We start from the raw sequence: 71,645 nt of genomic DNA on the forward strand, positions 1-71,645 counted from the left end.
TGGGTTTTATCTTTCTTCATATGAGAGTTTGGAGACTTTATTTTTTTTGTTTTTTGCGTGATTCTAGAGATTGATTTTTTGATCGAAATTTTTCCGGGGTTGCAATAGATATCAGTACTTTGTTTACAATCCCTTGAATTTAATCCAGTTCTACTTCAAAGCTACAAAAGATCGACAGACGCTCTTATGTAGAAGGTTGTATCAGACAACAATGTGAAAGTCGAGGGTTTTCAGAATTGTTATATTTCTTCAAAGATCATGGTTTTGCCATATTAGAGTTGTATTTACTTCATTTTGATATGTATACGTTAGTTTTGACTTCTATTGTAGATATCGTATACATACCAAAATGAAAAAAAAAATATGAATTAATTTTAAATTAAAATGAAATTAAAAATGAATTGATTTATTTTAAATTAAAATTAAAAATGAATTAATTTATTTTAATTTAAAATTAATTCATATTAATTTATTTTTTATTTTATTTTATTTTATTTTAATTTATAATTTCAAAAGATACACACATCAATATATTATCCTTCCATTTTTTTTCCTACTTTATTCCATTGGAAATGAAACCACAAACTTCCTTCTTGGTATTCATGATATTCATATGTTTTATTTTAGTTTCTTTTTCTATTATGGATCCCAAAAATAAAACAAATCAGAGATGGTGTTTGTTCTTGAAATTTGATCCCCCGCCATACTCCACCTTGAATATTGTTTGTTCTCAATATTGATAAAGCTAATTCAAAGAGAGCTTGCAAGAATATTTAAGATGGATTGAGACTGGAGTAGATGCGGATCTGTTGTTGAGACTACGCATGGTATTCCATGTGCTGGTCATACCTTTTTCTCGTTGTAAGTAGAGCTCCTCCTATAGTGTCAGGAGGTTGATCCATTTTAGTGGACACTAGCCATTAGTGATGGGGTAGATACGGCTAAGATATTATCGAAGTGCGAGCAGGACCGTATTTCTTCCAATCATTAGTGACCGAGGTACAGGCTAGGGATCACGCGGTCATGAGTTCTGTTTGTCGCTCCACCCCGAACGCTCATCCTTTGAGGAGCCTCAAGTACACATGACGAGTAAAGGTCGTGGAAAGTTGAACAAAGGTATGCGACTGGAAAAAAATGGGTGGGAGCACGTTATGGGTAAGTCTTCTGGGTCGTCTAAGGGTCGTGGCAAGTTATTTGGGTCGGTCAACATGTCATCATCCTCTAATAAAGATACATTTATTTATATATTTTAATCGTTTGTTTCATATAATTGTTTTATTTGATTAACATGAATTATAATAACACTACAGGCTGGAGATTTGATATGGAAAATTTTTCATACTTTCATAAACTTCCATTAGCCATCCAAGAATACATAGAAGGCTGGAATGATGTAGTTGCCGATGATAATTGTGGTTTTCGATGCATAGCTGATGATTTATATTCTGTCGAACACAATTGGGACCCTGTACGCCGATTAGTAGTGAGTGAGTTGTATCAAAATGGTGCTCAATTTCATTGGGTTTATGGTTGTGACCTCAATGAGGCAACTAGACGTATTCGATGGGGAAGGTGTCGGTTGTCGTGAGGAACATTACATGGAGGCCATTGCAGACTTATATCCCATTGTGAACCACTACAGGTACACGATCTTTTTTTCGCTCTTAATGGTCGTATTAATATGTCAGCTATAATTTTTCCACTTGATGTGGGGACATGAACTCCCTACCACAAGGGAGTTGGCTATAGCTCATCTAAGGACGTACAAGTATTTCATCCGACTTCAACTTCATCAAGGAAATATGATCCCTATGATTCCTCCATGGTGATTTGAAGGTGCTTCTCCACCTGTTCGTCCTAAGGCAAGGCATTATTTAGCAAGGACCAAACATTGAGATTCATCTACCTCAACAACTACATCTACCCCACAACTACTTCTTAGTTTTATCTCTTGCTAATTGTACTTACGAACTTATGAATTGATTGTGTTAATTAATGAACTTATGAACTGATTCTGTTAATTAATGAAAAGAAAATTAATTAAGTTTTCAAAACTAATTAAATTAATAATCTACAATCAAATGATATATCAAAACTAATTAAAAAGAAGTGACGTGTTTAGGTTTTTCAGAGTTTTTACGGTGCTTTAGACGCTTTTGGATGAAAGGTTTAGTCATAGTCACGGCCATTAGCGCACTTTTAGGCTTTAGTTGAAGTTTTAGTATTTAAGGTGTAAGATAGTGTAAAGATGCGATATTTTGAGCCTTTGGAGGTCATGTTATTGTTGGGTGTGAGTGTTTGGAGTTGTTGGGAGCCTTGGGTATGTAGAGTCACTTTGAGCATCATCAGCATCTGCACAGGCACCTTAGCATTATTGGCAAGCATCGACAGCATCATCATCCTCGCTAGCCAAGTATCGAGCAAGGTCAAGGAAAACCCAGGTCGCACCTCGCGAACTGTATCACACCTCGCACCTGGGAGTTTCTTCCTTTTCGTGGCAGAAGCAACATACAAGGTGCTAGTCAACGCGCATCTCGCAGCGCTGGAGTTCACACCTCGCGACCCCTGACGCTAATGCACCTACCCGGTCCCTATGCCGTCCGCCGGGGATGATCAGCCCGCCCAAGCTTCCCCTATGTTCCCCCCGGTTGCTTGAAGCACAAAAGTTACTGCATGGTTGCAATTTTAAACAAGCCCGCCAGGGGAAGTGGTCAGGCCCACCACGTGCCTCACCCGGGCCTAGTCTCAGCTCGTTCGATGAAAATTTATCGGGGCTTGTACCAGCCCGCCAGTTTTCTATTTTTCTTTCAGTGTTATATTATCCAAACAAAACAAAGTTTACTTTCAAGGTAAATGTGCAAGTAATAAGTCGAAATCATTACTCAATAGATATCCAATTACTCATGTCATGTATAATATTTTAGAACGTTGTTGTCATTTTAGTGGTTGTATGATAAATTAAAAGGAATGTATTTTTGTAAAAGTTGTTACGTAATTAAGAATATTGATGGTTAGAGGTACAACTTTAAAATTAGGAAGAATTAAGTAAAACAATGGAAAGGAATGGGGTTTTGTAGAAGTCGTTTTTTTCACATGTATGAATTCAATTTATTACAAATTCTTTAAACCTATATCATTACTTATCACAACTTATTAGACTCAATTTATAGAAAGTTAAAACTGATTAGAAGATTACTCTACAAAATTCTAACCATAATATTTTTGGCGATCTTGCTAACGGATGTCCCGTGGCGTTAGAAAGAAACTTATTTCAATAAAAAAAAAAGTCATTTAAAAAAATCACATTTAGAAAATAATATATAAATACAGGTTCCTTATCCAGCGCTCTGGAGCACCCTTTAGCATTTGCCTATTTTAACTCTAAACTCAACTCATTTGAAGTTATTTGAATGTATTGTAAATCTGAATGGAACTTGTTAATTATATTGGAACTTGTTAATTCTATCGGAACTTGTTAATTCTATTGGAACTTAACTTACCTAATTAAAAATACATATTAATTTTGAACTTAACTTATGTTATTATATCAGTCTTAAACTTAACTTACCCCACTTACCTTTATTCAAATAATCTCTATTGTATAAGGGAAAGACAAAGCTATAATGTTTTCCTTATAAATTTACTTAACTGCCCATTAGTTTATCAACTACTACCACAATTAAAAGGGAAAAACAAAGTCAAACTCAAATATAGCATTAAAAAATTAACTTAAATGTTGAAGGCAATCAAGTTATAATTGAGCTACCAAAAAAAGAAACATTGACTATAAGATTTGGTACATTTATGCCGAAAAAAATACAAAGAAATATTACATCAATCAAATATCTTATCAATCAATTCACAAACACAATCAAGTATTACATCAAAAGGAAAAATTCAATCAATTAACAAAGAGAAATTATTTATTTAACACAAAAGACTATGTTAATACAACATAAGAAATTCTAAATAAATAAAGTTAAAATTATTTTATCTTTTATCAAGTTTAATTTCAAAAACCTAAAAGAAAGAATAAGTAAAAAACTAAAATAAAAGAACAGTTAATTGATAGAGACTTAACCTACAAAATCTAGCAAAAAAAAGGTATAAAGTTCCAATTTTTACCCCTAATTATGCTTAAAAAGACTAGAATTTATGTTTGAAAAAAACAATCAAGTAATTTGCTAATTGATTTATAGACGATGAGCTTAGAGCTTAATATGCATAAAATTCCCTACCTAAGGGCCAAGAATATCACTATAAAAATAGTACAACGAGCACCAAGGAAAAGATCTACTACCATCTTATTCATGCATAGCAATGAATTGTGTAACAAGAAAATATCTAAACAAACATATTCAAAATATTTTGTCAAGAATGGGATTCATGCGTAGATATGAAATACAGAAATGTGTAACAAGAAAATATTTAAACAGTGCATATTCAAAACATTTTGTCAAGAATGGGATTCGAACCCATGCCCTTTCGGACCAGTACCTGAAACTGGCGCCTTAGACCAACTCGGCCATCTTGACTTCTTATTTATGTTTGGTTAAATTATAAAATGTTATTTACCTGCTCCGGATTCGAATTTATTTACCGCCAAAAAGAAGTTAGTTCACTTAGCCATCACGAACTCCTTTTTGTGATAGCATGTGAAAGATATTTAGGGTAAAGGTTAAGGAAAAGTTTTGGCTGAGACGCATTTCTAACAAATTATTATAGTAATTAAGACGAGTTTTAGTTTATAATTAGTATTTTGGTCCAGGTGATGTCTCGGATCAGTAACAATTATCAAATATATTATTATTCATAAATTTCATAATTGATTCTATTAGTTTTTTGTAATATATTGTCTAGTGTGAAAATAAAAAATGATCGTTATGGCATGATAAGTTGTTCAAAAAAATAACTTCCAAGTAATTGGGGATAAAATTACAATTTTAATGGAGTTTGGGTAAGAGAATACTATTACTTAATAAGAACATTAACATCAAAAAGCTTATCTACATGTTTTTATAATTACATATAATTATAAGACTTTATTATGTTTTACCTTGAAACATTAATTATTGATTTTGTAATGGATTACTGATTAATCTCTCACATTTCATTTCAAAGTCATGTGTTCGAATCCTAGTAAATATACATTGTTAATATTTTTATTAAAATTATAAACATGTGTATTTGAAATTTTAAAAAAGTGTCACGTGACACCGTTCCTTTAATGGGAACGCCTTTTAATATATTTATATAAAGTGAAACTATTGGGTCAGACCGTCTGACCCAATAGCTTTGGTCGGACAGGTTGGGCCCACTAATTTTCTTCCGCGCGCGGGCTGGCTTTGTAATATTGCAATTCATACGCCATTGTCGTCTTCCTATAAACTCTTCATAGAAACATCTCTTTCAAATTTCAATCCTCATAAAAAGAAATAAAGAATCAACCAAAGACATCCTTAAATTTTCTCTCTCCTTCCTCCTCAAATCTTTGCAACAATGGAGCATTCTGGGTATGACAGAAATGGCATTCACAGATCACTTATGCCAAGTTTAATTACACCCACAAATCCAAATCTTAATATGGTGTCATTTCTTTTCAGAAATATTTCTTCTTACCCAGAAAAACCTGCTTTAATTGATTCTGATTCTGGAGAAATCTTGAATTTTTCTAAGTTAAATTCCATGGTTTCTAACCTTTCTTATGGATTAACCCAACTGGGTATTCAAAAAGGACATGTTGTTCTTATTTTAGCTCCAAATTCTATGCAATACCCAGTAACTTTTCTGGGTGTTATTGCAACTGGTGCAATTGCAACTACTGTCAATCCTATTTATACAGTTACTGAAATTAAGAAACAAGTTCTGGGTGTAGTAGAAGACTAAAAGGTAAAAGACGCAGAAAAGAGCAAACTGTCCCATTTATTCTTTCAGTTGCTATTTTCCATTTTCAATTAGACTATTTTTCATTTTCAGTTGGACTTTCTTTTCTTTCAGTTGGACTTTCTTTTCTTTCAGTTGGACTTTGTTTTGTTTCAGTTGGACTTTCTTTTCTTTCAGTTGGACTTTCTTTTCTTTCAGTTAGACTTTCTTTTCTTTCAGTTGGACTTTCTTTTCTTTCAGTTGGACCAACTGAAAGAAATAATGGGCCAACTGAAAGAAATAATGGGACTAACTGAAACAAAATGAAGACTACCTGAAGAAAAATGTAGACTATCTGAAAAAGAATAAAGACCAACTGAAACCCAAGTAAGTCTAACTGAAGCACAAAAATCCACTGAAAAACAAAAAAGACTAACTGAAAACAAAATAAAGACTACCTGAAAAAAATTTGGAACCACCTGAAAAAAAAATGAAGACTAACTGAAAAAAAATTGGAACCACCTGAAAGTCGTCCGACCAAGATTATGGTCGGACGAGTCCGACACAATACGTTCTCTTATATAAATTCGTATTTTATGACAAGAACTACTCGGCCAACCTTTATCCTTTTACAGACTCTTAGCTTTTAACTTATTTACTTATGTTGGTCCGTGTATGCTTCAAGCAGACAAGCATGTACCCAAAAAGTGAAAATGGTTAGAAGTTCTTAATCCCTTCAACTTATGATATCAAATATGGTATTTGGTTTAGTGGTTAATCCCCCAATTCCCAAGTATTAGATCTCAAACTCGTGGAGTCGTGGGTGAGGTGGGCTTTTTATGTTTGTTGAAAGGACGAATAAATCACGAAATATATACCAACCATTACCCACCTATTGCAGTTTGTTCCTCTATCGTCAGCTTTGCTCTAACCTATTCTTATGTTATCAAAAAGACAATAACAAAAAAAAAAAACAACTATAAACTCATACTCTCAAGTCTCACCTCAACAAACTCCTCGAGAGTACAAAAGTTTATAATGCTCTTTATCTCATCAATCCTCATCAATTCTTATGGTACTTAGTAAATTTGCCCATTAAGTTTCCGAATTTCGAAAAATCAACAACCAACATCAAGCAGATAAAACTTGAATAATTCACCCAACACTAATACTCCCTCCGTCCCATAATAAAGTGCCTACTTCATTTTTGGTAGGTCAAATTTTAAAATCTTTGACCGAATATTCTCATTTGTATATATAAAAAAAACATATTCATGAAATCTTGTTAGATTTGTCTCAATGTGTAGTTTCATAATATCAACTTTTTATATTTTTTATTAATACGGAATTAAAATATTAAAGGTCAAAGTTACGTCTTGGAGATCGTGTAAAAAAGAAATAAACACTATATTATGGGACGAAGGGGGTATAATTTAATATAAGGTGCAATCACTGAATAGATGTACTTATCTCCTCAACAAGCTCTATCATCAAATGCATCAAAAAGGACAAAACATCTTAGGCAAACCAAATTACTGTGATTTATTGTGCACTCAAAGGTCCCAAACTGATTTTATCACAGAAAAACTAATTATATTAGAGGGGGGGAAAACGACTGTATCATACAAAAACTGAATATATAAAAGGTAACTATATCTTACAAAAACTAACTATATCAAAATGAAACTGACAATATCAAATAAAAACTTACTATATCATATGGTTTACGTCATACATTAAGTTATCGTGAACATGGTACATTCCTGTTTCAAAAATGAAGGTGTGAACCCAAAAATGCCGGTGTTCAGTAGACACTTAACTGAAATCACCAAAAAGACCATTTTGACAATTACAAAAACTCTTTCCAAATCATAACTAGTAAAGTGACAAGCAAAGGAAAAGAAAGATTAATCGAGAGAGAAGCTCGAATTCGCTCGATAGTATAAACTGATGTTTACATTTTTCAAAACTTTAAACTATATAAAGCCCTGATACAAGTTGAACATCTTCCAATACAGTCTACAGAAAACTAAGAGAATGTTCAATGCTCGACTACTAACACCAATTACATGCATGTAAACTAAAGTGTCACCGGTATTACTAATAAACAGTGAAAATATAAAATCCATTACATAGAGATCTCCTCAGCCAATGAGATTAAGGGAGAGGACAACGATTAAAAAAATTAATCGAACTTGCTATCGTAGTAGCAGATTAAGTTTCAGCAACCATAGAAAGTTGTTACAGTAACTGATATTCAGAAAAATATAAAAGAAGCTTATTCATGAGAACCCTAGTTGGGTTCCTTCAATTGTTCGACACTAGTAAATCAACAAGAAGCCCCGTACAATCCAACGAAGGATGTAAAACGTACTTAACAAAGAACCCGCACTTTGTCATCGCTATTACAGCACAAAACAAAATATATAGAGAACAAAAAGGAAGAGAAAAATGATGGATGGAAAATTGGAAGAAGAAAAGAAAATAAAAGGGGCTAGCCTATCCTTTACCATGTATCACGACACCTCCCGGAGATGCACGATACAATTCGACTATATCCCGCAATCTGATTTTACACCTCACTCAAAACCCTAGAATGATGACTCAAAAAAACTCAAGCCAGAAAAACAAAAATCCCTTACAACTTACCTATGACTACGTAATCTTCAAGACAGGCACTCCAGTCAGTTCTATGTAACCAATTAACTTTTCATAGTTTTAACTGGACTATATCAGTCACCTTTCATCTGCTTTGCCCAGATTGCTCCATCTACAATATTTTCCTGATAAAAACAGCCTTCTAGCTAGGAAGTCCTGTCAACGAAGAAGAAAACATAATAAGACGCAACTTCAAGGTACAAAACAAATTCAATATGGAGCACACTCCTTTCTGGAATCAAATCACACAAGATCAAAGCCCTTTAAAACAATTCCAAATCAAACAAAAGTAGTTCATAGGCAATTTTGAAATGGGAGCAAAGGAGATCGTAAACGACATAATCTCACAAAGAAAATCCAACATGCTGCACAAATGCACAGACTTGCAAGATTCTTGAGCATCCCAATAATAATAGGAAAAAGGACCTAAGGTACTTGCTTACAGATATGTATATATGCAACAAAAGTAACTAGCATCGATTCGAATCATACCAAGTGCAGAGCCAGGAATATGGAAAAACAGGTTCAAAAGTTAGATAAATATAGACTTCAGAAAAAAAATACTACATAATGGATCATTAACATATAATAATAAATCCAAAATATAAAAGAGTTTATATGACATTTTGTAATTGATAATTCCGAAGAAGCTGATATTTATATTTCTAGAATTATCTCAAGGTCAACAAAACAAAGACTAAAAACCATTGTTGGACTAAATAAAATCTTGAAGAAAATAAGCATCAAAATTTTCAGGTCCAAACCCTTTTCAATGAAGTCCTATTTCTGTCCCAGTACTCATCTAATGGTTAATATAACAAACAAAAAGGATGATAAGAAATTCTATACAAAAAGAGTTATTTAAATTTATTGTTTAAATATTTGAAAGTACAAAATAAAATATCAGACTTTTTAAATGAGAAAAAGTAAATAGATATAAATAGAGAGTTAACAGAAAAGGTATGAAAAAAAGTTTCAACATTCATGATGAAGCTTGTTGCCAGTTCCCCCCCCCCCCCCCCTCTCTTCCTGTGAATACCACAGATCCAAGCGGGCAACAAAGGCCAAAAGCCTATAGAACCAGAAGCAGTGAGTTTAAGACAGTGATCAAAGCCGAAGACAAACACCAAACCTTATTTTTAATTTCGTATGCACTTTATGCGTTGAACTCACTTCATTTTCCTTCTCCAAGTGAGTTCACGTTTCCAATTTTTCCCATATCTCAGGCAGATAATGGACATCTAATGCGAAATATAACACAGGTTCAGATGACCCCAAACCTTGAAGGTGGGTCCCCCACTACGGCCCACCCTTCCCCCAATCTCCCCCAAAATACAAGTCAAGTGTTTATAAACGTGGCAGCTATATGTGCACAGCTCGTTAGCATGTGTTAAATCATATAACTAGTAACTTATATGTTGTAACTAAACATTCCATTTTATCAATTCCTGATAAGGTGATAGTTTGCATTGCTAAAATTAAAAGAAAGATCTTCCAGCTGGTACTCTGTATAAGGCTATAAGCAGTAAAAATCTAGATTCATAGGAGCATGTTTCAGGGACCAAGAAAAAAATAGCCAAGTCATAACTGACTACTTCAGCAGTAATAAGCTCTTCATATTCAGCTAGCAGATACATGCTATGTAACCTCAAAAGCATGCATTTTTATACCAACGATGCAGCATGACTTTAGTAATTTTGTAAATCCAGCAACGGAAGGTACAAAACTATATCGAGTGTTCCACAAAGTTGTCTATGAACCACTTGACTAAGACACTCAGTTTATTAGTGCCAGCAATATAAAATCCAATGTTCCCAAAGCTCAAGAATAAATCCAGAAAAGTAAATAAAATTTCCAGGGTTTCACTGTTCCACATTCAGCAATGTAAGTGTTCTATCAGCTGCTGCTATATGGACCACAAAATATTTTGCTATGATAAAAGGCAATATCCACCTTATTAACAGATAAAACTGAACTCTATTATGGCAGAAAATACCAGCTGAAACTTTCTGAATCCATCCACAAACCTGACACACATGATAACCTTCTTTTCAATCCACAATTGAAAAGAGGAAGGAGCTTTATCATCAGACTCACAATCAGGCCACTCTTTGGTGACAACCATTGAAGAAGAAACAAACTCTAGCTGAAAAACTATGTTGCTCAGACTCTTTATTTAATCTCAAGTATTCATGTTGCAACCTTCACACCCGTATCTGACAGAGTAATTAAATCTGAAAAACATAACTGAAAACTTGTCCTAAGTTTTTTAAGAGCGAATATCTTCTCAAAACTCTCTAATTCTTACCTCCAAATGAGTTAGACCAAAAATATTATCATTGTATATATACATATGTGTATATATATATTTATGTATATATATATGTATACATACATATAGATATACATACATACACTTACATATATATACATAGGGTTGGGTTCCACTGAGAACCCTCTTATGGTGAAAACCGTGAGAACAACTAAAAAAAGCAAAAACTTCATAAAATGAGAAAAAAAAAAAACAAAAAAAAAAAATGGGCAAAAACATAAAATGAGTAGAAAACATAAAATGAGCAAAAACGTAAAATGGGAAATAATGCAAAATGAGAAAAAAGTAAAATGAGCATAAAAAGTTAAATGAGAAAAAACGTAAAATGAGCAATACATAAAATGAGCAAAAACGTTGTAAAATGAGCGAAAAATGTGAAATGAGCAAAAACATAAAATAAGCAAAACATTAAATAAGGAAAAAAAATTGTGAAATGAGCAAAATCTTTGTGAAATGAGGAAAAATGAATGGTTCTCACCATAAGAGTGGTTCTCATATGAACTTAAACCTACATAAAGGCAAGATCACATGAGAATGTCTCCTTACATGATAAATGAGAATGAATCTTAACCACACGATTGGATTAGAGTTACAACACTTGTTCATTAGAGTTATACCCCGAAAAAATTTCGAGCCCCCAATAAAAAATTCTAATATTTTTTTTAGGGAGTTACATCATTTTTTCATTAGAGTTGCATCACTTGTTCATTAGAGTTATAGTGCGTAAAATCCATTCTTATTTCTCATGTAAGTATACGTCGTAAAATTCATTCTCATTTCTCATGTAAGTATACGATCTCATATGAATTCACTTATATATATAGGAATAAAATCACGTGAAAACCACTCCTTATACTGAAAACTGCAACATAAAATGAGCAAAAAGTCTCTGAAAATGAGCAAAAAGATAAAATGAACAAAAATTTCTTAAATGAGCAAAAAAACATAAGATGAACAAAAATTTCTTAAATGAGCAAAAAAACATAAGATGAGCAAAAACTTGTAAAATGAGCAAAATTTTATAAAATGAGCAAAAATTTTGTAAAATGAGCGAAAGTTTGCTAAAATGAGCAAAAGTTTCTTAAAATGAGCAAAAAACTGCAAAATGAGCAAAAAGGTCGGTTTTCAGTTTTCAGCTTAAAATTAGTTTTCAGTGGATCCTATATATATATATATATATATATAAAAGAAGCAAGACTCATGCTTTTGCATTACATGGTTTGACCAATTAAAGAGTTGCAATGCTCTTTCATGAACATCAGAGTATCTTTCTTTTCCTCACCTAAAATTCTTTTCACTCCAATTCATTTAAAGTTTGCAAAGTTGAACATGGATCATAGCAATACTTCTAGGCTCAAGAGAAAGAAAACTCTAATAGTGTTGGCTTAGAAATGATTTCTTCCTCCTATAGCACTGATCATTAAACATGTATGTAGTGCATGCCTCCAAAAAGCCTCCAGCTTAGCTAAAGATTGTTGCCACAAATTCTACAAATTCTTGATATGAGCCCTATCATGCTATAGTACTCTCTTGTCAAATACTCACCACTCTCTTGTGTAAATTATAAGCAATCTCCCCCCTCCCTCACCCCAAACCCCAACCCCCAATACCTATGAAGAGAAAATGCTTGTCAAAATAAGTGAGACGATTTAAATACGGAGAGAGAAAAGGACAAGGCAACACCATGAAATCAGATAGCAATACGACCTTTTTTGCCTATGCTCATAAAATTGCTTGCTTGAAAATACCTGAATTTCTGAATCTAGGATCTTTATTCCTAAAAGTCTTACTAGCTCACTTTTCTCCAGTATAGGGAACACAGAAGTCTTTTATCCATGTATTCTAACAAATAAACCACAAATCACAATTACTCAAACATATGCATGACCAATCATAGAATAACCTCTAAAATAAGGTGTGTGAATTGGGCATTTCTAGAAGATAAGAAAATCATTCAATGTTCCAAAACCAGCTCAGCAGTAATTATCAACCATCATCATATATAGGAATTAACAACAAAGATATTTGAATAACGCAACCCAAATGCATCGGAAGGAGCTCTTGCATAAGACTGTATAACGAGTAAAGCGGGTCAGATGTACATAGCCTAACCTTATTCTGATAATACAGAGGTTGTTTCTATAATACCATTGATCCTTAACACAATGACAGTAACTCACTTCACCATGATGGGGCATGGATCAAATTTATTCCAATCTAAAATCTACGGGCATGCCACTCCTGAAGTTCTTACTTGGGTCCGCTTCAATTGTACCCACAAGGGTGGGAGTTAGGTAGGCAAACGGATTATATCAGGGGAGTAAGTTTACTTTTTTAAGATTCTCTAATTAGGAGGATGAGGGATTGGGCTAACACACTTTGTCGCTTCCCGTCTTTCCACTAGATTATCTTTCTATCATGTATTCATGTGCAAAAGCCACTACATATCTTTCCCTTTCATTTATGCTTTATATATAAGCTCAAGAGCCTAAAGAGAGTGATAACCTCTGCATGGATGACAAATTTGGGAAAGCTCACAACATATTCTATTAAATTTCTAAAGGATAGACATGAAAAATGTTATAATATATACTACATCATCTAACATGATGATGAAAATCATAACACACTTTCATGTTCAAGAAGATGGCTATTTCCTAGACAAGGAGCCAAGCCAACATATTACGGGTACCATGAGAGCATGACCAACATGGCAAAATTGTCCACTGAGATTATCAGATGCAGGCAGAATCTAACGGTCACCCTCCTGCAGCCATAGTTGTGATAACCAATTTGAAATGATATATTTAACAATTAGCTAAGTTTCTTCAACTTAATTCTGTAACAACAAATGCTTAACCTTAAGGCAGTACTGCCGAGTGCTGATGGATGCTACTGGTTAGACTACATTCATATTACACAGAGGTACAGCCAAAGTGCCAAAACAAGCCCAAATGGGAGATTAAGTGCTTGCTTTGTAAGAAATTCATTGATGTACATTGTACCATCATTGAACTCATCTCTAGCTTCCACAGTCCATGTCACCAAAAGGAGGATCCTAGTGCAATAAAGTGGTAAGAGTACGGAACATTAGCGATATCATGGCCTCACATCTGACCAGTTACGGATCAAATATTCCCAAAAAGTGATCAGTCTGCAGGGTAAAAGGGTTTTAAAAGAATTTGCATTATATGACCAAGCATTGTGCTTGGGTTATTACCAATTTACCAGGAACCAGGGTTTCAATCGCTTTTTAGAGTATTTCCTTAAATATACTTATGGTTTTTTCTGAGGAAAAGGAGAAAGTCAATCTAGCAGCTAGACAAAAAAAACTTACAAGTAGTGCTAGCCTAAAACTTAAATGACAGGTTTCGAACACGAATGTAGCAGAAAAGAAGAAGCCAGACAGCTAGATGAATCAGAAATGTTATAATTTATTTAAAAATATATATAATTTCTCCAAGATAAACTTCATTTCCATGTAGTAACAACAAAATATAAATGCCTCATTCATCCATTATCTACATGATATGTACGCTAAACTAAGAAGCTACCCTAAAAAAAGTTAAGATGCTAGAAACACTCCAAAATAAAAAGAGATGCTAGAAATTGGCTAATTGTACAGGCCAGGCAGCCAAAAACTTTCAAAATTATCATGCAGATAATAGCTTAGATTTAGCCCCTATCCCCCCTGTATTTTAGAGTCTCAATAGCAAGGTTGTGTCCTCACTCTTCGTGCCAAAGAATATAGCATACTCATTTTTTTCGTTTGGGGGGGGGGGGGTGAGGAATCGAAGCGAAACAGAAGGTGCTCTTTCCAAAATATTAGATTCACAAGAAGCAGCACAAGTAGATACGTTCCTAAATGATGGCGCAGGTAAAACATATTCATTGCAAACAAACCAACTTGTTATGTGCAAGTTTATAGATTCTCTTATCCATTTTTGTTGTATCGGCAAGATCTTTAAGCTGTATTCCCATCCTCACATTCAGCATATTGAATAATATATGGTTTCTCTTTAGCTTAATAAATGAACACTACACATAGTTGACCAGGATAAAGCTATCACAACTTACTTTGTACACTTTTATGACATTGAGAGGAAAATTTCTCAAGAAGAGTAATTCAACATCAACTTGTTATTATAGCCCTGCTTAGATTTCCATAAGGTTGCTATAAAAAGAGAAAATGAAAAAATAGCACTATAGTGAAATCTTACCTCTGTTTGGCTGTCTCTTATTAACACTATATCCACCAATAAGACCAGCAGGCCCTTTAGCAGAAACATCTGGAACGGCATTCCCCAGCCCATAGTTAAATGAACTAGAACCATCTCGCTCAGGAGTTGCTGCTCTCCAAGGGGAATCTCCGTAAATGGAACTACTCCCGTATAAATCTGCAAATGCCCCATCATAGGCACCATTTGATGATGCATAAGATGATGATGTTGGTACCGCATTACTTCCAGTGTTTCTTCCATAGCCTCCACCACCCAAATTATAACTGCTATCACCCCCAATATAACTCAGGTTCCCACCACTGCCAACAGCATTTCCTCCACCTTGACCAGACATTTGTGAGGAACCCCAGTTCACATTGCCACTTCCAAAGGTTCCTCCAGCATTACCAGTTCCAGACCCATTAAAAGCTCCTGATGTAGAAGAGTCTGTGCTATTATTGAGTCCCCCATTTCCCCACAGGTTCCTATTTGAACTAAACAGGGACGAGCTGCCCCCATTTCCACCATCATAGCCAACAGGACTACCAAACCTATTAGAGTTGCTAATATAGTAAGGGTTCACTCCCCGTCCGTAGCTGAGACTGCTACCAAAGTTCCCACTTCCTCCATAACTTGGACTTAGTGCTGGCTCATAATTCATACTTATTCCAAAATTAGAACCAAATGGAGGAAACCCGCTTCGTCCACTAGCAATTGCATTGAATCTGCCATCCATCCTAACTCCATAACCTCCAAGGGCACTTGGATTATAGCCTTGTGTGTACCCATTTAGGAAGTTGTTGACCCTGTTTAAACCATAATTATAACCAGCAATTGGGCTACGACTTGGACCAGGTGATAGTTCTTTGGGGACCGCACGCTTGACCTCAACCATCTTACCATTTAGTTCATGGAATGTTTTGATTAAAACCCTATCCACTGCTTCCTCTGAATCATAAGTGATGAACCCAAAACCTCTTGGCCTCTGTGTATTATGATCGTACATCACGACAACATCTGTGATTGTCCCAAACTGCTCAAAGTAAATTTTAAAATCACTCTCCGTAACAGTGGAAGCTAAACCTCCTACAAAAATCTTCCTAGTACGGCCAGGACCTGGAGAACCATGTACACTGCCACTGGTTCTAGTCAAAATGTTCTGATCATCTCTAGGAACAGCCTTCTTCGCCTCAACCTGAAGTTGAAAGACCAAATCAGCATAAATTACGAAATAATGGTACTGCATATAACCAAAGCTTGGACAGTTCAACCAAACAAAGATAGACTACTAATGAACCTCGAATGCCGAAAAAGAGAGACAGGCTATCCAAGCACAGCAAAACATTCATTCTAAATGCAACTCATGGAAGAAACAACAGCAAAAACAACATACAAAATGACCAAATTATATGCCAGCTTATTACCATCCTGCCATCAATGTTGTGTTTCTCCTTGATGACTCTGTCTGCAACAGCTGGGTCAGAGAAAACAATGAAACCAAACCCCCGTGCACGGCCGGTGGTACGATCCTTCATGATAACAGCTTCAATCACCTCCCCAAACGTGCTAAAATATTCTTTAAGGCGTTCCTCATTCGTCTCCCACGAAATTCCACCAATGAATAGCTTACCAAGGTCAGATTGCATATTTCTACAAACCAAACATGACATTTCTCATCAAACCAACAAGTCAAAATTTTTTAAACATCAACAACAGTTCCATCACGGATCCAATAGTTTCACATACAATTCAGCTGAAAATATGCAACTGTTAGTAGTTGCACAAGTCGTATAAACTTCATCTACCATTGACCAAATACAATTTCACAAGGCAACCTAATCAAAATTCGCCAACATTTTAAACAAAAGTAAAAACCTTACCTTTATCAAAAGAATCACAAGAACCCCAAATTAAAATTATAATGCCGGGTAAAAATGGGATATTCTCGGATTCAATATACAAGTATCGGATCCTTCATCGATCAAATAAACCCACAATTAGGAGAAACAGCCTGAAAATTCCCGATCATATACATTTCATTAAAATCAGCAAAAACCCAGATCAAGAATATAAGCTAACTCCACAAAGATCAAATACCCACATCAAATTTTATCAACATAGATTGTAAAAGTTATAAATAAAATAAAAAAACCCACCGATTAAAGAAAACCCAGATGCGAAATTTGAGAGAAAACACCTAAGATCTGATGAGAGGAAGGATTGAGGACATGTTCAGCATATCCTCCTCAATACAAACCTCCCAAAAAAAACAAAAGGTCTTCCTTTTTATAATTTTTCTCTTTATCTTCAATTTTAAGTCAATTTTAAATTTGATTCCAAAATGTAAAATCTTTCAGTAAAAATGTCCGAAATTATTGATTAAAATTATAAACCATGGACTGACTATGAAAGCGTTTTAGAGCCAACAAAAAAAAAGGTATGATTTTTTTTTTGGGGATATTTTTGTGTGTAGGAAATCTCTGGTATTCAGAGAAGAAAATGGTGATTGAAGATATTTGGGAGGGAATTTTTTTTTATTTTTTTTTTAAAAAAATATATTTCTTCCCTACTATTTAGAGCAGAAATTAATTTTGAAATTGTAAAGAAATGATTTGTACAGGAAGAAAGAAGAGAAATGGAGGAAGAGAGAGGAGAGAGAAAGAAAGAGGTGATGTGAAAAATGGGACGTTGGATCTGATAATGGGGGAGGATTGCTTGTCCTCCCATTCTTCTCCTTTTATACTTATGGGCAAAATCATACAAGTACACCACCTTCTCTCATTTTGCTCCATCACATTCAACATTCATTCACCCTCTTTTTGCAAAGCCCATTTTGGCATGTTAAATGTCTTAATTGATTAATCTAAGTTTGGCCCATATTATATGTTGGACTTCCTTTTTCTTTATCTAAGTTTTTTTAGTTTGAAATCAAATGTATAGAGATTGATTTAGTGGAGGTTAACTAGGTTTTTTTTTTTTTTAGGTGAGATGGAGGCTAACTAGTTTAGTTAGATAAATTTAGTTCTATATATTTGATGAGTGTTGATGTACTGAAAACATAATTCATAGAAAAATAGGTTTAAAAGTCTGTTTTATCAATTGAATAATGACCTTTTTAATAATTTAAATTAATTAGTGAAGGGTATTTTATGCATTGTAGGAAGACAATAAAGTCTTTAGGTATTCCTTATAAAAAAGAGATATCGGGCGATGATATCAAGTATCTACAATTTTAAATTGAAGAACGTAAATATATTGACCATTGCAATTTAATGTATGCCATGAAATTTTTTCAAGTATTATCTCCAATTTTTTGTTTTGTATTTTTTTCCTTCTCAGTATTTGGAGTGTTACCAAATAAGAAAAGTCGATGGTACATTATTTTAGTCATGTTGACATTTGAGATTGGGAAATATAAATAACAAAAAGATAAAGAACATAGGGGTAAATCTTTAAATTTACCAACATTATAATTATAAGTTTTTTTTTGACAGAAAGAAAATGGATTTCATTAATATTTCGCCAAACGGCACTTACAAGCCATTTCTGAAAAACATAAAATTCTAGTAGTAATACATATCACCCTAGAAATGTAAACATCGCAGATTTGACTTAATTTTGCCTTAATAAAAATCTTCATCTGAAGCAATGCAATATGTGAGTTCGCTCTGGTTCGGCATACGATCTGCAGATGCGGAAATTTTGGATGAACGTACTCCAATAGTCTTCCATAATTTTACAGAAGTTGTGAAACCCTAATTCTTCAAAAACCAACACAATCAACATACTAGAAAAAATCACCATCTAAAAGATGGGAACTTTTATTGAAAGCAAATAAATAGGATTTTTCGGGGCTTACCACTGGTTAAGACACCAGTGGTAGCCCCTAAGAAAAGGATGAAGGAAGAAGAAGAGGAAGAAAGAAGGAAGGAGAAAGCTTTAAAAAAGTGAAAACCCTAACCGCGAAGGCTAGGAAGAAACCCTCCCAAATAAGTTTAACAATAAGAAATAGCTACACGTTACCACTAATAAATCCCTAATTTTAATATATAAGGTAGATATATTAATGAGAACAAAATAATATAAGATATACAAACTAGAAAAACCATATTTTAGTAAAATTTATTAATAAGATATACTGTAAAATAACAGAGTATATATGTAAGTTTGGGTCGATTTAGAAGAGCTTTTATCCCTTAAATATTTACATTAAATGATAATAGATGGAAAAATGTAGATATTTATTTTTTGAAAAAAAAAACAGACATGTTTTAGTTTCCTTTTGTTTTGTCGAGTGATTTATCATAAAAAAAATATCATTATAGAAATATAGGCTATATTATGTGAAAAAGAAGTATTTTGGATTGATGGTCCAAATTAAAGGATGTGTAACTATTGAGCAGCTAGATGATATTGCAAATTAACTTAACAAATAGATTTATATAGGGAGGCAAAGTTTTCGTTTACTCAATTTCTATGTTCTAGTTTTAACTGTCTTAATCTAAACCTCCAACGTGGCTTTTGCTTTCTTTTTTTTTTCTTTAACTATTCGAATATTTGAACAAAAAATAAAAAACTAATAGTAACTTAATTGAATATTTTATGGTCGTCATTTGCAGATCTTCAAATAAGTACATTTACTCAAAGATTTTAAAACAAACAAATAATTCCTACTTTCAACATATATTTTCGTAAAACTCGTGAGAAAAGTATTGAAATTTTTACCTAATCAAACGGATCATATCTTTTTCGTTATTATTTATGTTTATAGAAAAAGATCTTAACATCATTACTTTCCTTACTATCCAACTACAACCATATCCATCCAAAAATATTATCTTGCGACGGACAAAATTTAATTATTATTGATATCCAGCTAATACTTCCAAGAATTTCACATTGATGAAACCCTATCTAAGAATTACTTTTACTAACGGTTTTCTTATTAAAGAAGCAACAATATTATATATTGGATAACTAATTTCTTTTTTTTTACTAGAATATCAAGGGGTTTTTATTTATAGTTTAAGGAATTACAATATTAGCAGCAATATAATAGGCATTTTTCCCTTAGATGCCCACCGACTTAAACTCAAATTGAGAATTTGATAAAGAGTAAACAGACAATTTTATGGTGTTAATTCCTAAGCTAAAAAATAGTCCTCTCTCATAACATTACCAAGATAAGACTTTGAAAGTTCCTATTCTTATATGGTGTTATTAAACGAAAGGCATCCACTTTCTAGCATGTCGATTGAAGCTCGCAGATAGTAGATTTACCTCTACAATACCAATGTTTCATTTGTCTCACACTTGCTTACACCCAACACTAGTCCCATATCTATCATCTCCTCTCATTTTTATGAAGCCAAACCAATACATATATCCACATTTACATGCATTGGTATAAAATCATATCCATTTGATATGATGACGAGAATAATATTACTTCTTGAAAATCAACTTAAACAGAAGTTACCATTTCCCTTCACAAAAGCCATCAAATAGCTCCCCCACTTCATACTACCCGTACATGTCTTTTATCAGATGCAACAAATGTTTTATTTAAAGAACAACATAAGTAGTATGTTTATAAACTATCACTCTCTGCCTGTTACTCTAATGGACCCCCTCCACTACACATTGTAACAAGACTCAAGTTCGTCTCCTTTATTAAGATATACAGAATCAGCTAAAATAAGATGAGGTTTAATCAACCTCCATTGAAGAAGCTTAGAGAAACTTATAGTAATTGAGAGAATTCTTTTAGAGAGAGAAAGAAAATGTGTTTTGTTTTGTATTGAACTAACTGAATGAGATTATTACAATCTATAGCTATTTATATCCTTTATTCAACAGTAAGGATTATTACAAAGCTAAAGAGTAAAATAATTAACAAACTCATAACAACCACTGCTGATGTGGCAGGTTAGTTAGCAATTTGTTAGACTGAGCTAACCATATTCAACATCTCCCCTCAAGCTGGAATTTGTTAACAGCATTCCAAGCTTGGACCATAAGGTATTGAATTGAGCAGATGGAAAGCTTTAGTGAAAACATCAGCTAGTTGATGTTTAGTAGGTAAGTAGGATAATTGAAGTAAGCCATCAAGGACTTTTTCCCTTGTGAAATGACAGTCAATGTCAATATATTTGGTTCTTTTGTGAAAGACCGGGTTTTGGACAATACAAATTGCTGACTGGTTATCACAATTGAGGGTAACAAGTTTAAGGTTATGAACACCTAATTAAGTGAGGAGTCTGACAACCCATGTAATTTCTGATGCAGCGTTAGCCATGGCACGATATTCAACTTCAGAGGAGCTCTTGGAAACTGTGGCTTGCTTGGATTTCCAAGAAATTGGAGAATTGCCAAGCAACAAAACGAAACCTGAAACAGATCTTCTTGAATCTGGACATGACCTCCAGTCTGAGTCAGTAAATGCTTGAAGTTTAAGATGATCAGTGGCATGAAGGAGGATCCCTTGTCCAACAGTGCCAGCCACATATTTCAAGGCATGATGTAAGGCATGAAAGTGAGAAGTGAGAGGGCAGTGCATAAATTGACTCAATGCTTGAACTGTGTAAGAGAGATCAGAGCGAGTATGAGTAAGGAAGTTGAGTTTACCAACAAGGCATCTGTAGAGAGGAGGGTCAAGCAAAGGTTCACCAATATCTGCTGATAATTTGAGGTGGATAGGAAATAGAGTCATTGTATGAGAGGTTAAATCTAGGCCTGAAGAAGCTAACAATTCTTTGGTAAACTTCTATTTGAGTCATAAGAATGCAGAAGTAGCTCTTGTGACTTCTACACCAAAAAATAGTGCAAAAGACCTAAATCTTTAATGATGAATGTAGTGTGAAGATGAAGCTTTAGGGCTTGTATTGCAGCTTGATTTGTCCCGATTGTAAGAACATCATCTACATATACATCTACTATAGTAATGAGATCTGCAGACTTCTTGATGAATAAAGAATAGTCATTCAAAGACTGTTGAAAACCTTGATCTTGAAGAGCAGAAAGAAGCTTAGCAAACCACTGGTGTGAAGCTTGCTTTAAGCCATATAAGGATTTCCTTAATTTGCACACATGACCAGTAGGAGCAGAAAGACCCCCAGGAACCTTCATGTACACTTCTTCATGTAAATCCCCATGAAGAAACGCGTTATTGACATCAAGTTGGAATACAGGCCAACCCTTGTTAGAGGTTATGGCTAGGATAGATCTTACAGTAGGCATCTTGACCACAGAGGAGAAGGTCTCCTCATAATCCAAGCCATATTGTTGAGTAAAGCCTTTTGCAACCAAGCGAGCTTTACATCTTTCTATGGAGCCATCAACTTTGAGTTTGGTTTTAAAAATCCATTTGCAGCCTATTGGCTTCTTTCCACTAGGTAATGGAATAATATCCCAAGTTTGGTTATCTTGTAAAGTTGTAATCTCTTTGTTCATAGCAGCAGTCCACACAAGAGATTGAGATGCTTCTTTGTAAGAAGTAGGTTCAGTGAAAGATTCGATGGCAGCAGTTAAAGAAAAATGAGATGAAGGTATTTGTGAAGGAGGGACAATGTTACACCAAGGTGAAGAAGGGAGAGAAGGAGAAGAGGTACTGAGGTTACAGACATAAGAGTGTAAGTAACAAGGTAGTTTAGAAGGTCTAGAAGATCTTCTAACTGATGGAGGAGAAGAAAATATAGCAGAAGGTTTAGGTGAAGATGATGATGAGATAGAGGTAGAAGAGTCTAGTGAAGAGAAAGATTGTGTAGGAGGAGAAGGAGATGAAGAGGTAGAAGGTGTAGATGCAGTAGGAATGTCAGTACCTACATGTGAAGAAGGAGTAGGGGTAAATATATCAGGAATGTTAGATGGTGAAGTAGAAAGAGTGGTGAAGGGAAGAAAGATTTGGAAATTTGTGGTGGGGGTAATAGAATAGGAGAGGGATTATGATGGTAAGGGAAGTGTTTCTCAAAGAATTTAGCATCCCTAGAAACATGAATTTTGTGAGTGGAGAGATTAAGGACCTTGTACCCTTTTTGTGTGAAAGAATATCCGAGAAAAATATGAGGGGTAGCTCTAGGATGAAACTTGTTTCTTCCTTGTTTGAGAGTGGAAACAAAGCACAAACATCCAAATGCTCTTATATGGGAAATATCAGGATCTTTGTTGTATAATTTAGCATAAGGAGAGGTGTTTCGAAGAGAAGAAAGTGGCATTCTAGCGAGGAGATAAGCTGCTGTAAGAATACATTCTCCCCAATAGGAAATAGGAAGGTTAGACTGGAAGAATAGGGCTCTTGCAGTCTCAATTAAGGAGGTGTTTGTGTTTTCGTTCCACCACACCATTTTGTTATGGTGTGTCAGCACAGCTAGTGTGATGTATGATACCCTTAATTGCATAGAAGTGTTTGAGAGCTCCTTCACAAAATTCTTTAACATTATCAGTTCTAATACATTGAATGGTTGTATTGAACTGTAATTGAACAAAAGATACAAAGTTCTATAAAATATGAACAACTTCATATTTGAATTTCATCATGTGAATCAAAGTGCTTCTAGAAAAATCATCCACAATTGTCATGAAAATGGTACGTGAATATAAAAAGGTTGTGGAGGAAGATGAGCTCTATAGGCCCGAGCAGGATGTCAATTTAGAGCATGATTTTAGTTCATCTATTGAGGATATCCAATGATGAAGAGACTTTAAGTAATCAAGGAACCAAATCTCCTCCTAGGAAGGTAGTTGCTTCATGGTTTTTTTCTAGAAATTTGTTCTAATCCATGTTTAGAAATAATCATGTATGTGTGTTAATTTATGCTTAATTTGCTCTATATAATATGCGTTATGATCTCTTTGTGGTTACAAAAATGCTACCTGAATGCATATTCATGTTTTTTTACTAGAAATTTGTTCTAATCCATGTTTAGAAATAATCATGTATGTGTTGTTAATTTATGCTTAATTTGCTCTGTATAATATGTGTTATGATCTCTTTGTGGTTACAAAAATGCTACCTAAATGCATATATTGATTATTTTGCAATGTACGAAAAAAAATGATGGTAGCTTTTTTTTTAATATCTCGTAAACATTATACAGTGTTAAGTATGGAACACTTGAACAAAGATTGGATTGATGCACCCCAAAAAGTTGAAGTATATATTGAACGAGTTGAGTGTTTTCTTGATTTTGTGTTTAACAATTCAACTGTGGAGGTTGAGGAAGATGATGAACCTGAAATTTTATGCCCTTGTGTTAAGTGTGTTAATCGATTTTGGTTCACAAGGGAGATGGTCTATGATCACTTGATTGTTCACAAATTTAATAAGAGGTATAAAGTGTGGAATTTTCACGGTGAAGGATTGACTTCAGGGTTGTCGCAAAGGGAAGGTTTGCAAAGCGATAATTTAAGCACATATGACGATACGGTTGGGATGATACATGATGCTTATAGAGATGTTGTAGAGGGTTCTACAAGTTTTCCAGAAGAGGAGGTTCAAAAGGGACCTAATGAGAGTGCTAAGAAGTTTTATAAACTACTAGAGGATGCACGGGTGGAGTTATATCCAGGTTGTACAGATTTTTCAGTGCTTTCCTTCATAGTTGGCCTCTATCTCTTGAAATGTGTTAACGGATGGAGTAATAATTATTTTCATGATCTCATGAAGTCATTATGTTTAGCCTTTCCATTTGCAAAACTTCCCCAGTCCTTTAGGCATGCTAAGAAAATGGTGAAAAACCTTGGACTTGGTTATAAGAAAATAGATGCTTGTCCTAATGATTATATGCTCTACTGGAACGTCAAAAAGATAAGTTTTGTCATATTTGTAAAGCTTCAAGGTGGAAGTTAGATGAGAAACAGAAGGAGGAAGGTGCTCTGCAAGAACATGGAGTTCCTGCTAAAGTTTTACGCTACTTTCCTATAATACCTAGATTGCAGAGGCTATTCATGTGTTCTAAAACAGCTGAACTGATGACATGGCATGAGAATGATTGTCTCAAAGATGATAAGTTAAGGCATCCTGCTGATGGTCAAGGTTGGAAGGATTTTGATGTTTCACATCCTCAATTTGCAAAAGAGTTCCGAACTGTCAGGCTTAGTCTTACTAGTGATGGGTTTAACCCATTTAAAACCATGAGTGTCTCTTATAGTATTTGGCTAGTTGTATTAACAGTATATAATTTGCCACCTTGGTTATTCAATAAGTCGGAGTATAATATCATATCTTTAATTATTCCTGGTCCTCGTTCTCCAGGTTATGACATAGATATTTACTTGCAGCCTTTGCTGGATGAATTGAAGGTGTTATGGGAAGTTGGAATTAATACTTATGATGCCAAATCAAATGAAACTTTTACCTTAAGGGCAGCATTATTATGGACAATTAGTGACTTTCCTGGTTATGCAATGTTATCAGGATGGAGTACTAAAGGTAAATTTGCTTGCCCTTCTTGTAATCATGAGATATGGTCCAAGTACTTGAAATACAGTATAAAAATGTGTTATATAGGCCATCGTAGATTTCTTAATTTAAGTCATCCTTGGCGTCGTAATAAGAGTGCTTTTGATGGTACTGTAGAGACAAGGCCACCTCCTTCTACATTATCAGGATATGATATATTAGAAGAGCTACAAGGATTTGAAAATAAGTTTGGAAAGACACAAAAAAAGTGTAAAAAGAAATTTCCTTGGAAAAAGATTTCTATTTTCTTTGATCTTCCCTATTGGAAAACAAATACTTTGCGTCATAACCTTGATGTGATGCACATTGAGAAGAATATATGTGATAATGTGCTTGGAACTTTGCTTGATATTCCTGGAAACACTAAAGATAGCATAGGAGCCCGTTTTGATTTGCAAGATATGGGTATAAGAAAGGAACTTCATCCAAAGAGAACCGAAGATAATGCAAAACGTTCATACTCTACAGCTTGCTTTTCAATGTCATCTCAAGAAAAAGATTTGTTCTACAATGTCATAAAAAGAGCAAAGTTTCCTGATGGTTGTGCATCAAACATCTCTAGACCAGTTCAGTCTAATGAGAGAAAAATCACAGGTTACAAGAGTCATGATGCCCACTTTATACTTCATTATTTGCTACAAGTTGCAGTTAGGAAAACACTTCCAAAGCAAGTAGCATCAGCTTTAATTAGGCTAGGTTCCTTTTTTAAAGCTTTATGTAAGAAAGATCTTGAACCTAAAGATCTTAAACATCTACAATCTAAAATTGTAGATATGCTTTGCCATCTTGAGAGAATCTTCGTGCCTAGTTTCTTTCACATAATGGTTCACTTATAAATACATTATCTCGTAGATGAAGTTAAGCTTGGGGGACCTGTGCAAGGTAGGTGGATGTATTCCAAGGATAGGTATTTGGGTAAATTGAAGTCGTATGTGAAAAATAGGAGTAGACTTGAAGGCTCGATTGCAGAGGGTTATTTGGCAGAAGAATGCCTTGTTTTCAGTTCCCGATATCTACATGACGATTTCAGTTCAAAGCTTAGTCGACCATCAAGAAACTGTGATGATACTTCCTCCCCGGAAGGAGGCCTTTTTCCTGATGTTGGACGTCCTTTAGGTGTTAAGAAGAACAACAAAGGCAAAAGAGTTTCTTTGGATGACAATACTTGGACCCAAGCCCATCGTTATCTACTTTTCAATTGCGATCAAATTAACGATTACAGACGGTAAAAATGTAAAATCTAGTGATTGTTTTATAATTTCTTTTGAGAAAAGGTTTAATCTAAGTTCAACAAATTCACAGTTAGCTCATAATTATGATTAATTAATAAATTTTTTTGGCATATATTGTAGAGAACATCAAGGCTTAGTTAACAATCGCCATACTCAATGTAATAGAAGGAGGTGGGTTAGAGCACAAAACCACAGTCATGATTTTGTTACATGGTTCAGAGACCATGTAGACAATGAAAGTGTTTCCAAAGAAATCAAAGCTCTCTCACGAGGACCTGATTATACTGTTAGAAGTTTTAAGGGGTACCTAATAAATGGTTATCGATTTTCTACAGTTGCACAGGACACAAAAAAGAGAACACAATGCAGTGGAGTTAGCTTAATATCTTTAACTCTGAGCTTTGCAAGTTCTAGGGATCAAAGTCCTGTTGTGGGGAATGTCACATATTATGGAGTAGTGAAAGATATTCTGGAGTTTGATTATTTTGGACATTTTAAAGTGGTATTGTTTCGTTGTGATTAGTTTCAAGTAGAGCAAGATGAGTATGGGCTGACACATGCCAATTTCAGTAGATTATGTTACTCTAACGACCCATTTGTGATGGAGAATCAAGTACACCAAGTTTTTTATGTGCAAGACTCTATAGAAAAAGATTGGCATTATATTATGAAGGGTATCCCTAGAGAGTTGTTTGATATGAATGAAGGTTTAGTTGCAGATGTCGGGGAATCTTATTGGAGTGAGCTTACTGATGTTAGTCTACCATTAGTGACTCATAGTGATGTTCATGATGTGAATTGGTTAAGAGAGAACATGCCTACTACAACTGTTGATGTTCCAGCACGCATGTTGAACACAGAACCTGATTTCGAGATGGATGCTTCAGATGATGAGATTGAAGATGATACTTTATGGGATTTTATGCATGCATCTTAGCTAATAATATTTTTTTAATGATTGAATGTTTGCCTTTAAATTTGTTCACAGACTTGATTAAAGTATTTTATTTTATCTAGTAAATTATATCATTCTTGCAAATTTATATTTCCTTTCATCTACATATAAGTTGAGATCTATTACCTATATAATGTTCGTTTTGCACTAGAATGTTGTGTATTAGTATTATATATAAATTAAATATTAGTGTATTGTACTTCTTTCTTTTTTTTCCCCTTTATTTTGGCATATTGCAGATTTGCAAAGTGAAAAATGCGATTTCAAAAGCTATGGCATTGGCTATGGCATTCAAGAAGAAACAACAGAGATTTCAAGGTCTCTCATCTACACGTGGTCGTGCAACTCAACAACTTTTAATCGAACACCAAAGAACAAAACCAAGTGAAACACCAGAAGAGGAAACGAGAAATTCTAATGAACAAGGGGAGCTTAGCAGGAATAAGACTCATAAGCAAGATGGTAAGTTAATTTCACTCTTCTACTTACACATTTTTTAAAATTTATAACTTCTCTACTTTCGAATTTCTATGTTTTATAATAGATGATGATGGAAAGGCAAGAAGAGAACCTACTATGTGTTACAAAGTCCATGGACGAAATGAAGAAGAGCGCTTGCAAATTATTTTGAATGAAAACTTTCAGCCTATTGGCCCCGACAATGAAACAGTTAATGAGTTTACTAGCTTCTTGGGAACAATTGCTCGAAAAGCAAATATATTACCATTAACTATTGAAAGTTGGCTCAAAATTGGCAAAGATAAGAAAGAGGAACTTTGGGAGTATGTCACGGTAAGTTAGTAATATAATTAAATATGTGTAATCCTTGTCTACTTCATAAACTTTGAAACAGTGAGCAATGATGATTACCTCTAAACCACTTCAGTGTCGTCAATTTACATAACCTAAACAAGAAAGATGGTGGATGAAACCTATAGATATCTTTTAATCCTCTTTTCACCCAAATTAGTAAGATATGATATGAATCACATAGATTTCTGCCCTATAGTTTGCAGACAATTGTATGTAGAGTAACTTTATACTTGATAATGTTCTCCTAGAGTCTGCAACACATGAGGTCAATGGACCATTAGAAAGCTAATTTAATTTTTTTTATCCTTTCTAACATACTTGATATCAATTGTTCATTATTATTGCAGAAACATTATGTTATCCCTATCGAGGGAAAGAAATAGGTTTTAGGAACTATTGGAGCTTGTTTGGAGAGGCTACAAGTGTCGTTTGAAAAAAAAAATCACTTTAGAAAGTATAACAATGATGAAATGAGGATAAAAAAGGCCAAGAAGGGTCCCAAAGTCAATGTTTAAGGCTTTACTAAATATTTGGCATGGTGAAAAACATAAGGTAATGAAGTTTTTCTAATATTCAAAGCAACTTCTACACTCACTACTATACTGCTGCTACATGTTTCTTTCTTGTCTTATGAAATGGTCACACATTTAAGACTTTATATGTATCAGGAAATTAGTGAAAGAAACACATCAAATCGTCTAGTGGGAAAGGAGAAGAATATAATGCATATTGTAGGACCAAGGAGTTTTGCTAGGGTCAAAGAAGATTGGGTGTGTATTTAATGGTTTTTTTCTATTCAAGGTCTAGTTTGTACAAAATTCTAAATTTTCAAGATAATTGACTTACACTTCATATATGTAGAAAAAAGAAAGAAAAACCACCAAAGATCCGACACCCGCGCAAGTGTTTATTGAAACTCGTAAGGAAAAGCGGACAAAGCGCAAGCCTGGTGACCCAAGAGACAAACTAATTGTAAGATTCGAAGTTCATATCTTACATTATTGTTGCATATCAGAGTGTTTGTACTAATCTTCCATCTATCATGTGATTATTAGACTGAACTTAAACAACAAGATTCCCAGGCAACTATTGCAGTGAGCGATGTTGAGAGTGTCGTTTCTACTATTTTTAGTTCTAGTGACAAAAAGAAACGTCAGTTACGCCTATATGGAAGGGGTGTTACTTTTACCCAGTTAAAACATAAGGCTATTTTAGAAGAGACTAAAAAGAAGCACGATGAGGAGGTTCAAGCTATAAGAAAAAGTTACGAAGACAAGAGGAACCAAGATAGGGCAGAGTTAGCTAATGGTCTACGATCATTTTTCTCTCAAATGGAAGAAAAAAGTCCTCACATGTCTTTTGATCTTAGCATGTTTGGCTCTTTGTTGGTTGCTGGTCACTCCCAAAAGGACACTCAAAGTTTTCCTAGCACCTCAGGAATGCTTCGCCTACATTCTTCAGCTTCTACAGATGTTCCTAACAATCAGGTGCACCCCTTTTGCCAAATTTTCTAATTTTCTTAATTAACACACTCAGATCACACTAAATTCGGTTTGAGTAATTTGGTATTTCACTCATATCTACTGCTTATTACTATTTATGAGGACAAAAAAGTGGTTGGTACATTGGGTACGATAATGCAACAAACTTCAATTAGTAAGAAGCAAATATAAAATATCATCTAAGATTATTGTACAAATACTTATAATTAAATTATAACTCTGATCTTGGACTCTCTCCATCCTCTTTTTCTATCATGTCACTTTTTTTCTTCTCCCCCATCCCATTATCTCTATCTTTATATTATTATTTTTGAAACTTTTATTCTTTTAGATGGATCTATGTGAATGGTATATATGTTATAATTCTCCTGTGTACAGTATGAGGATGAGTTATACTGGGTTATAATTTATGTACACTAAATAGTAAACATCAGACCCTTTTTACCACTTTAGGGGGTAGGGGTTACATACAAATAGTAAAGTGCTTTATGATTGAATCTCAAAGCTTTAAGGCATTGTTTTAATTTGGTAGATCCTAGAACTTTTGACATTGATATGGTGCCTATTATGATCCTAGATTGATATCTTTGTTGAAATTTTCTTGAGTTTTCATAAGGGCCAAACAATGAAATTTTAGGTGCCTTTTTTCATTGTAGTATATGATAGGTTAAACAATGTGTATATATTCTTTTTTTCGTGATGGAATTAAAATATAATATCATTGCTTTACTTTAATATATTGATTTCTTACATTTGCTATTTGATTGGAATTACAGTGTGTGAACGCCATGGAAGAAGAAGATGACGAAGATGAAGACGAAGACTTAACTTGATTTATGCTTTACCTTATCCATTGTCGCTTCCTTACACCCTTTTGGTCATAATGCTCTAAATAATATCATTAGATTAGTATAATTAGTAGTACTCTTTGGCAAGATATTGTTTAGACTTAATTTGGTTTTTAGATTTTGGGTTGTATTTTGTTTCGATTTTCGATATTCACATGGATATTGTTTCCTGAATTTCAGCAAGTTTAGAGGAGATTATTGTGAAATACTTTGTTAGCTATAATTGATTGTTGTCATGATGAGTTCACAGGTGTTTTGAGTTCTTATACAAGAAATGGTATAACTACTTAAGCTTGATTAAGCAACATTAGTATTACTTTCACTTATCAATGTCATGGGCAACATATTTTACTTTGTTGTTGTAGGCATTGTCGTTGCTTTTGGGATGATGGGAAACATTTTAATATTATTACTAACAGAGATAACTGTCCAAAAAATGTTGCATGTTATGATATAAGCCAACGATTTCAAATGGTTGCCAAAGATTTGCAACAGTTTTCACCTGTTGCCTTAGCAAATTGTTGCCTTAGGTACTTTTGATCATTATCATCTGAAGTGTTGTCTTTGAATTAAAAATTGTTGCCATAAGAATAGGCAACAGAGGTAAATGCAACAAGTCGAGTGTATTGCCTTGGATATAAGGCAACAATTATTTATCTTTGGCAATGGTTTGGTGCTATTGCATATACCTAATTTTGTTGTAGTGTTATGACCAACTAGAATACGCAACATTAAATTATTTCTTTGGAACACATTCTGTAATATCTCGAAAACTTAAGCGTATTAAAGTGAATTATTAACTATAATAATGTAGTTAAAATGTATTTTATTTTATCATTTCACTAATTAAGCAAAAGATAATAAAATGAATATACAATTTTTACATAAAATTTACCAACTTAAAAATGTTAATAACTAAGTGACAATAATTTATATTCCACGATTTCATAAATTAATCAAGAATGTTAGTTTTGTTATTAAATCAATAAAGCATAAAATTTCCACGTTTCACTAAAATTCTACAAAGCCATGTGGATGAAGAGTAGTACAATTTTCTGATTTTGGTTACAAAATAAAAAGGAAAAAGAGAAAGAGCTTCCATGTCAACTACTTAATATATAACTTTTGCCTTCTTCCTTACTCTTCCATGGGCACTTGGTAAGCATGCCAACCTCCTCCATTCTTTTTCCTCTGCCAAAAATCTGCCATCCAATCCATCTCCTTCCTCAGTCAACAATGCAGAAAATTTACTTCAACTTTCTTCCTCCCGACTACTGATTTAGTGTTCTTAATTCCCCTATAAATGGCCATGAAAACCCCTCACCAAGAGCACCATCAACAACAAACTTCCTCTCATCTCTTACTTCACTACCACCTACGAACCACCTTTCAAACACCACAAATTTCAGTCACAAATTCGTCGGAACCTCGCCGGAAAATGTGACCAAGAAACCCCAAAAAGAAAACCCATTTTTCCTCTATCTCTGGCCTCTGTTTCGGGTCTCTCACCATCACCACCACCGGCTGTCACCGGCTTGCGCGACGCCAAGACAACTGCCGGCCACCTGCGCGACACTCGCCGGCCACTTGCACGCTTGCTGGAGCTCTGCCGCACCACTCACACCTTTTCTCTCCCCATCACACTCTCCTTCCTTCTCGCTCCTCTCCTTCTTCGCGCGTCGTTGTACCACGCAAACACCACCGACGACCCGCGCCACACCGCCAGAGATCGCTATCGCTGCTCGTCGGCGCCCGTTCCCTTGCCTCACACGTTGTCTTCCCTCCTCTTAGGTATAGAGGTAATGGACATTCTTTTTAAAATTCTGATTTCCTAAGTTTATAATCTAAGCCCAAGTTTAATTCCTTGCTAGTTAATATTTGTTTTGGTCTTAGGATCTTTGACTTAGAATTTAGTTAAGTGTTTATAAATCTGAATGGTCATGTTGTTGGGCTAAAAGATAATTTGCACTTGTTCTATGGGCTGATTTAGTTAGTTTAAATTAGACCACTTTAACTTGATTCCTAAAAACTATTATTAGGCTATATTTCATGTTTACTAAACTAGTTGAGTTGATTAAAACTAATTCAATAAGCTTGTTAATTGTAATTTGAGTTTAAGTTATTATTACCTCCACTAATCCTTAAGCTTACTTATAATAACTAGTTAACTTGATTTATTAGTTTTATGTGACTACAAAATATTAAAATAATGTTAATGGTTCTAGTATAGTAAGAAACTTGATTAGTTTAATAATAAGATGATTAATTGATTATTAATTAACTATGAACTCTAATAATAATGATATACTTTCGAATGGTTGCATAATATGTAATAATAATATAATTGTAATGTTTCGATAATTTTAAAAGTATAACTAAAGGAGTTATTTCACTTAGTTAGTCGATTAAAGAGTCACCTTAAGAAGTTATTAACAACTAAGTTAATAGTGACCTTTATCGGGACCTTTTTGACAAAATAATGAACGTTATGACCTTAATAAGCTCTAACTAATATTTAGGCTTAAAAGCTAAATAATGAAACATTCATTAATAAAACTATTCTTGATTAGATTAAAGAAGATAAATGATATATATTACAAGCCTCCACGGGCTATCAAGGTTGTTAATCAGGAATCCTGGTAACGTCTACTGCTAACACCCGCATTCCCCTTCGAAGTATGTTTCATGATTAATATTATGTTTTATATGTGGAATGCGGGAAATGAAATGTTTTATGATGGTTATGATGATATGATGCTATGAAATCATGATGATGATATTATGGATGAAATGAAAAAATATAATTATTCATGACTATGATATGCTTAAAAGAAATGAAACATGATAAATTCAAGTGAAAGACGGAACTTGGCAAGTATCCCGTTATCCTGGGTCGTGCAGTACCTCCTGGCCGGTTAACCACCTTCCGTTTAGTGAGGGCTATTGTCCTTAGGTGGAACTGCGCATTTCCATATTATGCGGATTAACGCCATCTCCCGTTTAGTGAGGGCTTTTGTCCTCGGGTGGCTACCTCCCATTTATGATGTTACTATGTTATAGGGAGACGTCCCTTCTGTTGTACTAGCCAAGTTACCAAATAATATGAATCAAGATGATGAACATGATATAAAGAAGATAACGTAATATGATATGATGTGTTTGTGAAATAGTTTTACTTATTCTCTCCTCCCTGTTTATAAATAAAATGATGTGAAATGAATTTACGCTGTTAGAGTAGTATGTTACTGAGCCTCGGCTCACGACGTTTTGTTTTATGTTTTAGGTACCGATGGTGATAACGGGATGGTGTAGCAGTGAGGAGTAATATAATATCTAGATTTATGTAGACTCTCATGGTTTTAATTTAAGTTAATGTCAAACTCTGATTAGTAACTAAGTTTCTATTAATCAAGACTAGTGTTGGATCCATATTATATTTCACTTTATACTATGTTTAAGTTTATGAATTTATGTTGCCTTGTATTTCCTTATGGAAAGTACGACAGTAACGCGCCGACCATCTAGGTTCCACTGCTAATAATCGATTAACCAACTTAATAAAACTTGATTAGAGGTCGGGGTGTTACAGATTCATATATCTATATGCCTTCACCTAAAACTTAAGACAATCGACAAAATATTGAAGTTCTTTTCAGATTATTTTTCGGGCATCCAAGCAAATTAAATTTACTACTTGTGTATACATGAAAAATGACATTATTGGTCATCAATCCACATATTGAAAGACTGTTTTGACTTATATACAAACATGATTAACTTAGAATTGCATCACAACGAGTTATTATTACTTTCATCATCATCTTCTGCTTCAACAAAGAAGCGTCATTAAGGAGTTCAGTAGCAGATGACCTTTCCATGTTTTTTGCAATGCACTTATCAATAAATGCCTTCACCTCTAGACCGTTCACCTTGTTAAAAGCTTAGGGTTTAACCCCACTAGTCACCTATTCACCTTTTGTATATTTTGGTAAGACTGTCGCATTTGCGGTAAGGAATTTCCATAGTTACCATCTCTAGTAAACACATTCCAAACGAGTATATATATCTGCCACATTTGTATAGTCTTCCTCATATAGCTCCAGTGCCATGTACTCTGGCTTCCATGGTATCGAGTGTGCTACGTGGCTCTTCCCCCACTATTGCTGCTAAGCCAAAGTCACCAATTTTCACCTGCACAATGAACAACAACACCCTGATGCTTAGGAAAATACAAGCAAACTGCTGCCAAAAAAGAAAACAGATAGGAACATAGCTTGTTAGTGATCCCTCACATGGATAACCTATATATGGAACAAATGTTCTAATACAACAGCGCACTCGGTCAATATGGAACATAAACGCCATAATAGACATAATATAGACCCCAATCCCCCTTTCCCTTCAAAAAAGGAAAAACCAAGATGATGAAGACTTTAAGGTAGATTTTCTTGATTGACTCTGTTTTCTATGCCTGTGCAATAAATATTAATGAAGCATGAGAACCTCTACAACGAGGTTTCCGAAACATTTATGTGCTAATAAATCTCAAAAACAGTTGAAACCTAAGGTATACTTTAACTATTTCCACGCTACATAGATAAAGATTATTGGATCATATCTAGATAGCAAGTTGAACATAGATAAAAACTATACAACATAAATTTAAAAGCCACCCGCCATCATTGGCCACTGCTCCGCTTCTTTATACTCCCTCCGTTTCCTAAAGATCTTCCCTCTTTCCGTTTAAGGGTGTTTCCTAAAGATCTTCCCTCTTTCCGTTTAAGGGTGTTTCCAAAAGATCTTCCCTCTTTTGCTTTATTCCTTATTTGGCAAAACAAATTTCCCTATTTACCCTCTCATGTCACTATCATATGGTTCCACCATTACATTATTAATTCAATTTTACTTCCTTTCTCTCTCCTACTTTAACCCCTTTTTATTTGTTTATTTATCTTACCCATTTCTCTCTCCTACTTTACTCACACCATGCCCCACACAACTTGATTTTTCTTGGTATCTGTAGGAACAGTAAGTGGGAAGATCTTTAGGAAACGGAGGGAGTAACTGCTACAATTTTACAAACTTTTATTTATAAAGAGTCTTAAAGCAAAAGGAAAAATAGATCCCTTTTTAGGTGGGCTCTTCCCACAAAGGTGCCTTTTTAGGTCGTCACTAATTACTTGGGGTGCGCAAATTTATCTTTATTGCCTTAAAGATCGATCATTGCTTTTAGAATTATTACAATTTTAATGTATCCAACTTATAAATATGTTTAAATTTATTTCGGACTGGAATCGAAATATTCCTGTACAATCTCGATCCATAGCATTTTTAACTTCCAGTCTAACCGGTTTCATTTTGATACGGTGCAATCATGGACCGATACACACCCCTACTGATGACCTCTTAAAAACTACTAGATTACGTCCAAGAACCACACAAAATATTTCATAGTATTATCGTATTATGTTATAATCATAACCTTAATACCAACAATGCAGATATGGGACAAACCTGTAGTTTTAATAGTTTTACCAATACACATTTAGTATCACTATTGATATCTAAGACTCCCAAAAACCCTTTCAATTATTAGAGTTAATCAACATAAGCCCACTCTAATAAAGTCCAAAGATAAACATCTCACCTGAATATCAACTCGGGCCTGACCGGTTTTTTTTTTCAATTTATGGGCTTTCAACCCAAAAATTCCTTTGTAGCCTTAGCCCAAAACCCTTAGGTAGCGTTTGGGAACTTGGACCCTAATTCCGCAAAATTTCGAATTCAAACGCTGATTTCGCAAAATATGATGTCAAACTCTAATTCCGCAAAATCCGACATAAATAAGTAAAACGCAATACGATTATAGTAAAAGAAACATCAAATTCACAAATTTAATCATGAAAAAAGCAAAAAAAATAATAAACTCAACTACAGTAGAAAATAAAACCAAATTACAGAAGTAGGAAAAAGATGAAAAAAAATTGTACCTTCAATCAAATATTCTGAGATGCAAAATCGTTCCTTCAATCTTTGATGTCAACCCAAAAATCGTTTTTTTAATTTTTGAGATCAATCGAATATGGCAAAAATTGAAATTTATTTGTGAGCGAGAGGGAAATCACGAATGTCGAGGGAGGAGAGAGAAGCATGTTTTTCTTGAGGTTCGGACTGTGCCATAAATTGAAATCTCATGGGGAGGGGGTGTGATTTGAAAATATATTTTTTAACGTGTCTTGAAATTGAATTGTAATCGGCCCAATTCCGATTCCAATTCCATTAGTTATCCAAACAAGGCAATTGGGCTAGTTCCATCGTTTCATTATAGGACCTTAATTCATTCCACATGATTTTAACATAACCACAGTTCTATCACGTATCCAATACATTAACATACAATTCAGCTGAAAATATGCAACTGTCAGTAGTTGCACAAGTCGTATAAACTTCATCTACCATTGACCTAATAGAATTTCACAACGCACCATAATCAAAATTCACCAACATTTTAAACAAAGAGTAAAAACATTACTTTTATCAATATAATCACAAGATCCCCAAATCAAAACTATAATGCTGGGCAAACTTGGTCAATATAACATCAATCCCCTCTTTCCTTAAAAAAAAAAAAACCAAGATGATGGAGATTTCAAATAGATTTTCTTGATTGACTCTATTTTCTACGCCTGTGCAATAAATATATTTTCGTGTTAATTAATAAATCTCAAAAACAGCTGAAACCTAAGACAAACTTTCACCATTTTCACGCTACATAGACAGAGATGATTGGATCATATCCAGACAACAAGTTCAATAAAAAAATTGTCTCGATGGCTGATGTTCTATATAACCATAAAATCAGATAAAACCCTAAATGTAAATATTAATAAACGAATATATCATTTTTAGAACCTAGCTACATGAACATCTCGTATATATAGTTCAAGTGTCAGTTTCATTACATATTACATATATATATATATATATATATATATATAAAACCAAATAGAGTCGTCCAAAAATCGACATTTGGCTTTTCTTTATCATGCCAAGTGCCTCTCTTTTTTTTTTTTTCTTTTTTCAAGGAAACAAGATATAGTACTAATAAAATTAACATATTATGTTTTTTTTTTTTTTGGAACAAGTGAGATTTGAACTGGGCCAAAAATTGAAATCTCATGGGGGAGGGAGTGATGATTATAAAATAGCTTTTTTAACCTTACTTGAAATTAAATTGTAATTGGCCCAATTCCAATTACAATTTCATTAGTGATTCAAACAAGGAAATTAGGCCAATTTCATCATTTCATTGTAGGACCTTAATTCATTACACATGATTTTAACGGGTTCGGGTAACAAAATCGATTCAAAAGTTCAGCGCAAACCCAACGTAAAATCTAGCATCTTACCTTTGGTTGCGCAGTGGATGTGCCTCATCAAGTCCAATACCTAATCGAGCCCATTTCCATCTTTAAGCCCTATTCACCATTTGCCCATTAACCTTAGTGGGGCAACACTTGTAAATTCCATATACTAAACAGTTGAATTTACCAAAAAGCCCTTAAAACTTAAAAGCAACCAACACGAAGTCAAAAACTGGCGCTCAAATCCTATAAAATCCACAAATTCCAACAATTTCATACTTTGACTTTCCCTCCAAAACCCAAATCTCCAAATTTCGTTTCCAAACTTTTTTAACATTCAAAATAATTAAAAAAAACACACACACAAGACACAACTCACACAAGTCACAATAAACACAAAGCTTCCACCACACACTAATGACCAAACCCATCAAATTTTAGTATTTATATATTTCAAATCTCTTCTCTTCCCTCCATCGTTCTTCCAACTCTTTTCTCTTGTACTATTATTTTCTCCTCTCTCTCAAAAATGTCTTCTTCCTTAAGATCACTTGTTTCTCTTAGCTCTATTGTTAGCGGTAGCGGCGGCGGTGGCGGCAATGATAATAATGGTGTCCCTGGTGAGATTCATGTTATTGTGGGTCCCATGTTTGCTGGTAAAACTACTGCTCTTCTTCGTCGTATTAAATCTGAGAGTACTGATGGCAGGTACTATCATTTTCTTCTTTCATTGTGAATTATTGGTTTAGTACTTTTTTTTAAAAAAAATAAGCTATCTTTTGATTGTTTTTTGTGTTGTGAAATTACTTGATTGTTTGATTTTAAATTTATAATCGGTTGAATTGTAGAAAAATATTTTATCTTGCGCTAAATTTATTGGAACTTGAAGTTGCTGAAATCTGAGATAACAGATGCTCTAGTTTTCATGATTCAATATACTGCTAACCATAAATTAGAAAAAAAGAACGAAAGGAAAAAAAGGGATGTATTATTAAAAGTTCAAGAAATATTCAAATAAATTTAAGATCGGTTAACAAAAGAGTTTAAGGGAATCTAATACTCTCTTGGATTTGCCTTAATGTGTGTATTTATCAGGGCCGTCTCATAAAATTAGGCGTGCCCTTTGCTAAAATAAATTATAAAGATTAATTTTTTTTGGTGAACAGAAGAGATGGAAGAGTTATAAATGGGGTTGTTTGGAGGATAGGAGAAGAACAAAAACACCAAATAGAAATTAATTTCTTTATATTTGTAATTAGATTTAGGTTTTAGAATTGGGCCCTTATATTTCGGGGCTTGTTGTTGCTCACTTTGCACATTGCCTTAGCCGCCTCTGGCATGGGATGGAGGGAATATTTGTTAATGAGAAGATTTGGTTGACGATTATGTTTTAAATACCTAATTTTTTGTTTTTTGTTATTAGAAATGTGGTGATGATAAAATCAAGCAAGGATACACGATACGCGAAAGATTCAGTGGTGTCACATGATGGGGTGAAATTTCCATGTTGGGCACTGCCAGATCTTTCTTCTTTTGAAGAAAAATTTGGCTTTGATGCTTATGCCAAGGTATTTTAATATGATAGCATATAGTATACATTTGAGTTTTATGGTTATCTATGCACATCATGTTATAATAGCAGGATGTTGAAAGTGTAGAATCCGAATTGTCTGAGATTTGAAAGAACCTTGAACTGTCGAATCATCAATTTATGACATAAGTGAAACTCTTTATGTTGGCAGTTGGATGTAATTGGTATTGATGAAGCGCAATTCTTCGATGACCTATACGATTTTTGCTGTAAGGCAGCGGAACAAGATGGAAAAACTGTTGTGGTTGCTGGTTTAGATGGTGATTACTTGAGGTAATGACAGTCTGCAGTGTTCTGTTCTGAAATTTATTTCGATTTCTGTTAAACATGAGAATGGATATGAATTAATTGTGTTTTCTTATGTACAGGAGGAGCTTTGGGTGTGTCCTGGATGTCATTCCACTTGCTGATACTGTAACAAAGTTGACAGCGCGATGTGAGATGTGTGGCAAGCGAGCTTTCTTTACCCTGCGGAAAGTAGGGGAGACACAAACAGAGTTAATTGGTGGAGCTGAGGCGTATATGCCTGTTTGCCGCCAGCATTATGTGAATGGGCAAGCCGTCATTGGAGCTGCAAGAACTGTGCTTGAGACTAGCCATAGCCAAGTTCAGAAGGAAATTATAGTTGTGGAGACAGCTTGTGTCTCGTAAACTGGTTGATCAGTTTCAGATGCGCGTTCTTTCTATTAGCTACCTTGGCCTAGTACTGACCTAGACACCTAGTGGGATATGGGATCTTCTGTGAAGATCAGTGTATATGATATAATAGTTGGTTTGATGTGGTTGTTAAGTTTTAAGCAGTTCCTGCTTAATCACTGCAACTCGTTTTCTATATATTACCTAAGCATTAGATGTAGATCTTGGTCCATTTTGTATGTTGGCTATATCAAGTGTTTACTATTCTTAATTATTAAGAAGTGTTCACCTTGCTTTAACATCTGTCTATTTCTATCCTCCCTCTTCTTTCCAAGATAGAGCTATATGAATATCGGGCAAGTTATCTTGTCCGCGTTTTGCAGCAATTGGTTAAGCAATGAGCAATCTTCAAGATAATTTTTGTGTTAATGAAATCTCTCTTGAAGAAGCAATTGCCCACCTTTTGAGAATCCAAAGGCGACTTGGTTTGGTTTTTCTTTGCCTCATTGCTACCTTCTTTAGATGATCTCTGAATTCCTGCAGTCCAGAAAGGTATATAGGTGAAATATGTAGAGTTGATAATATATTTGCAACACTCAACAATACTGACTCTCAAGTCTCAACTTGATTTGCTGATGGATGTGACTTAGAACTAGCTAACTTCGGATTAGTAACCTTGAAGGGAGAAAACATCCATAGGAAGGAAAAATCATGAGTTCAGTGAGCAGGTTTGATACAAAAGTTGGATTTTTCACCAAAGAAGCTCATTTAAGGTTGAGTATATTTCTAGAGCAATGTGGAGATGAGGTATGCTTTAAATTTTCACCTTCAAACCTTTATGCAAGTGTTTGTTTTGGAGATGAATTGAGGTTTGGGATTGGGGATCATGTCAGCTAAATAGCATCTGGAAAAATACTTTTGGAACAAACAAAAGAAAAGTAGGGAATATATTGTGCACATACAACACGACTAGATATGCCATTTGATCAGAATTTGATTAGAATGAAAATTTTAATCTAGATGTGAAGAAATAGAAGTTGAACCAAATATGAAGAAATGAAGTATAAATCCAAATCCGATATAAGGTGGAGTTTTTGTATGATCCAGCCCCATTACAAACCCTATTGTCACCTAGATTTAACTCAAGTTAAGATACCTTTTTGAAAAGCAAGCTAATATAGTACAATTATTTTCTAAAACTCTAATTTTTGTGATCTAAAACTGTTAAAGTTCAGTGCCTTGAACTCGTTAAATTCTGTTTTCGTAGGCCCGCCCGGATTACGACCGGGTGGACGTCTCCTGATCAGGCCCGAGACTTCAGCAGGCTCGGAGAAATTGACCGCTCGATTGGGCGGATGTTGCCCGACCCGATCGGGCGGCATAGCTTGGACGCGTTTTGACTATTTCCATTTTGGTTTATCTTTTAGGGTTTTGTATGGGGTTCTTTAGGTTGTTAAAGGGCTTCTTGGTGTTCATTATCTAATACACAACTTTTGAAACAAAATTTAGCCTCCAGTAATTTTAGGACTCCTTGTTTGACTGAACCACGTAAATCATTGTGTTCTTTATTTGATCATCTTTATTATTTATTATTTTACTGATTTTGTTCCGCATTAATCAAATCACAACACCCTGTTTCCTAACAAAAATAATATCATAGTGAATTTAGCTCTAATTTGATTTGATATGAGTACTAATAACCAATTCAAACCCGTATTGAGGTGAAACAAAATATAGAGTTTGTTAAATCCAACCGGGCACATTATCATTCCTAAACAAATCAACTTTTTACCAATGTTATATAGAAACATTTGGATCAAACAAAAATAAAATCAAGGAATACATTAAATTTATGATTTCCTCTAATTAAAGTGTTAGAAAACAATCCTATGACCAGCTAGAATATGCAATATCAAATTACTTTTTTGGAACACATTAAATACTACTTTGTGTATACATGAAAATGACTTTATTGATTATCAATATGAGACGTTTTGACTCTATATACAAACATGATTCACTAAAAATTTCAGCACGAGTTATTGTTACTTTCATCGTCATCTTCTACTTCTGCGAAAAACGGATCCTTAAGTAGTTCAGCAGCAGACGGCCTCTCCCTAGGTTTTGCAATGCATTTATCAATAAATGCCTTCACCTCTGGATCGTTCACCTTGTTAAAAGCCTGGGGCTTAACCCCACTGGTCACCTTTTTGTATATTTTGGCAACACTATCGCATTCACTGTAAGGAATTTCCATAGTTACCATTTCAAGTAAACACATCCCAAATGAGTATATGTCCACCAATTCTGTATAATCTTCCTCATACAGCTCCGGTGCCATGTACTCTGGCGTCCCTAATATTGAGTGTGCTACATGACTCTTCCCTACTATTGCTGCCAAACCAAAATCCCCAATTTTCACCTGCACAATAACCAGCAACACCCTGCTTAATAAAACACAAGCAAACTGCTACCAGAAAAATAAGCATTCCTCACATCATCACATGCACCACCTATAATGCAATCTCCTATAATGCTACTACTATCTCTATTACTGATGTTCTATGTAATAACACAATTCACAGATGGATCACACATTAAAAAAGAGATGCAATCAGAACATCAATATAAAAATCCATGATAGTTTATGTACCTCGCCAACATTCCCGTTGATAAAGATGTTGCTGCAATTAAGGTCCCTGTGAATAACACAGGGTTCAAGTGTATGCAGGTAATCCAAACCCTTAAGCACCTGCTTGGACCATTTCTTCAACGCCCTGATAGACACATGACGGTGCCTCTTTCTGTACTCTCTCAAGTTCCCCGAGGTGCAGATCTCAGTAATGAAGTTCAAAGTATTATGTTGGACATCCCTCCAAACATGATACAAAGAGATGATATAATTGTTCCTTAGATCGCTCAACAACTTAACTTCCTTCACAAGGCGATCAATGACAGACGGGTCCTGACTGAAGTTCTTCAGCTTAACCTGGTTCCAAGCAACCTCAATTCCTTCCTCCTGATCAAATGCTCTATACACTTTCTTCACAGCTCCTGTACCAAGAAGGTCCGGATACCGCCCAAACCGGCCAGTGGGATCAACCTCTTCGAACGGTTCTTTATCACCCTCAGGCGGGGCAATACTCTCACAAGTCATCTCAGATAGCAAACCTCTTAACAACCCAGCTCACAGATTTCACACACAATTCTCCTCCTGCTCAAAAATTATTATATAGCGGTGTGGACTGTGGAGTTTGAATTAGAATTGGAATAGGAGAATAATGGGGAATTGGGGATGTTATGTTAATATTATGATTAATGAATTATGATCGTGTTGTATTTATAAGCTCCCCAACAGGCCACAACTCAGGGTACATATATTATTTTATTTAGAATCGTTGACTCAACTCTTTATTTTATTCTGCACATCTATGAATTATGATCTATGTTCTCCCCTAAACGATGCGCTTGCTGAGTCCTACATTCCTATACAAATTCATCCACCATATTACATCATAAAACAGCTGAACTTAACTGAATTGAACTGAACTGAATTGAACACGACTGAATTAAACTGAATTAAATTGAATTGAATTAATAATCATAAATTAATAATCATAATAATAATTAATTATAATAATGATAATTAATAATAATTATTTTATATTATTTGTATTAGTATATTAATACTTGATGATGATTATATAATAACAATAATATATAAGAAGTAAATTAATATTACTATTTTAATAATTAGATTTAATAATATACTTCCTCCGTTTCCTAAAGATCTTCCCACTTCCTACAGATATCAAGGAAAATCAAGTTGTGTGGAGCATGGTGTGAGTAAAGTAGGAGAGAGAAAGGGGTTAAGATAAATAAACAAATAAAAAGGGGTTAAAGTAAGAGAGAGAAAGGGAGTAAAATTGAATTAATAATGTAATGGTGGACCATATGATAGTGACATGAGAAGGTAAATAGGGAAATTTGTTTTGCCAAATAAGGAATAAAGCAAAAGAGGGAAGATTCTTTGGAAACACCCTTAAACGGAAAGAGAGAAGATCTTTAGGAAATGGAGGGAGTAACAATATTTAGTAATAAAAATAATGATTGGGTCGGACCACGCAAAATTACATCATAAACCGTTTTGACATGATTTGATTGGTTTACGGGCTAAAAAACGTGGGTTTATTTGTGCTTTTGACCTAAACCATGTTCCTTCTAATAATAATAGTAATATAATGAGAAAAGCTATAATAAACAAAATAATATATAGAAATAATAATAATACTCCCTCCGTTTCCTAAAAATCTTCCCTTTTTCCGTTTAAGTGCGTTTCCAAAAGATATTCCCTCTTTTACTTTATTCCTTATTTGGAAATTTTTTTTCCCTTTTTACCCTCTCATATCCCTATCATATGGTCCACCATTACATTATTAATTCAATTTTACTCCCTTTCTCTCTCCTACTTTAACCTCTTTTTATTTGTTTATTTATCTTAATCATTTTCTCTCTCCTACTTTACCCACCCCACACCCCACACCCCACACAAATTAATTCTCATTGGTATTTGTAATAATAGTAACAAGGAAGATCTTTAGGAAACGGAGGTAGTAACACTTAATAATAATGATATAAAAATAAATAATAATAATAATAATAATAATAATAATAATAATAATAATAATAATAATAATAATAATAAGAGTAATTAGTAAAATAAATTACTCCAACATAATAATAATATTTAACAAAATGGTTATAAAAGAATGGAGCTGAACTGAACTGAACTGAGTTGAAATTAACCGAAAATAAGCTGGAGAGAACAGGCCCTACCGCTATAAGATAAGGGGTGATAATACATTAATCGTCACTAATAAACTTTTGAAAAAATTCACATGAATAATTTCAATTTTTACCCATTTTTTTTAGATAATTCCAACTTTATATTACTCCCTCCGTTTCCTAAAGATCTTCCCTCTTTCCGTTTAAGGATGTTTGCAAAAGATCTTCCCTCTTTTGCTTTATTCCTTATTTGGCAAAACAAATTTCCCTATTTACCCTCTCACGTCACTATCATATGGTCCACCATTACATTATTAATTCAATTTTACTCCCTTTCTCTCTCCTACTTTAACCCCTTTTTATTTGTTTATTCTCTCCTACTTTATTCACACCATGCCCTACACAACTTGATTTTCCTTGGTATCTGTAGGAACAGTAAGTGGGAAGATCTTTAGGAAACGGAGGGAGTATTCTAAAATAATTCCAACTTTTGAGAGGACCTTTTCAAAATAAGCTAAACTATGTTTTTTTTCTTGCCTGCACTAATCCATTTTAGGTCTATAATACGTTGAAAATTAATAGTTCGGATTATTTTGAGATTGTACACCTAAACTTGGGATTATTCTAAAATAATTTAAAGTTGAGATTATTTTGAGAAGACCGATGAAAGTTGGGATTATTCACGTCAATTTTTCCTAAATTTTTTTTAATAAAAAAATTTAATTATTTGTTAAAAAACAAATCTTGTTGATTAAATAAAATATAATAAGGCAATCTTTTATCAAGAAGTAACATGTGATCTCTATCATAAAGTAAAGAGTTGTATTGATTTGCATCTCTCATTCAACTCCCCCCAAAGTACAATTGGTTATTTATACCTGTTTGTGAGCTCAAAACACTAATTATTGATAAATCAATCCCTATATGTGTGTTTGAAATATTGATTATTTATAAATCAACCCCTATGTGTGTGTTTGAAACTGTTAAATCAATACTTGTTTGTGTATGTATATATGTTGAAATGATAATATTGTCCTAACTAAAGGGAAAGCTACCTACTAACTATTAGCGTTTTATCGCCCCTTCTATTGGATTATTGGATTTTAACTTTAATTTTCAGTTTCTTTTCATATTATACTGTTAGCTTTAATCTATTTGTATTAGCTGGTTTGACTAATTGTTTATATTATACTTGTTTGCTAAAATTATTAACTGATTGGCATTTTATTAGGTGAAATGACAAATAAGGATATTGAAACATTCTATTTGGTGATATACTCCCTTTGTATACTTTTTGACCTTTCTACTTGAAATCTTGACTGAATTAAAATCATACTATAGTTAAATTACTTAAGATGTGAAAGACTAATCGTTACATGGATTTAGATATATTAATTTGCTAATGTAAAAAACTAACAAAAATTATGAGTGATTTTTAATATTATTTTTTTGTGAATGAATTTTGAACAAAAAGAATAGATATAATGAGTTGGTTTGACTGAACTAAAGAGTATCAAATGTAGTAAGTGTTTCATACTTTATTTTCAGGTGGACGTCATGTATACCATCTTTTCTTATAAAAAAATGCCAAGATATTTTGTCCGTTTAATTTTTGGATTAAAATAATTGATACATATACCATTTTCAAATCTTTTCAAAAATAAACCTCACTTTTGGGCGGGAACCGCAGCAATATTGCTAATTTCTATTTTTTTTTTTTTTGCATGTTATATTGCTGCGTATAGGTAAAACCGCAGCAATATCACCGCAGCAAATAACATTTATTCTACTAGTGAATATGCTAATGCAACTAAGAAATCACTTCAATTTTTTTGATTACACGTAAACTCCCACTCCTAGTGAGAGGTACGAACTGTGCAACATCCTCCGAAGGTAATGAAATCTACACTAAAAAGTAATAAAAGATAGAATATTCCTTCCCAAGCTAACATCTCCAGTGTCCTCACTGCAAGAGACCAAAATCAGAGAAGGAACAAGCACACCTACCCCACCAATTACCAAAACACCAAAGTCTCCCACGAAAAGCCACAAGCCACCACTTACAAACCACAAAACTCCTAACAACCGACCCATCAAATCAAAGTAGTCACAAGAAATCAGCAAGTATAGCAACACAAACAAAAATCCAAGAAAAAAAAAGAAGTAACATCAACAACAAGAACCATATAAAATCCGAAAGCTTATTGTCATTTGTCAATATATCACATTAAAATGATTCATGAAGACCAACTTGATTGTGCCCAAGTGAAGGATTCCTATAACAACATTGATGGAAACAAATTTAAAATTAGGTGTTAATTACTTAATTGTGAAAGAGTAATAATAAAGAGTAAAAGAAAATAAAAAAAACAAAGAAGAAGAAGAAACAAGAAGAAACGGGGGGACTTGGATGTGGTTGTGCCAGAAGAAGGCATGATGGTGAAAGGTGGTCAGAGCTGGTGGACAATGGGTGTCGGGGTTTGGTGCTGAAGAGCTGGTGCATAGAGGGCGAGAGAAGGGAAGATAAGAAAGGGAGAATGAGGAAGAAGGTGGGGGCGTGGACGCGTGGTGAGAGGATTGTGGAGCAATGCTACTTGTGCACGACTGCTGGAAACAACAGTGGTTAGCGGCGTAGATGATCGGTACAGGTGCTGGTGGTAGAGAAGATCGAGGAAGAAAATGACGACGCATGTATACCATCTTCTCTTATTAAAAAAATCAAGATATTTGTCCATTTGTCTTGTAAGAGGCCGCCTACTTTTAAATTAAAATTAGGCAATATGGTAAGCCCAAAATTTAAAAGAAAATTAGCCCAATAGTGACTAGGTTAATTTCTTTCAGTTACTAGTTTAATCCCTTTATTGACTAAGTCTACTTTTATATTAAAATTAGACCGTTTCTTTTAATAATTTTTGTTTGATTTTTTGATTGAAATATTTGATGCATATACCATTTTCGAATCTTTTCACGAATAAATCTCACTTTTTGCACACATTGTTGTTAGAATCGTACGATCCTATGATCATATAGCAAAACAATCTAGATAGTGTGCAAAATTGAATTGTCAATAGAATCGGTACAACATAACACATAATTATATGTTTAGGACCGGTCAGGATCAGAGAACATGATCACTCAGGATTTTATGATCCTAACATCTCTTCTCTAGTCACTACACTTTTTGGGCGAAAAGCTTTTGAAATGAGCGAAATTCTCTCAAGCGAGGGCGATCGGGAGAAAACCCTATCTAGCGAGGAAAATGATCTTCTTCAAAGATCAAACAAGAAATTCAAGAGGCAGATTGATGAAATTACTCCTGATGTGGAGATGAATCTTCTAAAAGGAATGGGAGAAGACAATAGGAAATCGTACAGCCAGATGACTCGGTCGTTTGGCCGAGAAATAAACCCTTTATATGATGATGGTGAACGAGATGAGGATAACATCACGGACGATGATGGTGATTCAGAAGGGGAAGAAGAGGATGAAAGTTGCCCTAATATCGTTTTATCGAAGGAAGAAAAGCGACGAATTCGCAGCCCTTGGAAGAATGCGATAATTATTAAATTACTCGATAAAAAGATGGGATACGAAGTGTTAATGCGACGACTTCGGATTAAATGGCAATTGAAGGGAAGTATTGCCCTGACTGATGTAGGGCATGCGTTCTATGTAGTCAGATTCTCTAGTGCGGATGACTATGAATTTGTCATGACATAGGGGCCATGGATGATTGGTGAGAGTTATTTGACAATTCGAAAATGGGTTCCGAATTTCATTGCGGATGAAGCCCCAATGAGGTATTTGATGGCATGGATTCGTATTCCAAACTTATCTGTCAAGTACTTTGATAAGCTAGTACTACACAAAATTGGGAGCAAGATTGGGAAGGTTATCAAAATTGACCGCAACACTGAATCAATGGATAGAGGCCAATACGTCCGGTTTTGTGTGGAAGTGGACCTTTCTAAACTCCTTCTGTCCAAGTTTAAACTCAATGGTAGAGTGTGGAAAATTCAGTATGAAGGACTAAAATTGATCTGCTTCAAATGCGGGCATCTAGGTCACAAAGAAGATAATTGTGCAGCTTTCCAGTCAAAGGCGGATGGGTCGCTGCAAATAATGGAGTCTACGAGTGGTGACGGCAATGCTGCCAAGGTTCCTAATGTCCCTGAGGCTCAGCAAAACCGACCAGAGATTCATAAGAAATATGGTGATTGGATGTTAGTTTCTCGTACTGGTAGGCGTAATACTCCTAAAGGAATCAGTGGTGGGAAGAGCATTACGGTTGAAGGCACGAAAGGACCCTCCAATGGCGAAAAGTTAACTGAACCATCGATTGTTATGGCAGCTACGGCAAAGGGTAAGGGACTGGGACCTAAGGAAAAAGTAGTGACCCAAGGAGAGAAAGATAGGGAACCTCAAGGTTCTAGGTTTGAGGTTTTGGACGTCGAAGACATGGATATTTCAGAGAGGGCCATTCCAGAGGAGCGAACCCCAGAAGTGATTCCTCAGTTGCATACTCCCATAGTGCAGGATACTATCAATAAGGAAGCGGTGCATAACCAGGAAGGAGATAAGGAAGTATGTGGGGTTAAAAGTCCTAGTATGGAAGGGTTTCACAGTATGGAAAAAATATTACTAAGTAGAGATAATGATATCTCTCCGAATCAATGTATGAAAGGGAAGGGAGAGATCTCTTCTAGTAAAATATCTTTCTTCCCTAAAGATAAAAGTTGTGAAAGTGTAGGGCTTAGTCAAAGTGTACATAACCCTAAGGATATTCCCTCCAAAGTCCAACCTGTGAGAGCCCCTAAATTCAAAAAAGGGTTGTCTCGCAAAACCTCCTTGCATAGAGGTGTGGGCAAAGAAAATATACATGTTGGTATTCACACCCTGAAAAAAGCGGTGAGTGAGAGAGTAACCACCCAACGTCGAGAAGTGAGTGATGGAGACTCGCAACATGGGGCGAACCCCCATTACTTTGGTATCCAAGATTCCACCAGCGGTGGAGTTCTTTGTGGAGCACCCATCGGAGGGACCGTCAATGATTGTAGCTCATCCGACTGCCAATCGAGTGCGGTTGGAGATGAACTCGTATATCCCACCGGAGAACGAAAATCCATTCTTGATGATGGCGGTAGGCTTGCCGTTCATAACGGACGGCCCAATGAGGGCCTTGAGGGAGATGTACCTTGCTTCATTGAGTAGAATTCCGTTAATGGAATATGATAGGTACCCTTCTTTTAATAGTTTTAATATGTCGATTAAAATCCTAGTTTGGAATGTTCAAGGAGTTGTAAACAAGATTCCTATGGTGAAAGAGGTCATTCGTGTTAACACCCCTACTATGCTTGTGTTGATTGAAACGCATTTGAGCGGTGAACAAGCGGAGAGGGTGTGTAATAAAATAGGTTTTACAGGGAGGCTGCGTGTAGAAGCACAAGGTTTCTCTGGTGGAATTTGGATGTTCTGGAAAGCTGAAGAAATTTCAGTTACGTCGTTTGGTTCCCATACTCAACATCTCACTGTGGAGATAAAAAAGGTGGGTGAGGACCCGTGGCTTTTCTCCGCTGTTTATGCTAGCCCTGATAGTAATCTCCGCCGCGAGCTATGGAGGGAACTTGAAAGTGTTAAGCAACGGTATGATGGGCCTTGGTTAGCTGCGGGAGACTTTAACGATACTATTTGCATGAATGAGCGCAATGGGGTTGGAGGTTCTGAGATGCAGCGCAGGTGTCGGGAGTTTGCCAATTGGGTGGAAAATAATGAGCTCATTGACTTGGGGTGTTCGGGTCCTGCCCACACGTGGTTTCGAGGTAATTCGGCGGACACTTTTAAATCTGCTAGACTTGATAGAGGACTAGCGAATGATAAATGGCGAGTGAGGTTTGAGGAGGGTAGTGTACATAACCTTCCGAAATCTAGTTCTGATCATTGCCCTATATTGATTAGTAATACTGGGTTTGCTCCTCTCCCCACTGCCATCAAGCCATTCAGGTTTCAGGCAGCTTGGTTGAGACATGACAAATTTCACAAGTTTGTTAAAGAAAATTGGATTGATTCGGCCCCAATTATTCCGATCCATTCCTTAAATCTTTCGCCCAAAAAATTCAAAAATGGAACAAAGAGGAATTCTATAATATTTTCCGGAAAAAGTCGGAGTTGTGGGCTCGGTTAGAAGGCATCCAGAAACTATTGGCTCAAGGTCAGCAACCTCATTTGATCAAGCTTGAAAAGAAGTTGAGATGTGAAATGGAAGAGGTCCTAAATGATGAAGAGATGCTTTGGTTTCAGAAATCGAGGCTAGAGGCTATTGGTGATGGAGATCGTAACACCCGTTATTTCCACTTATCCACAATCATTCGCAGAAAGCGAAACAAAGTGGAGGGTCTTATGGATGAAAATGGAGAGTGGGTTACGGATGGTGACCAAGTGCGAGATATGGTGAGGCAGTTTTGGAGTCATCTCTTCTAAGAAGATCGAGACGAAAGCGTAGCTGTTGACCCGTTACTGCGCGACTATTTCCCTGACATACCAGGCGAGGATAGAGAGAAGTTAGCTCGACCTTTCAGTTCTTGTGAAGTGCTAGTGGCTCTAAAAGATATGCAGCCGTATAAGGCGCCTGGACCTGATGGCTTTCAGCCTATTTTCTACCAAAAATTCTGGGACCTTGTTAAACCAAACGTGACGACTCTGGTGGCGGATGTGCTTCAAGGACGTGATTTCCCAGCAGGTTTGAACGATGCATTTTTGGTCCTTATTCCAAAGACGGAGTCTCCTAGTCGACCCAATCAGTTTCAGCCCATTGGATTATGTAACATTGTTTATAAGTTGGTGACTAAAGTTATAGTCAATCGGCTCAAACCGATATTGCCTAAGCTTATCTCCCCAACCCAATGTAGTTTTGTTCCCAAGCGACAAATCACGGATAATGTTATTATTGTGCAAGAAATGCTTCACTCTATGCGTGGCAAGCAGGGGAAGAGAGGGTGCATGATGTGAAAATCGATTTTGAAAAGGCGTATGACCGGTTGAGGTGGTCTTTTATTAGGGACTCTTTAATGGAATTGCGGCTGCCACAATGTATGGTAGATGTTGTGATGCAGTGCATTGAATCTGCTCAGCTAAGTATATTATGGAATGGAGCCCCATTGGAAGCCTTTAAACCTTCGCGAGGAATCCGTCAGGGAGATCCATTATCCCCGTACCTCTATGTTATTTGCATGGAGAGATTAGCTCACATTATTGATAGAGAAGTGATATTGGGTGCGTGGAAACCGATTAGAGCAAGTAGGAATGGTCCGGGTATTTCCAACTTAGCATTTGCGGATGATCTGATATTGTTTGGAGAAGCTTCGGTTGACCAAGCAATCATTATGAAGCAATACCTTGCAAGTTTCTGTGCGGCCTCGGGAAGCAAAGTAAGCCAAGATAAGTCCAAGGTATATTTCTCTCCTAATACGGATATGAGAGTGCAGGAAGATGTTAGTAGGATTTTGGACATGGAAATTACCACAGACCTTGGTAAATATTTGGGTGTCCCTACTATTAATAGAAGGACCTCGAAGCGGGAATACCAATACCTCGTGGACAAAATAAATGGAAAACTGGCGGGTTGGAAGACTAAGACATTATCCATGGCAGGGAGGGCAACTTTAATTCAGTCGACTTTGAATACAATTCCTTATTATACGATGCAGTCCACGAAATTGCCTCGGTCCACTTGTGATGACATTGATAGAAAGAAAAAGAGTTTCTTATGGGGGGCGCTAGAAGGTGAAAGGAAAGTCCACTTGGTGGAGTGGGAGACGATTAATAAGTCAAAGTGTGAGGGTGGGCTGGGCATTAAATCTATGCGACAAGTGAATTCGGCGTTTCTAGCCAAACTAGGGTGGAGACTTTTGGCGGAACCTTCGTCCCTGTGGTCGCGCGTTCTTCGAGCTAAGTATTGTAATAACAGATGCGATATCGACATGTTCCAAGCGAGACAAAATGCGTCGAATGCGTGGCGTGGTATTATGAGTAATATCGATGTGGTACGCAAGGGAATCAATATGGCTGTTGGGAATGGTGCGAGGACTTTTTTCTGGCACCACAAATGGGCGACAAATAAACCTCTTCTTGAGTTGACAGTGGTGGAACCTCCATTACAGCTTCAAGATGCCACGGTTAGTGAATTCTGGGATCCGCAAGTGGGATGGTTGTTCGATAAATTTGCGAACTTCTTGCCGGCTGAAGTACTACAAAAAATCGCAGCTTTTGAGCTTATTGAGGATGAAGAGGCTGTGGATGAAATTTTCTGGAATGGTTCGCAATCTGGAGGATTTACTTTAGGTTCAGCCATGAAGTTGGTCCACTTGAATCCGGACGAAGAAGTGGCTGTGGATGGCGCTTGGAAGACAATTTGGCAGTTACCCGTTCCTCAAAGAATCAGATTCTTTATATGGCTTAGTTACGAGGACCGTATCATGTCGAATGGAAATAGGTTTCTTAGAAAACTCACGGACGACCCCAAATGTTTTGCTTGCGGGGAAGTTGAAGAAAGTACACTACACATCCTTCGAGACTGTCCAGTTGCAAGACTAGTTTGGCGGCAGTTAGGTGTTCTCACTGAAGCAAATCAATGGAGAAGGCAGTTAAAGGAGTGGTTAACTTTGAATCTTCAAGGTAAATTAATGGATAATGAGGAATCGTGGAGTAGAATGTTTTCAGTCACTTGTTGGTGGCTATGGAAGTGGCGAAATGATAGGAGCTTTCAATCTACCCCTCGAATACCCGTAGACCAAATCAGCTTTCTATTTGCTCGCGTGAGACAAATTGATCTAGCTATGAAGAGACATGCTGAGTCCCATAGCATTCAACGTCCAGGTAGGTGCGAAAGGTATATTAGGTGGTATCACCCCGGCGTGGGGTGGGTCAAGTTGAATACAGATGGAGCATCCAAAGGGAATCCGGGAGCTGCGGGGGCTGGTGGTTTGATTAGGGGACATAGAGGGGAATTATTTGAAGTATTTGCTCTGAATTGTGGGAGCTGCTCGTGCACGAGAGCGGAACTTTTAGCTGTTCTACGTGGGTTGATGGTGGCTTGGAGAGGTGGTCATCGAAAGGTCCAGGTGGAAGTGGATTCTGAAGTTGTGGTTCGTTTGCTCGATGGTGAACCTCCATCTAGCTCTCCTTATATTCATCTTATCCGAAAATGTTTGGCCTTGATTTCCCGTTCGGATTGGGAAGTTAAAATCATGCATTGTTTTCGTGAAGCGAATCGTGCTGCTGATTGGCTCGCGAATTTTGGGGTGAATTTGCAAGAGAAATTCGTCCTGCTAGAGGCGGTCCCGAAGGACCTTCATGCTGTTTTATTGGAGGATCTAGGAGGAGTAACGAGGCCGGGATGGATCCCATGCTTGAGGGAAGGTGATTTAGATGGACGCCCCCCTTAATGGGGTGTTAGTGTTTTGTTTGGTGTGTTTGTTTTTCTTTGTTGTGAACTGGTTTTTGGTTGTGCTTTTGTTGCTTTCGTTTTTGTTGTCGTTTCTAGTTTGTAGTATTTTACTTCTTTAGCCTTGTGCTGTATGGGGTTTCCCCTCTTATTTCACCAAAAAAAAAAAAGGATTTTATGATCCTACAATATAGTTTTCAAATCTTTTTTAGTATTTGTTAAAGCCATAATCAAGCCTAGAATAAAATTGTCTATAATACATTAACATAAAGCTTACCTGTTATTCTACAATTTAAATATATTTAATTTTTAATAGGTTGTCGTACACCTGTTAAATATAATTCTTAACAAACCTTCTAATAATGTAGTAGGGTAGGTGGGATCGAATCCACAAATAGATGGCTTCTTTAATCTAGCTTATAAAGTATAGGAAAACTAAAAAAGATCAGAAATATGAAAGTTAAAGTTCTAAACTAATAAAATACGAAAATCAAACTAAAAAGATCTAGGGCAATGGTTCACCATATTCACATTTCGAAATCTATCGAAATATCATCAATAGTTCAATGAATCATATATGTAGAGCACATGTTAATCTACGGTCGAGTCTTAACACTCTCAATTCAACATATGTATTATGATCGCTAACATAATTAGATTTGCTAATTGCTGACAAGCCTCTAAAAGTCGATCTCTCAATTTCAACTCTTATTAGCAAGATTTAATCAAACAACTGATTAGGTTGCAAGATTAATAATAAAACACTAATCAACTAGAGATATCAATGAGTATTGAAACCATCAATAACATCAATCAACATTCGTAGCATATAAACATGGATTCTCAGACCCTAGAAAAAAAGCTACTCAATCATGAGATAAATAATAAAATCTAGTTCTACAAAAGAAAACATAAGTAAAGAAATCAATGAAAGAAACTAATAACACCTGTTATCATATATTTTTTTAAAGGCAAGATGAATATCCCTTGCGCAATTGTGTGTGGGCCGGGGTTTCAATAAGAAGAGAAGTATTGTGTGTGTTGGGGGGGGGGGGAGGGGGAATTGAGGATTCCATTTTGTAAGGGACAAGAATCGAGACCTTATTACAAGGGTGAAAATAGGGTCTTCACCCAAAATAGGTCAATCTTGATTCTTATATCATAAATAAGTAATTATTTAATTTGTCTTATTATTATGATATAATAATATTACATACAAAAAATTATTCTCCCAAATATTGATTATAATGGAGGTTGTATAATTATACACACAATTATTTGCACCAAAAACAAAATAGTAATACTACATGCATGTAATAGACAATAGGCAAACTATTTAATTTTAATTTCAAGTTTTATCGATGAATACTTATTTAATTAGTTTTTATTATTCTAATAAAATAGGATTACGTACAAACAGATTATCCTCCAAAATATTGATCATAATGAAATTGGTATAACAATTCGACTTGTGTGAATCTGGTTCACAGTAAAATTAGTGTGCACCAACTCACACACGTGAATCTGGACACATAGTACTATAATACACAGAAATCCAGTATATCACAAACAGATATGCTATATAAGAGAGAAATACACTATAACACAAAGAAACACTATCACAAAGAAACACTATAGCTCTTACCATAAAAACACTATAGCACAGAGAAACACATTATACCACATACAAACATACTATATCGAAACTGATAATATTATCCCAATCTTCTATAACAGGTCCAATTGTAAATCAACCATAATACACAGAAACACACTATATCACAAATAGATACACTATATCAGAAAGAAATACACTACATTACAAAGAAACACTATCACAAATAAACATACTATAGCACAAGAAACACATTATAGTACACACAAACTCACTATATCAAAACTGACAATATAATCCTAATCTTCTATAACATGTTCAATTGTACAATCAACTATATTACAAAAATTAAAAAACATAGTAAGAACTTGAAAAGAGAGAAAATGAAGCAGTTATGAGAGAGAAACTAAAAAGGCAAGGAAATATGAGAAGAGAAACAGACAATAGTAGAAGTTGTAATCATTGAAACGTACATAATATCTATTGGGTGCACAATAAATATCGTGCACATGGTTCATACGAGTTTTTATGATTGGTATTATTGTTACATTGTGATGGAGAATAACTTAGTACACTTAACATTCCACGCATAAATAATTGCAATTATTGTATGTGTGATTTTTCTAAACATCATCCGATTGTAGTCATTTGACGTACAACTATTTATTTATTACGTATTTACGTTTGTACAAACTATAGTGATATAGAAATAAAAAAAGCGGACTGTTAAGATTTGAAGACTTAATTTATAGAGGAAAAATCAGATCACGCACAATCTTCTTTTCTTCTAGCAAGTAATAAAGTGTATGTGGCCAGGGTTTTTATGCAATGAAGGGGGAAGGACTGAACTGACTGGAAGTATGTTAAAAAGGCTTACAAGTTGCTTGAACCCATTACATTGCTTGTGATATTTTGTAAATAGCCGACTGCACATATTTCACTTCCTTCTCGTGAAGAGAGATTTTGCTTTTCAAATTTGGATCAAACTTTAGAAACAAAAACCACCCATTTGATATTCATTGCAATTAGAAACTAGCTGCTCTTTTAATTATAGGCTAGGGCCTCAGGCCTCTGCCCTCCGATCACCCAAGAGTAAGACTACTCTAGAGTTAAGTCAGTTAAGTAGGAGTGTAAATGAAAGGAGAGAACTTGCGAGCTATTCGAGATCGTCTAGCTCAAAACTCGGTCAAAGCTCGACTCCAGTTAGCTCAAATCGAACTCGAGCTGAACTTAAACTCGAGAGGTTGGCGAGGAAAGTCAAGCAACTAGATACTCGACCGAAAAACTCGTGAGAACCTCAAATATCCAATTATCTATAACAAAATACCTAAATTTGGCAAATTGTCTACCTTATGGTTGCTTATAAGTTATAATCCAAGACACTTGCAAGCTACTTTAGATATCTACTCGGTTAAAACGCGACTTGGTCAAAAGTCGACTCGGTCAAATAGGCTCGAGTAAGCTCAAATCAACTCGAGTTTGATTCGAAATTCTAATGAGTCGAGTCGAGCTAGCCCAAACTCGAATTCAACTCGTATCATTTGCACCCCTATACTTATGTGAGCTAGTAACTGAAATTATTAATGATTAGTTGAAATTCGTTTTGCATGATTGAAACTGATTAGAGGAAATTCGTATTGAAATTGATTAAAATGGTCTCTACTGTTTTCCTATTATATAGTTACTTACCAAAATTTGATTTTTGTTATTTGAAACTCATTAGTGATACAAATTTATTTTAATCATTGAATGAAAAAATTATAACGGTTTTTTCACCAAACACCTCTGACAAAAAAATTTATTCACCAAATACCCCAATTTTTTTCAAAATTCACCATATACCTCTGACTTTTTAAAAAATTCACCAAATACCCCAAATATTTAAAAAAATTACCCAAAATACCCTTTTGACTAACGAATGTTAGTACTCCGTTAACTAATTAACCATAAAAAACCCTAAATAAACCTAAGTCAACCTAACTAAACCCTAAACTCTCTTTAACCCGACCCCAACCCCCAAACCTTAGACCCACCATCCCCACCATGCAACCCCAGCCCACCCCTCCCCTCTCCCTCTCCGGCAACCCCTCTCCCATCGCCTCCCTCGCGCCTCCCCTCCATCTCCTTCTCTCGCGACTCCCCTTCCCCGTCCCTCGCGCCTCCCCTCCCCCTCCCTCACTCTCGCTGGCGAAAATGGAACGCAGGGAATTTGAAGCTTCTTTTCGAACGGTCTTTTCGAATTTCGAAATTCCTGGAATCTGATTTGCATTTTTCACCCAGATTCCGGCGAAAATGGAACGCTTGGAATTTTGAGCTTCTTTTCGCCGGCGAGAGTGAGGGGCGGGAGGGGGGGGGAGGCGCGAGGGAAGGAGAGGGAGGGGAGGTGCGAGGGAGGTGAGGGGAGAGGGGCTGCCGGCGGCGGGAAACGGGGTCTGCGGGGGTTGCCGGGGAGGGAGAGGGGAGGGAGTGGGGCTGGGGTTGGGGGTGAGGCTGGTGGGTCTAGGGTTTACGGGGTAGGGTTGGGGGGTTGGGGTTGGGTTAAGGAGAGTTTAGGGTTTGATTAGGTTGACTTAGGGCTAATTAGGTTGATTTATGGCAAACTTGTAAATAGACGCTAACGGAGCACTAACGTCCGTTAATAGGAAGGGTATCTGGTGAATTTTTTTTTTGAAGCAAGGGTCTATGGTGAATTCTGAAAAAAGTTGGGGTATTTGGTGAATTAATTTTTTTTGTCAGGGGTATTTGGTGAAAAAACCGAAAATATAATTATATTATTGAAGTGAATTAATACAACGGAAGAACGACTTTTTACTCATATATACCCGGGGGACGATCTACTAAGTAACAAGGGGTAGCATATGCTACCCCTAATTTTTTTTTTTTAAAAAAAAAAACTTACTGGAAGAAAAAAAAACGAAATAAGAAACAAATATACATAAAATCTAGCGATGTATTACTGCTGAAATCTGCTTGGTGTAGTGGTCAACTCTTTTTTTCTCAGTTTTCGAAGACACGGAGGTCTCAGGTTCGACTACCTGTGCGTGTAACATTTTGTCGTTTGTTACTTTTTGTTCATTTTCTTTTCTTTTCCTTTTTTTTTCCTTTTTCTTTAACTTCCCCTATGCATTGTAAGAGAATCTTCTTGGATTTTCTTTTATAAAGTACTCCCTCTGTATTTTTGTTATCTTTCTCACTTAGAATCTTGACACTATTCACAATTAGAGAAAATCTTTTATATTTTTCTCAATATATAAGAAAAAATATAGTCATGTGGGGGTCTTGGCTTGTTTGATTCGTCTCAATGAGTACTTTATTAATATACAATTATTATAATTTTTACTAATATGTGATGAAAAATATTTAATGTAGAATAAGTGCATTGACAAACGTGCAAAGTCAAAGCAGGAAAGATAAAAAAATACAAAGGGAGTATACATGTATTTTCCCATTTTCTACACTATATTTTGAATATTTTTTTTCCTTTTGAAAATGTAGCTTTGATTTTTTTTTTAAATTATTCTATATTGTATCCCTCTATTGAATCAACTTAAATCTTTCATTAGTTTCTTAATTTTAGTTCTTCAGACTTATACATTATAAGGGAGAGAAAATTCTTCGGCTTTAAAACGGTTGGATACGATAGAGTAGTAGGGTATGTAGAGATTTTATGGGAAGAACTCTCACAATGTAAGTATAAAGAATATAGTATTATGAACCACATAATAATAATATAGTTTCATATTTTTAAAAGGATTATAAGTGTAATTTATCGTGAATTATATTCTAGTATTATAACAGTTATTTAGTTAGTTATCTTGTGCTACCTTTGTTTGAAAATCCTCGCTCCGCCACTTTATATACATGGCCTGAATATAGCAAGCCACTAAATATTGGTTACATCAACTTGGTACAAGGCAATATTTGTTTCGCTTACTTTTTGTTTCTTGAGATACCACAAAAATTCCATTACCTTAAACACTTAGAAGAAAGAAACAAAATGTCACTTCCTCTTTTGAGTTGTGACAATCCAATTCGAATTATAAGTTTCTATCAGATTGCATTATAAGTTTGTTACTACTTCTATTCCAATATAAACTCTTCATTAAGACTTTCAGCTCCACAGGCCACATTCATGTTTGATCATAAGTTATAATTTGACTCATTGAATTAAGTTTTTAGCATGTGATTGCTTAGATGGTTCGAGCTTTATATAGAACATATGAGTCCTTTGCTTCACATTTTTGTTATTATATAGGAATTGTCCAAGTTCCATATCGCTCCATTAAACTGTCCAAAAACCGTCATGGTCAAACTGCCAAGGTGTCTTGCTCATACTAGGAAGACAATCTTCATGATACCGGCATTATAGGGCATACCGGTCCCTATCATGCGCCTTGTCGATATTCTACGTATGGGCCATCATTAATGAGCATAGGCCTGATCCCTTTGTATCTTAGAAGGTCTGTGGGTCTAAAAATAAGTATTAAGGAGAAGATATATTCTAATCTAGCTAATAGGAGGAAATGTCCTATCTTTTTTAGAGCACTCTCACCCATTATAAGTACCTCATGATCTAAGCCATTATGGAACGTTCACAATCTTTAGCATAAATTATTGAGAGCTAAGACTTTTACGGTACTGACTTAGGCATCAGAGGGACGTTACTCGAATCAATCGCCGAGTTAGTTTATGTGTTTTGTATTGCATGTTCCAAACCTGCATACTAAAATGAAGATACCGATTGACCCCGTAACAATATTTTAATACAGAAACAGTCTTGACGAAAATTACAATGGCATATTTGATGGAATTAGATGATGGAAGTATTTTTTTTCCTCTTTGCTAAATTTGAGGCATATCTATCCTTGAGGCTAATGGAACCGGCTCTAATCCACTATAGTACCTAAAACCTAGTATATACTAGAGGTGACCATGGACCGAGCCGAGCTGCGCCTAAAAAAATTGCTCATTGGTCGGGCTGGACAAGGCCAAAATTCGGGTCAAAATTTTGTGCCCAAAGCTTGCTATTTCGGGCCAAATGAGTGGGCTTTTCGGGCCAAAATCGGGCCGGGTCAAAACATATACTAAAAAGTCATTTTTGCCTTGCCCAAAGTAAAAAAAAATCGGGATTGAACCGGGTCCAACCGCGGGCCGAAAAATTCTGCCCAAAAGACGCCCAAAAAGCAGGCAGGATCGGGCCAAAATGATTAGCTCTAGTATATACTAATGTAAAAGCCACTATTATTGGATTTTCCTCCCAAACCTATCAAGATTCCTTGTAATTCACAAAAGCTTTATATAAAAGCATTTAATAGGTAGAACTATTTGTATACATTCTTGTATCAAATCTGATAAATGACAACATTAAAAAAGCTTTTTTTATAGTACCTTAATTTAAACGGATTTTTCACCATATATCCCGATAAATTTTTTTATTCACCATATATCATTAATATTTTCAAAATTTACCTTATACCCCTCAATCTCTTGATAATTCGCCATTTGCCCTTAATGATTAACGATATCAATTTTTTATCATTAACCTTTGATTCCATTACTAAACCTTATTCAATTCCTATTTCACTCATTTACCCTAGAGATTAGCATTGAAACAATACATCAGTCCAAAAAGGGAAGAAAAGAGTTATGGAGGAAAAGAGCTAAAAGGGATCATTTGTGGTGTTTCAATGGTGTTCACTTAAACTAAAGACTCAAATAGGAATTAATTAGGATTTGGTAACGGAATTAGGGGTCAATGATCAAAAAAGTTGATAATCGTTAATCATTAAGGGCATATGGTGAATTATTAAGAAATTAAGAGGTATACGGTGAATTTTGAAAACATCGAGGGTAAAAAAAATGTATCGGGATATATGGTGAAAAATCCGTAATTTAAATTTCTTTTGTTTTAGAAAATAAATGCCCACTTGGAAATTGGAGAGTCTTGCCCACAAGTTATTTTCACTTAATGAAAGGATCGTCTTACATATTAATTAAAGAGTGCGTCTTGGGGGGTAACATGTTATGATGTTATATCATAACTTATTGTGTGACATGCATAATGACATACACTTCAACAAGAATGATATGGACTATACAAAATAATGACTTTAATCTCATATCATTTTGTTATTTATTTCATGTCATTTGACTTTCTTTTACAAAAGAAGCGGTGGTTTACAAGTTATTAAACCATAAAATATGACATAACAATTACACCTAAAAATTTGTGTTAATTAAAGTACCCAGCATTGTTGGGATATTAATTAGTTTTATCATGTATACCTACCCTCAAAGACAACACTGTTTTTTCATGTGAAAAGTTCCAACATAGCACACACACGAGCAAATAATAATCAATAAAACAATAGATGCACCTGCATGTATTATTATTTTTATTTTGTTTTGACAAAAGAAGAAATTAGTCTTAAAAAACAATCGAAGACATAGACACATAACACCGGGTTATTTCATGCGCATGCTGCACCTGAGCTCTATCCACTTTAGTAGTCATGCACCAATCAAACTTATTGGCCCATTCTTGCACAGTCTATTTCAAATGGAAGAATTTTGTTTTCGAGCTCTGTAACATAGAAACTAAGTTAGTAGCATATGTCCCCTCAAAAAAAAAAAAAAAAAATACTCCCTCCGTCCCATAATATAGTGCCTATTTCATTTTTGATGGGTCAAACTTTAAAATCTTGGACCAAATATTCTCATTTGTATATATAAAAAAACATATTCATGTGGGATCTTGTTAGATTCGTCTCAATGTGTAGTTTAATAATATCAACTTTTTATATTTTTTATTAATACGGAATTGAAGATATTAAAGGTCAAAGTTACGTCTTGAAGACCGTGTAAAAAAGAAACAAGCACTATATGATGGGACGGATGGAGTAGTAGCATATGTGAAGATCGCAATCTTTGAAAAATTTCTTTGAAAAGCCCATTTTAATTCATGTAGACAAGCTAGAGCTTCAAGATGAAGTGCATCCTTAGCCATACCAACATGGAATTCATTTGATTGTGGGGGGTTTCATAACCCAAGCCATACTGTTGTGGTTGACCAAAACTATTCCTTCCCAAATTCGCAGTCTTCCCTTTCAGGAGGATTATAAAACCTTAAATTTAGAGAAACCATACAAGTAGAAATGTCCCGATGGTATATGAAGCGCATGAATTTTCTGCACCATCCTGAAACTTTGAGGAAAAGATTTTATTTTTATAAGATAATAAAAATCCTTTTCGGTTTTTAGGAAATTATTTTTAAAGATAAAATTTTGGTGAAAGGGTTTTAATTCAGTTATATTAATTAATATACTTCCCCTTAAAAAAAAATACTTTTTAATTAAATTAGATTTTTTATTTATTGTTTAAGTGGTTGCTAAAATGAAGGAAGCAGTCATATTTCCATCTCCCACGTTTAACAAAGATCATGGGTGTAAAAAAAAAAGGAACGTATTCATCTAGTTGAGGAACATCATGGGATAATGTTTTTACCACTAACTCATGTTTTAATCCCATGTTCTAAGTAATCGCTGCTAAATACTAATGTCTAATTAAGTTTCAATTTGTGTTTGACCAAGTAATTTAGTGAGTTTAACTAAGTAAAGTGTTAGTGCCTTCATTCTCTCATAAAATTCATTTGTTCTTTGTCTTCTCACCTTATTCCACCAAGCTATTATTGATCATTATAATTTTGGTTTTGGGGTAAGGGGACCTTGATTGAAGTTCTGTAAGAGAGAAGCTTTAAGTGAAGCGAGTTAAAGTGAGAAAATTTCAAGTGAAGTTCAGAGGAACAATTGTTAAGGGAATAATTGTTCAAGAACTTGAGTTTAGGAACTCAAGGTGTGACTTGTGAGTAGAATTAGGTTGTAACGAAATTGTTTGGCCTAATTAGTGAAAGTGTTGAGTTTAAAATCCCTAGTGGTCGATGTTGTTTTTTCTTGTTGGGCTCAAGAAGTTTTTCTCGTAAAAATCTCTTGTGTTCCTTTAACTTGTTTCTTTGTTGAACTATTACAATTTCGCAAAAAGTTACGGTTATTTCTACAAGTACATTCACCACATCTCTTGTATTTTTCCTAGTGAAATAAAAATTATGATTTCGAGTCTTGCATTGTAATGAGGACTTTAACCAAGTAGAACTTTATGAGGACAAACAACAACATCCCTCTCTTATTATGGAACATATCGATCGAGCATATATGACAGGGGAAGGGGGTTTGGGGAGCAGAGGAGGGGATGGCTGGAGCAGGAGAGGGGTTTTGGGGACATGGGATGGATGGTGGGGGAGGGGACGAGGGAGAGGGTGGCAAGGAGCGAGGTAAAGGATTTTGGGGAACGTGTGGAAGGGGGGATTGGTGAGAATTAGGGGAGGTGGGTGAGGGGGGTAGAGGGGTGGAAATGAAGGGGATTGGGTAGCAGGGGAGAGAAGGAGGAGGGAGCAGTGAAGGAAAGGAAGGGGATTATTAATACCTATTGCTGTCTCCTTAATTGTTGCGCACCCAAAACCGCAGTAATAGGGCACTTTTTAACCGTAGCAAATAAGATTTATTCTACTAGTGAGGAAAGTTTACCTGCTAAAGCAGGTTTACTACCTTATGGGATTGATATTGTAAAATACCTTATAAAGTTGGGACTGAACAATAAAAAATCATAACTAAAACTATTTTTATCAGGACGTTCATAATTGAGACTAATTAAATCACTTTTTCATATAAAACTATCTCTATCAAATTAGAACTATAAGATTAGATAATCACTATTATTTTCAATATTAACTCTTCATTAAGACTGTCAGCAGTATTCTCCCAAACGTTTAGTGAAGTTCTAATTTGACCCTTTTGAACAAGATTTTGTCAAGAAATTTGCCAGATGGCTGATGCTTTAGTAGAGTTCTTAATTGATTCGCATGTTTGTCATGACAAAAATAAAATGCCAAGCTTAAGTGTCTTACCCTAACCACTAATCACTATATATTTCTTTGATATATGGCTAATATGCTTTAACCAAAATTTGAGGTATGTTTACCATTCAGTCTAATGAAACCCTTGAAATACCTATCGAATCTGTTACGCACCCGGGTTTTGTTATTTATCAATGCAACATCGTTCATAGGCTCATTCTCCAATTGAGCTGATGAAAAAATAATAATCAAGAAAATATTAAGTATACTTGGATGTGTAATAATATAATTAATGTTCTGCCGATCACCTAACTAAGATTATGAAAATTCGACTAATTATCCCAATATGATAGAATTTCAAATCTAAGAACCTTCATATTCCCCTAAGGTTTATAGATGCAAACCATTTCAACCATGCTAATTTCACGAACGAGAAACGAAAAATAACATCTATTTAAGAAAAATTCTATCAAATTATGTTAGCAGATGCCAAAAAAGAACTTGTGGCAAAACTTCGTGCACATAACATGTTAGCAACCTAAAAGAAACTCAATCATGCTTTGTGAAGTAGTATTTTCTCATTTAGTGGTTGTTTGGTCGAACATAAGAAGTTATATTTTCAAATAAAATATTTCTCTTATGTATCTATCTCTATTATATAAGCCAAGAGGGAAGCTATGGTGTCCCTCTTTGAAAAGACTTTTTAACCTTCATTCAATAAATATACTTACCTATTAAGATTTTGAGATTTTCCTCAATCATAGCCCTTCCTAATTTAACATATGTATATCAAAAGAAGTTTAAAGTAGCTAAAATAAACTTTCATAAAAATATGTGTAGTGATGAAAGAAAAAGTTTATGATTGAAGAACAAATTAACATAACTAAAGCAGTTTCTAAATCAATTACAAAACCAAAGAAAATTTTAATTTTGCCTGAACTTTGAAATGCAATAACAATAACAACATCCGTAACAAGTAATAGAAATACCAAGAAAACAACTTCTTCATCAAGTAATTTTTGTATTTTGTATTTACACTACATGATATTTGATTAGAACTGATGATGATGGTAAATTACATTTAGATGAAATTAAATAATAATCGCCAAAATAATCCACGCACGCATCGCGTGCAAAGAAGGCTAGTACAAATATATTAAAAGGCGTGCATAAACAAGAAACCGTGCCACGTGGCGCTCTCCCTAGGGAGTTTTAGTTTATGTAATTCATGTACAATAAAAAATTTAGAAATCGCATAGTATATGGTTTGATCTTTAGACCTCAAGTACATATACTAAAGTCTTAACCACTAGGCTAAGTTGTATTTAGTATGATTATGATAAAGTATTATATTAATAAATGATTTTTTTCTTACCCGGGGCAAAGCCCGGGCCTAATAACTAGTTTGTATTTCCAAAGATGTGTAAAATTTTATTTACATGATTATAAGAAGTAAAATTTTCATGGAAAATTACAATTACATTGACCTATAAAACCTTATAATTTCCTCCATTTCGTAGGAAGTAAATATTCGTCCTACAAAGTGCAACATCCTATACTTCATATTGTTTACCAACAATTCCATAATTTCTACTTTTCATGTTTGTCATTGTCAGCTAAACAATTTCATTACTCCTATACCGCTTTCAGAATAAGCAACCACAAAAAACAGAAAAAAATAAAAAGAAGAAAGAGAATCAAAATGTAACACTTTTCTGGATTGAAGCTGAATTTAACCACATACAGCTAATCAAAGATGAGCCAGCCTCAAGAAACACGAGATTATGCTGTCCAAGTGCTTTAAAATTATATGCAATACATGTGATCCCCTTTGTTTAAACTTTAAGCATGAAACCGATTTTCTCCAGAGATTTTGAGTTAATAAGTAGAAAACAGAGAAACAAACATCCAAAGAAATACATCAAGAAGCTAACTGAATCATCATTATTCATTAATCACCGACCTCAAATCTAAATTACAGTAAGATCTCTAATCAAAAGTCAAAATCTGTCCTTAAGTTCTTAGGAAAAAAAAAGAGAAATGAAGTCAATATCTAACGGTGTAACATGGACCCTGTGAAATTTCCTAGAGGTTAGACTTGCTGCTAGTCCCAAAGTTATAATTATATTGTCTATCATAAGTATTAGAGTAACATTGTATGTAAAAGGATAGTAAACTAGTCGTAAGCCTGTATAATTATAAGCTTATCATGGAGGTACATAGCTAGTTTAACTAAAACACTTACCATATCACAGCACAATAACCGTATCAATTTCAACACCATTGTCTTCAAGATAGCATTAGTAGTATCAAACAGTCAATAATTGAGTTTGTTTGGTATGTTGGTCTGAAACTACTCAATATTGTCACGAACAAACGAATACAGACAACGTCAAGAGCCTTAATTCCAATAGGATTGGAGTAAGCTTGCATGAAAGAATAAGACCTTTAGATGAAGAAACCATTCAAGATCACTCCACTTCTTAAATCCAAGTGCACTGAACAGCATATGCACCTTATGTGCTGGTGTGTGTAATGCACAAACTGATCTCACAGACTCACATGCAGGCCAGCGAGCCGGGAGGTATCATTCGGGTTGGGGACTACTATGTGCAGCCGGAAGCATACGATAATTTGCCAGATCAATTGGCAAAGGGAACTTAGAAATAAGTTCATATAATGAAGTCACTGCCACAGACTGGATTAACGGAGATTTGAGAATATTAAAATTCAAGATACCTCAGATACTTTATACTATGTTATTTCTCAGAGAGGCCTGAAAATCCAAGTATATTAACATCCAAAATTCTTATCAACGTGCAATAAAGATTATAAATGCAAACGGGTATTAGAAGATACAGTCTACATACAACCTATACAGCTAATGCAATTATCCTTTGCTTGCTCCTAAATCCAAAGTTCTATGGAGTTGTTTGGAGTAATCAGAAAAGAGAGAATTATTTGGTTCAACTTCTTTATTCCCTTCCTTCGGTTTTGTTGAGTTGGTTCATCCCTAATCCTTCAGTCCTGATGTCCCACATGAACAAAACTATTTCCACCACCCATTGTCCAGGACCACCACTGAAAGTCACCTCCATCACCATTGCCCCCCGTCAATCAGCCGTTCGTCACCTTCATTATCGTTGCTCCCAAAGGCCCCACCATTTCCATCACCCACCAGATTATAAACAGTTCAACACGAACATTGCTCACATAAATGACGACCATAATACCCAGAATCACCACCTGCTCATTTGACCACCACAGATAAGTCATACGGTCAACGGCTCAAGTCTCCCCACATAACCTATTGGCCAAGATTTTTACTAATAATTATCCTTTACTTGCTGCTAAATCAAGAGTTCTAAATGGAATGAGATGTGAAGAGAAAAGGGTGCATGATGTTGGTGTTCATCTAAATTAAGCATGATGCACATATTTTTTTATTACACACTTAATGTCATTTACAGAACACAATATTTGAAAAGAATCACATATTAGTATATACTTATATCATAACATCCACGATATTAACTTTCATGAAAATTTCGAGCAGAAAGCGAACCAGGCACTGAGAAGAGTGACTTGAAAAACAGAATAGAATAAGAAGTCAGAACTAAAAGTGAACGGCAAAAGGGGCTAGAAACAAGCCTTATACTTTCTGTCATCTCTGCTGGTTAGTGAAGTAGAGTAGTTTACTTTAAACTGTCCTTCACCTTACAAGTTTAAAGTAGCTTAAGCATGAGCTATTAATCTTATAGAAAGTCCCGCAGGATCTTAAATAATGGTCCATCACCAGTACCAACCCCGGAGACGAAGAAAGTCATTCTAGAACTCAATCTCACTCGACTGTATCTTATTACAAGTAAAACAACTCATTCACAGTGAGCACTGTAAGGTTGAGGAAGCTGAAGTCTATAGCCATTCTTACCTATACAGTATACATTTTCAGATATACATATTTACTGTCACAATTTTTCAAGTGAATATTCTTAGAAGAGCTTGGCTTTCCCACCTAGTAAACTACTTGAACCATAATTGTCCCAAACCTACACAAAAACACATAAGACATTTTTAACCTATGACTGGAAAACAGGTGCAAAGTGCACTCGCCTCTGAGTGAAATGACCTTGTAATCAGAATTATCATCATTTTGCCATAGGTAAAAAAAAAAAAAGAGAGAGAATCACACGTCCCGGAACAAGATCATTCAACACATGAAACTTGGAAGGATTGTTTCCTTTAAAAAAAAAGCCACATGAAAATATTGTATAGCCCATCCACAAGCAGGAACCTGCAATTCTCCGTGGGTTGTTACACAAGTCAGTCTTTATAACTACATTATCAATGCAATAGGCAGTGGAGTCAGGTCAGCTCACCAATGTATTTGATCTAAGAAGTGGAGGTTTGGTTTACCCGTTTGTCTTTTCTTTATCTAATTTGGAGATAATTGAAGGTCTTGAGAGACTCATGGATATCTTCAAAGAGAGGGTAACGCAGAAAATTTCTGCTGTACTTCAACACTAAAATATGGTCTTAAGAAACCAGCATGCTCCAAAATTTCTACACAAAGTATAAAGCACTAGGCAACAGTACCCGAACAATAATTAATCTACTTCCTCTTTGAACAACAGCACCGAAAAAATTACAGTAAGCAAAGTTCTGTTCCTGCTTCACATAGCAAAACCTCTAATGACGATTACACATTTGGGAAAAAAAACAAAGGTTAACACACCAGCATCCATAAGATTACTAGGTTGCCAAAGTCAAATAGTAACAACTAGTGCCATATCCCAAATACATCATACATAAGTGCTATAGGTATATAGAGCTGGAGTCCATCCTCTTACTCCTCATTCTTATGTAAACTAGTGACTAACTGACTATTGCATAAGTTTAGATTAATATGTAATGAGCCCTCTAACAAGTTTAAACCTTTCCAAGTAGAAATCAGACTTATAGGAAATCCTTATCTAAGTTTCCTCCTCTTATGAGCTTCCAAACATAGATTAACAGCAAGCAAAAAAATAACAGAAGGCTGAAGATTCTAAATAGCAAATTAAGGCCTTGTTTGGTTGACAATACAAATCATGGGAAGTGCAAATTCCTAGAAAGTAGAAGTATATGAAGTTTGGTTGGCAAAACCATGGGAATTTGCACTTCCTAGGAAGTTCTACTTCCTCCAAAATGGAGGAAGTTACTTACTTAGGTCCCCTTAGGTAAGTAGAGCTTCCCATAGGAAGTTCTACTTCCCATTATCAACCAAACACAATTCTACACTTCCTAAGAATTTCAAATACATGGAAAAAATAACTTCCTAGGAAGTATGACTTCCTATGTACAACCAAACAAGGCCTAAGACGCATTTGAACAGCCATGTAGTTATCTGTGATATAAACCAGAGGAGCAATGGCACCATGCATATTTATAGCAGATGAAGAGAGGTAAAATAGACAAACACGAGAACAAGATATTACGTGTATTTCATAAAACCATAGGGGGAAACACAAGTTATCAGATACAGATGTTGGAGTACAAGAGATACTCGTACCCAAGGATTAATATACATTGAAACTCGTTACTCAAAGCTGTAGTTCCTACTTATAAGCCAATACCCGAATCACCAAGGAGGGTTAGAACCGTCTCTCACAGAAGGTGATCTGGAACCAATGGTTCCATCTCCTGCAAGCCTTGACGTGCTCCTTCCTGATTTTGGAGTACCCAAGCCAGGACTCTTGCCTCGATAACTAGCACGCAGAGATTCATCAACAGAAGACGATGATTTTGCCATAGCATTCCTCACGAACTTCTGCGCAGCAGGAGAAAGATTCCTTACAACGGGACTGGCACTTCCACTCCTCATCGGCGAAGGCAATGGTGGTTTCTGATAAATCCTTGACCTTTCCTTTAGCTTACGAGCAGCCTCCCGGGACAAAGAATGAGCCTTTACATCCCGCGAAGGTGGGAATGGAATCTTGAAACGCGACCCATCACCACTGCCTCCAATATCAAGTGGCGTATCCTCAGGCTCCAATCTCAAAGGTGTCCCTTCAATTTCACCCCAAGTGATAAACGGCGATCCATCCACACCTGGAGCAGGTGAAGGGGTCTTCACAAAGCTGTAACCATTATCTGCCTTCTTCTCAGACTCCACATAAAACAGATTCGGAGACTTTCTCAAATCCTCCAGATCATACTTCTTCGTCTTATCTCTATTCCTATCAGACATAACCGGCGTGCCACCTGCCACAGTGGTATACAAAACCTCAACCTCATCCTCATCTTTCGGTCCAGAATCCAACATTTTCCCATGAAATCGAGTATTATACCGATCAACCTCCTTCGTCAAACCCTTCAACCTCTCGGCCATCTCCTCCTCCGTCAACGGGGCTTCCCCCCTATCAGCAGGATGATACATTAGCAAAT

General features: G+C 35.2%; 7 protein-coding genes and 1 non-coding gene across 9 annotated transcripts in view; 3 read left to right on the plus strand and 5 right to left on the minus strand.

Annotated features, from left to right (window-relative positions):
* Positions 1 to 4,454: 4,454 nt before the first annotated feature.
* On the minus strand, positions 4,455 to 4,535 carry TRNAL-CAG (transfer RNA leucine (anticodon CAG)). The gene has a single exon. It is a non-coding gene; the product is annotated as a tRNA-Leu (tRNA).
* A 3,403-nt stretch (positions 4,536 to 7,938) lies between these two features.
* LOC104902792 (heterogeneous nuclear ribonucleoprotein 1) lies at positions 7,939 to 17,796 on the minus strand. 2 transcript variants are annotated; one of them, XM_010690694.3, is made up of 5 exons: positions 17,229 to 17,796; positions 16,953 to 17,083; positions 16,497 to 16,722; positions 15,073 to 16,267; positions 7,939 to 8,676 (listed from the first exon to the last, which is right to left on the minus strand). In XM_010690694.3, exons 3-5 carry the CDS (start codon positions 16,716 to 16,718, stop codon positions 8,663 to 8,665), a joined length of 1,431 nt encoding a protein of 476 aa, XP_010688996.1. In that variant the 5' UTR covers positions 16,719 to 16,722; positions 16,953 to 17,083; positions 17,229 to 17,796; the 3' UTR covers positions 7,939 to 8,662. The 2 variants fall into 2 exon arrangements, with proteins under 2 accessions (XP_010688996.1, XP_048492766.1); XM_048636809.1 differs by having other exon boundaries at positions 16,953 to 17,796.
* A 3,523-nt stretch (positions 17,797 to 21,319) lies between these two features.
* On the minus strand, positions 21,320 to 21,784 carry LOC109135951 (uncharacterized mitochondrial protein AtMg00810-like). The gene has a single exon (XM_019251578.2). The coding sequence runs from the start codon at positions 21,782 to 21,784 to the stop codon at positions 21,320 to 21,322; it is 465 nt and encodes a 154-aa protein (XP_019107123.2).
* A 3,577-nt stretch (positions 21,785 to 25,361) lies between these two features.
* LOC130590139 (uncharacterized) lies at positions 25,362 to 28,914 on the plus strand. The gene is made up of 4 exons (XM_057392135.1): positions 25,362 to 25,501; positions 27,958 to 28,180; positions 28,263 to 28,510; positions 28,879 to 28,914. The coding sequence occupies exons 1-4, from the start codon at positions 25,472 to 25,474 to the stop codon at positions 28,912 to 28,914; spliced, it is 537 nt and encodes a 178-aa protein (XP_057248118.1). The 5' UTR covers positions 25,362 to 25,471.
* A 101-nt stretch (positions 28,915 to 29,015) lies between these two features.
* Positions 29,016 to 31,029, plus strand: LOC125493104 (uncharacterized). Its single transcript, XM_057391655.1, has 5 exons — positions 29,016 to 29,083; positions 29,200 to 29,301; positions 29,393 to 29,503; positions 29,587 to 30,018; positions 30,810 to 31,029. The coding sequence occupies exons 1-5, from the start codon at positions 29,039 to 29,041 to the stop codon at positions 30,864 to 30,866; spliced, it is 747 nt and encodes a 248-aa protein (XP_057247638.1). The 5' UTR covers positions 29,016 to 29,038; the 3' UTR covers positions 30,867 to 31,029.
* A 7,618-nt stretch (positions 31,030 to 38,647) lies between these two features.
* On the plus strand, positions 38,648 to 40,771 carry LOC104884919 (thymidine kinase a). Its single transcript, XM_010669621.4, has 4 exons — positions 38,648 to 38,953; positions 39,669 to 39,813; positions 39,988 to 40,109; positions 40,205 to 40,771. The coding sequence occupies exons 1-4, from the start codon at positions 38,775 to 38,777 to the stop codon at positions 40,485 to 40,487; spliced, it is 729 nt and encodes a 242-aa protein (XP_010667923.1). The 5' UTR covers positions 38,648 to 38,774; the 3' UTR covers positions 40,488 to 40,771.
* Positions 40,772 to 42,299: 1,528 nt separating this feature from the next.
* Positions 42,300 to 43,713, minus strand: LOC104884918 (probable serine/threonine-protein kinase WNK11). Its single transcript, XM_048636659.2, has 2 exons — positions 43,126 to 43,713; positions 42,300 to 42,894 (listed from the first exon to the last, which is right to left on the minus strand). Exons 1-2 carry the CDS (start codon positions 43,627 to 43,629, stop codon positions 42,502 to 42,504), a joined length of 897 nt encoding a protein of 298 aa, XP_048492616.1. The 5' UTR covers positions 43,630 to 43,713; the 3' UTR covers positions 42,300 to 42,501.
* Positions 43,714 to 70,681: 26,968 nt separating this feature from the next.
* The window catches only part of LOC104884917 (uncharacterized), a 1,933-nt gene continuing 969 nt past the window's right edge, over positions 70,682 to 71,645 (minus strand). Inside the window, exon 1 of the mRNA XM_010669619.4 lies at positions 70,682 to 71,645. This exon is cut by the window's right edge and continues 969 nt beyond it. Coding sequence (XP_010667921.2) covers positions 70,840 to 71,645 — 806 coding nt within the window. The 3' untranslated portion in view covers positions 70,682 to 70,839.

This window comes from Beta vulgaris, chromosome 9 (genome assembly GCF_026745355.1).
Source record: "Beta vulgaris subsp. vulgaris cultivar EL10 chromosome 9, EL10.2, whole genome shotgun sequence".
In the NCBI taxonomy this organism is placed as follows: Eukaryota; Viridiplantae; Streptophyta; class Magnoliopsida; order Caryophyllales; family Amaranthaceae; genus Beta; species Beta vulgaris.

What these genes read in the sequence shown, in the direction of transcription:
- LOC109135951 (XM_019251578.2), bottom strand. Translation starts at nt 21,784, where the DNA reads ATGACTCTATTTCCTATCCACCTCAAATTATCAGCAGATATTGGTGAA.
- LOC130590139 (XM_057392135.1), top strand. Translation starts at nt 25,472, where the DNA reads ATGCAATGTTATCAGGATGGAGTACTAAAG. An exon ending in ATCAGGATGGAGTACTAAAG is followed by an intron (nt 25,502 to 27,957) that starts GTAAATTTGCTT and finishes GGCATATTGCAG; the next exon opens with ATTTGCAAAGTGAAAAATGC. An exon ending in AACTTTGGGAGTATGTCACG is followed by an intron (nt 28,511 to 28,878) that starts GTAAGTTAGTAA and finishes TTATTATTGCAG; the next exon opens with AAACATTATGTTATCCCTAT.
- LOC104884918 (XM_048636659.2), bottom strand. Translation starts at nt 43,629, where the DNA reads ATGACTTGTGAGAGTATTGCCCCGCCTGAGGGTGATAAAGAACCGTTC. An exon ending in TCAACGGGAATGTTGGCGAG is followed by an intron (nt 42,895 to 43,125) that starts GTACATAAACTA and finishes GTTATTGTGCAG; the next exon opens with GTGAAAATTGGGGATTTTGG.
- LOC125493104 (XM_057391655.1), top strand. Translation starts at nt 29,039, where the DNA reads ATGTTTAAGGCTTTACTAAATATTTGGCATGGTGAAAAACATAAG. An exon ending in GGCATGGTGAAAAACATAAG is followed by an intron (nt 29,084 to 29,199) that starts GTAATGAAGTTT and finishes TATATGTATCAG; the next exon opens with GAAATTAGTGAAAGAAACAC. An exon ending in CTAGGGTCAAAGAAGATTGG is followed by an intron (nt 29,302 to 29,392) that starts GTGTGTATTTAA and finishes TCATATATGTAG; the next exon opens with AAAAAAGAAAGAAAAACCAC.
- LOC104902792 (XM_010690694.3), bottom strand. Translation starts at nt 16,718, where the DNA reads ATGCAATCTGACCTTGGTAAGCTATTCATTGGTGGAATTTCGTGGGAG. An exon ending in ACAACATTGATGGCAGGATG is followed by an intron (nt 16,268 to 16,496) that starts GTAATAAGCTGG and finishes TTTCAACTTCAG; the next exon opens with GTTGAGGCGAAGAAGGCTGT.
- LOC104884919 (XM_010669621.4), top strand. Translation starts at nt 38,775, where the DNA reads ATGTCTTCTTCCTTAAGATCACTTGTTTCTCTTAGCTCTATTGTTAGC. An exon ending in TCTGAGAGTACTGATGGCAG is followed by an intron (nt 38,954 to 39,668) that starts GTACTATCATTT and finishes TTTTGTTATTAG; the next exon opens with AAATGTGGTGATGATAAAAT. An exon ending in TTAGATGGTGATTACTTGAG is followed by an intron (nt 40,110 to 40,204) that starts GTAATGACAGTC and finishes TCTTATGTACAG; the next exon opens with GAGGAGCTTTGGGTGTGTCC.